The sequence below is a fragment of the Dipodomys ordii genome, unplaced genomic scaffold, assembly GCF_000151885.1.
Source record: "Dipodomys ordii isolate 6190 unplaced genomic scaffold, Dord_2.0 Scaffold37, whole genome shotgun sequence".
NCBI lineage: Eukaryota > Metazoa > Chordata > Mammalia > Rodentia > Heteromyidae > Dipodomys > Dipodomys ordii.
The window spans coordinates 237,454-309,542 of NW_012267253.1; positions in this window are offsets into that span (position 1 = coordinate 237,454).

Consider the following 72,089-nt stretch of genomic DNA (forward strand, 5'->3'; position numbering starts at 1 on the left):
GCCCACCCCCCTCCCAACATGCTTTCTTTTCACAGGTGTCAGAAAAGTGCCTACTGAATTATCTGAGCTTTATCACAAATCATCACAGTGATGAAGGGCTCATTTTTCCGTGCTGACATTCTGTCTATTCCAGAAGAGAAGTACATGAAGTCCACCCTATATCCCCTGTTGGAGGGGATTGGCAATAGTATAGCAGGCGACTTTTCAAAATGATCTAAATTAAACTTTAAAAAATGTTAACAAAAAGCTCCTATATTTTCAAAACTTCAAGCACAAATCTCCATTGTCTTGAAAGCACAGTTGACAAAAACCAGTACTGAGGAAGCATTCTTCTCCATGCTGTGACAGCCCAACAGAGAGCAGCTATAGTCTAAAATGTAGTTGTCGAGTCATTATCCGGATGCTAGCAGAATTGGGATTTCTTTTTTGATGAGAGGAAACAGATTTTAAAATGAAATCTGCTATAAGGGTAGAAAACTTAAAGCTGTGGGCAATCCATATTGTCGCTGAAGGATTGAACTTTATTTCTTCTGAAGTAAATGATAAGCCCAGACGAAGCACTGGCTCTATCAAATATGATTTGAAACAGCTGGAAAATAAGAGATTTGGGGGAGGGGCTGGGTAGAAAGCAACCTGAGCTCTAAGCGCTGTTCAAAACAGTAAAAGTAGAACGTAAACAACACCAGAGGCCAGAGGAACAAAAGGAAAATCCTTACTTGGTTTGTTCTCATCAAATACCATAGAAAAACAATCTGTGCTAAGGCAGCTCTTCTGGAGTCCAAGTTCCTGCACTGTACACATCTCTTCTTTCTGTTTAAGTTTGGTGCATTGCAAACTGCCATTAAATTGCTTATTTTGGTGGATGGAGCCAAGGTGGTTTCAATCTAAAGCCAGTGAGAGCCTCAAGGTGACTTCTAACCGCCTTATATCTGAGCCTGGCCAGTTGGGCTCTTCCTTTAACTGTTTTGATACTTCTTGCCATTGGATTCCCATAGGAATGCTCAGTCTTTTAGCAGAATCCTTGCTTATGCCTGTAACGAGCTTAGTTAGCTAAGAGGCATTTAAATAATGGCATGGAATAGAGGAGTTATTGATAGCAAACAACAGATCATGAGAAAATCCTGTTGGATTAGGCACTTCAAACAAGTGACTATCATTTTGCCTAACACCCAGAGTTGCCTGAAGAACAAATTAGAAGCTCAACCAGCCAATGAAGGAACCAGGGATGGATGAGTGGCAGACTGGGATGTTGATTCTTAGGTAAATGAGGCTTGACTATATGAACAAGCAGGTAATGATTAAACTGATTAACACCAGTGTTCTACCAGCTAGCTACTCTGGGGCCTACATTATAATGGGGTCCTTCTGATAACTACTCCTTTGGATGGAGGCCAAGAAGGACACGTACCCTATGGAATTCCATACCATAACCAGCTATGCTTCAGAGAGATTCCAGAGTCGTGATGATATGACATATGCAGGCTGAAGGTTATCTGCTCCTCCTTTTCCAGACCTCTGCCTGCCAAGGGAAGGGTACTACATTAGTGTCAGATGACAAGGGTCTGGCCCTCATTACTAGAATGAGCTTTTCATGTCATACAAACTCCAGAAGACCTGAAGAACCTACTCTCTTGGCTTCCTCTTAAAGGTGGGGGTGGGGGAGAAAGGGGAGGGGGAAGCATTACCTCCCGAAGTGGCAGAGGACAGTTGAGGCCTGAACTTACTACTCATCCTTCTTGCTATTTATGGAAGCTCTTAGGGGAGATGTCCCCAAAATTCTTTCTAGCTCTTGCAACTAATCATGAAGTTCCGATTGCCACTCATGGGCAGAATATGGATTACAAATGGCTTGACAATTATTATTTCAAGAAAAAGCTAATACATTTTGATGAAAATTATCATCTAATGCTGTGATAGTCTGGATAGGGAGAAAATTTGCTGTATTTTGGTGTTTATTAGGTGGAGAATCAGCTGGGGAAAATGGTGTGTTTCAAAGGGGCATTTACGTAAGAAGTCATTGTATATCACTTGGTCCCCTACCCAAGTTATGAGTTGATTAAAAAATGGACAAGGAATACAATAAAGCAAGATCAAAATGTCACCTTGGTTCATAGCTAAAACAGCTCTGTGCCCTGACGTTGAGAGACATCAGCCCCCTTAGGAACAGAATTAGAAAACCTCAAGCTTCCCAAGTGAGGGCCAGGTAGTACATGACACAGCAGGACAGAAAGTAAGCTTTGTTGGCTTCCTATAGGACAGGAGAGAGGAACAACATGAGCCACACTTGCAGATTCACTTCCCCAGTGATCGGATGACTCACCCACTGGATGGGACTTTAGCAATGACTCAAGAAGGGAGGAAAGTTGAGAACTTTCTGTCCTTGGAAGCCAGAGAGGAGGAAAAGAGTGTTCAAACCTTAATAGGAACTTGAGTGATTAAACTAACCTTGCAACAAACATCTATATAACTAACTTGAGGCCAGAATGAATTCCTAGTGATCTGAATTGCTTATTTTTTTAATACTCAACATCATTTCAAGAGTTTCTTTTTTTTAAATTTTATTTCCTTGTAAAAATGCTGTACTGAAAGGTTACAGTTACATCAGTAAGGTAATGAGTACATTTCTTGTTGGGCATTGTTACCCCCTCCTTTGTTTTTCTCCCATTATCCCTTCCTTCCCCTGTCTCCCCAACTCACCACACCCCAAAGTTGTAAAGTTCATTTCCAACATAATGTCTTGTGAGTATCATTGTTGCAATGGGTCATCCTGTGTCCTTGTTTCAGCATTTTGTGATTCCCCTTCCCCTCCCCAAATTAGATAAATGTATATACAAAATGCAAGGTACCAAAATCAAATACAGTGACAACATGGATATACTATGGGAGGAAGAACATACAAAAGAAAAAGAAAAAAAATCACATAGTACATTAAAAACAACAACAACAATTTGGGGGTAAAATTGACAGTTTAAAAATAAGTCCCCATATTAAGTGAAGTAAGCCAGTCCCAAAGAAATTTAGGTCCCATGATTTCACTTATTTGCAATAATTAGTATACATATAGGATAATCTTATCAGATGAGCTGAAAAGCTCAAAAGCTATGTACATATGACCATATAAGATGATGCTAAGTGAAATGAACCCCAAGATATGGACACAAGAGGTCTGTCTTTATTGTTATTCTTTGAAATGTACTATGTGATTTTTTTTTGTTTCCTTTTTGTGTTTTTCCCCCTATGGCACATCCCCTGTTGTCACTGTATTTGATTTTGGTACCCTGCATTTTGTATATACATTTATCTAATCTGGGGAGGGGGAGGGGAATCACAAAATGCTGAAACAAGGACACAGGATGACCCATTGCAACAAGGATACACACAGAACAGTATATTGGAAACGAACTTTACAACTTCAGGCAGTGGGTGGGGGGAGGAGTGTGGAAGGTAGAAGAGAGAAGGGATAGTGGGTCAACAACAAGGGAAGGGGTAACAATGATCACCAGGAAATGTACTCTTTGCCTTACTCATGTAACTGCAACCCCTCTGTACAGCATCTTTACAAAAAATAAAATAAAAAAAAAACTATAAAGAAAAACCTCTTGTGTCCATATCTTGGAGCTGAATTTCTTTGGATGATTTCATAATGAGAGCTTGAATCCCATTAGAAGTTTTCACGGAGACCAGAGTTCTGGTCTCTCAGTCAACCTTTGAAGATTCCACATGTGATTAACCAAATCTGCTTTGGACACATACCATAAAGTCAGCTCTAAATCTTGATTCCTTTGGACTCTGGCATTTTCCATTGTACACATCAGTGCACCCCAACCTGCTTTTAAATTGCCTGGAAGGATTTTTTTAAGTGTTAACGCCCAGGCCCATTCCAAACCAAGAAAACTGGTGACTTTGGTAATAATCTTGGCTTTCAGGTTTTGCAGAGCTCTCTGGGTGACTCCATTGTGCCACTTGGCTTGAGAACCATGATCGGTAATAATCTCACTGTCAGGAGTGGCAGTCACTGAAGTGCGGACTGGCAGTATGTAAAGAAGGCAAGGTACAATAATGGCTTGGAGTCAGGTGACCTGGGATTGAATCCTAATTCCACTCCTTGCTGATTACTGTTTTATGCCTGTAATAATCTTAATCTTCCCAAGGTGATCAAGGCTATTCACAAAGGGAAATTCATTTTCATAAGTGTGGCAACCTTGGTCTTCAGCATTTGTCCATCCCAGAAATATCTCCAGCTTATTCTGCTACCCATTGTGCCTGTTGTAAATAGAAATGGACCATGGCATGGCATATCAATCCTTGAAATATGCCCCATAGAGAAGAGACCCTCTGTGGTCTCAGACACTTGAACAACAAAACAGAAAATGACATGATAAAGTCAGAAGCTGAGTTTCCCCTGAAAAACAAAACTCCAGGGACCAGTACTACTCACTGTCCTGCTGTGTGAATTTTCTTTGGTAGGGAGCTTACTCGATGGATATCATTTATGTTCTGAGGAAATCTGCTTAGATCTCATATATTTTGTCACTGGCCCATGTCACAATTATCTAGACTGTAAGGACCACATCTTGCTCTCATCAGCAGATAATCACATATTGATGCTTAACAAAATAGTTCTTGATTATAGGGATAATTATGGCCTTGGGGAAATATGTTTATTTAATAGGCCTTGGAGACTCAAATCTTAGAGTAAAAAAATCAATTTGCTCAGAGCCACAGAGATAGAGAGAGAGAGACCCAAATCTGAATGTCCTTGTTCCATCCACATCTACTTTTCTTCCTAATATATCATATTATCTCTCTATATGACTTACAGTTTGTCTCACTTTTATAAACCCATTATCTCTCTCTACTATAAATGCCCCATCATAGAGAAGGAAAATGAAGGAAGAGTTTAAATACAAATATCTGGCTTCCTTGTTTGGATTACTTAAGAGGGTTGTTTTTATTGCTTCTTGGCTTGTTTTTCTATCAGCTTAAGGGACATAAAATCTCCAAGGTTTTGAACTAGTAATAGATCAGATCTCTGCTGTCTTCCACCACAGTCAGACAGCCCTCCCACAGCGTAAGGGCAAGAGCCCTTTGTCCTTCTTGGTTAGAATGGGGCTAGATGAGGCTAGCAGACCTGCAGAGGAACAGCCAAAGCAATACCTGTCACTGCTGTAATTGATTGGAAGCTCAGCATCTCTCCCTGCTTGCCTTGATAGGGTTAGCTGGGAAAACTCACAAAGGAGGCTCTCACAAGATCCAGCCATGGAAGCCTGACTGCCAGGGCTTCAGGAAACTGGAGGTGAAATGGGCAGAACCAGAATTTGTCAAAAGACCAAATAGGACAGCAGGTTCCCACTGCTTGGAAATCTATCTGTGTGTTCCAGAACAAAGACCTACACATGGTTATTTTGGCAAGAACAGGAAGGTTTAGATTATCCTTTTCCACCCCATGAAAATGGCCACCTAAGATGTGAGTGCTAAAGGCACATCTGTTTTAGCACTAACAGAGCCTCGGTGAGGGCCCCACTGTACGGACAGAGCTCTAGCAATGGGAGAGCTACAGCTATCAGATGTACACAGAGTTAAGGGCTTTGCATCTTCCTTTTATCTAGGTATTTGCAAAGTGACAGTGGGCATCAGCTATGTTCCAATAGCTCTGTTCCCATCAGCCCCCACCGACAGCCCTGAAGTATCCAACAAGGCCACATCTTGCCTCCCCAAAGTGTTATTTCTGGAGAAGGTGTTTGGGAAATGATGAAATCAAAATATCCAAGGTGAGCCTTTGCACACCTTTCATGCCTCGGGTGCCTTTGTGATAGAACTGGCTCTGGAGGCATGTGCTGTGGGGGGGGGGGTGGCATTCCCCACCTGGAGAACTCAGGTGTGCAGATCCATCCCCAAGCCTCCGATGTAGGTGTCAATAGCAATGGAGCAAGACTGATCCAGTCTGCCTCCCCTTGTTCCACAGAAATGCGTTTACTCCTCCATGTGCAAGGTCAAGGCAACTGAACATTTGGATACAACAGTAAGATAGGATTTTTGAAACACACTGAGAGGCAGAGTGACATATTGGTTACGACTTTATGTTGTTGAATCAGAGGAACTTGAGTTCAAATGGCAGCTCTTATTTGTTCTTTCGGCGGTCTCCTTAGGAAAGCGACACTGTCTAAGCTTCAGTTGTTCAACTATCCAATAAAGGTAATTATCATTCCTAGCTGAGACTGTTAGGATGATTGCAAGGCAAACGCTTGTGAAAAGCATGAACCTCCAGAAGGGTGATCCCAAGATAAAAACACAATTAACAATGAACCTCATGGGCACAGACTTTCCAAGAGCCTTTTCCAAACACCTACATCTTGTTCCTCATTCCTTTTATCTTCTCCCAGTTAGAATGAGTTAGAATGTTCTTATCTTTATCCAGAATCTTACTACTCTTATTTTCTGGCATATTTAAGCTGTCTTTTGGTGTCACATGGAAAAATTCAAATCCCATTTTACAACAGCAGTGACTGGATCACTGCATTACACAGCTGTGAGATACACTTGACACTGTAATCTGTATCGATGGCACCCTCTGGTGTCAGCCCCATTAGAGAGGTGAAGATGGAGAACAGAGGGGATGGAGAGCTACAGAGAGAATGGGCATATTCTTTTAAATGAAAACTCCTTGGTCCACTTTCTCCAGACAGAGTAGCTGCAACTCTATCAACAGTTCTTCATAGGGCTTTATTTGGCATCAAAGCCTACTATCTATTCTGAGACCATACTTGTTTTAAAGTGAAACACTCACAACAAACTCAATATTCCAGGTGAGACATGACCAAAGTCAAAGAAGACAAAATGAGACCTCCTTCCTTTTTCTAGACACTAGAAGCAGGATGTCACTGTTTTAGAAACTGCAGAAGTTACTTCTTGGACAATGATTTGGCCCTTAATTACATGTTATCCTACAGTAAGTCTTGTTTTGAGTTTTCATTTTCATTTGCACTTTTTGTTATTACTTCATTTTAATTCATTTAGATTTCTTTGTTTCTTTATGAGTTTCCCCACCCCCCCATGCTGGTACTGGGACTTGAACTCAGGCCTGGGCACTGTCCCTGAGCATTTTTGTTCAGGACTAGTACTCTACCACTTGAGCCACAGCTCCACTGGCACTTTGGTGGTTGATTCAAGAAAAGAGTCTCACAGACATTTTTGCCTGGCTTGGCTTCAGCCACAATCATGCATAGCTAGGATTACAGGAGTGAGCCACCAGCACCCATCGATTTTTTTAAAGATGTTTTAATGACTCCAGTTAAATCTATTTTTATTTAAAAATTCATCTAATTTGAATATTTAAGGAGAAGCCAAGCAGAAGAACAGTGTTTACTAAGATGTACACTGTCTATTTGGCAATGCAATAAATCTATTTTGTGTGCACAATATTCCTGGGATAAAGTGCCCTTGAAGAAATGGTCGTAAGTTTGTATTTGGGTAATGATTCATAATTCTCCAAAGTATAAGCATGGCGCTTATGAGAGCCTTTAGTAATAATTCTTCACGTGTGGTTTTCTTGCTCACATTTTTCACATATGCAGTGATTTCCAAACAACACTCTGTGGAGTCTTTGGGGTTCTGAAAAGAAGTCCCAGGAACCTGGGAGAGGGGCAGGAAAAACAAGAGAGAGGGTGGGACTTCTGTCAATCCTCTATTTCACCCAGAGCCATTGGCTTTCAGTTGTTAATTACCCTTCCAGGTACTATTTCCTTCATGGCAAAAAAACAAAAAAAAAAACCTAAAACCCAGTAGTTGAATTACTTCCTGGTTACTTCAGACTATGGAGTGTGACCATGTCCATTGTTTCTTCTCACATAATAAATTTCTAGATGAGGTGGCTATTTTTGTTTGGGGTGGGGGGAGATGCTTTTCTTTTTGGTATACTTTGTTATACTTGTTACTCAATTTTTTGCTACTGAGTTATATCCCAATCCTGAATTGGCTTTGAAAATTAGTTTTTTACTATCAGCATAGGGTTTTGACTATAACCCTTTAACCAGAATTGCAGGCTGGCCACAAACTTGTAACTCTCCAATTTCTACTTCCCAATGCTGGGCTTAAAAGTATGTGCTACTATGTCCTGCTTGACTTTGTTTTTTAATGTGCAAAAATATGTAGGAACATTTTCTCTTAAATTAACTAGCCAGTGATTACTGGCAAAATTAAGATGATAATATCTTTCACAGAGGGCATGATACAAATTAAAGAACAACAACCTAATTAGGAAAAATCGGAAATAAAGTTGGAAAAGAAAGTGGTAAAAACAATTATTTAATTAACTAATTAAAACATAGCCAGTTGGCCAAGCTGACTAAACCCTGAAGCACTGCAGAGAGGTCAATGAAGGACATCATAAAAGGCCCAAATGTTAATGCACGAAGAAATGGATATTGCTATGATGTCTTCATTCTTCTCCTACTTGTAGAGAGCCAAGAAGAAGAAGAAGAAACTGTCTTGTGTTCAATATAAAATAATAGACTAATTGAAAGGTTGTGAATGATTGCCATCTTTAAAAAAAATCCAATGTTATCAATAAAATCAGCTTCTATGACTAATCCTCCTAAGTAGCTAGCTACTAGGCTAGAGGGTAGAAGTGGACAAGGGATGGAAAATTTTCATTTACATTAGTCTTGAAATTCAAAACAATTTCATGAAGTTTAAACCTTTAAGGTAACTTAAGTAGCTTTGAAAAAAAATTGAATCTTTCAGATTCTTTCCTCAACCAAGATGGCATCTGGCTAAAGACAGAAGTTCCTCTGTCCTCAGGGCAATGGGAAAAAGAGTCACCAAATTGGGTTTCTGGTTCAATGCCATTGGCTAGGTCTGTATTCTCACACCTGTCTTGTGTTTGTGGCTTCAGACTCTGGCCATATGAAGCATGGTCTCTTCCCTGGCTCCACCTGCTGGTCACCTCCACTGGTCTGGAGTGTGGTCTCGCTATTGTAAAACTGTTCCCTGGACTGTTTCCTGGTACTATAGAGGCAGGGTCTAGAACATGGCCATTTTAGGGGGTGTTCTTATCCTTCATGGGATTTCCATTGAGGCTAGTAAATCTGTTGATGGCTCCATAAGACTGAAGAGTTCCCAAGTTGACCTAATTTTTGAAGAAAATCTGTAAAAACTAGCCCCAAGTCTATGTCACCATCTTGCCTTTTCTAATCTACCACAGAAGAGATGGCTTATCTTTTTATTTATTTATTGCTGAGGCTGGAACTTGCACTCAGGGTCTTGAACTTAGCTTTTCTTTCTTAAGGCTGGTGCTTTACTCTTTGAGCCACATCTCTACTTCTAGCTTTTTTGCTGGTTAATTGGAATTAAGAGTCTCAGATTTGTCTACCTGGGCTTGCTTTGAACCTTGATCTTCAGATCTTAACCCCCTGATAGGATTACAGGCATGAGCCATGGGTGCCTAGTGAGATGTCATATTTAATTTGGGAATTCTTTTAAAAAGGACTTTACATTTTTCTCGGGAAAATCTTCATGTTCTAGATGCATTCAAAGTTACTTTCTTCTTCAGACTCCTTCTGGCGTTGCAATTCCCCTTCCTGTCTACATAACACCTTCTCCTCAGTGGGGCAGCTCCGCACTCTTTCTTCTCTGGGATCAGGTTGGTGACAACAAAACAAAATGAAATGAAATGGAAAAAAAATCTACAACAGTAAATATTTTTAAATTATTATCCTCTTTATCTATAATTCATCTGGTTTAATCTGTGCAGGAGCCCTTTGTACAAATGAGGCAACTCAAATGCACACTAAATTAGATCACTTCTTTTTGAAACAGGATCCTCAGCAAATCCTGTGCCTCTTCACTGCACCAAACCACCAATTAAGGACCTAGGGGTGGAGGGAAAGGCTCCACCTGTGCTGAACTACTTTCCATTGGCCAAAAGTCACTCTTCTGCCTGAGAACTTCTAGCATTTCACTCTGATTTGTCTTTGAATATTATACCCCACCCCTGCTCCCACCCTCCAAATGCAATGCAGGGGAAGAAAGCGAGGCAGCCTTTTAAGATGCTCTGTCGAAAAGTTGCTTGATAGAGAATTAGCACATCATCACGGTAACCAATTACATGCTGCTTCGTTCTTCTGAACAAGTTAGAAACCAGGGTAAATTAGCAAACCATGATAAACAGGAGAAGGTACAGCTTTCTAAAACAAGCCCACACATTTGGCTGGAGCCCAGAAGGCATAATTCTTTGTCCATTAGGATTCACTCCTACACCATTTTCCAGAGGAAGATGAAATTCCTTGGGTCATGTTAGAACCATTCATCATCTAAATCACGCCCTAATAGAAAGAACAGAAGATGAAGCATGTGCTATAAGTCATTCGCCTGCTCAATGTACTCTGCACGCAGTAACAGAACATATGGGGTCAGGCCCTGGGTCAAAGACCAAATGTACAAGTGTAAGGAGCTGGGAGGGAAAAGACAAAGTCCACATGGCTGGCTGAGTGGGGGGGTGGGCTGTCCCTCGGGGAGTCTCAGAAAGGACTTACTAGGGAGGAGCTGGAGGCAGCATAGATTCCAGGACTTTGCAGCTGGACCAGGAGAGAGAGAGGAATAAATACATGTGTGGGTGTGGGGCAGTGCTTGGTGGGGTGGAGAGGTGAGCAATTTCTTGGCTAGTCTAGAAAACTGATGCACCCTAGGCACAGCCCAAAGCAAAGACAGGCATCTTTCTTTTCCAGGCTTTTCCAGTCCTCCAATCGCTACCGGGTCTACAAAATACTCCTTTCCTACTATCTTTCTCTCTTACTTTAGACCCAAAGAACAAACAGGTTTGTCTCCTACCATCAAGCACTAGTAAGTCATTTCTGTCCCCATTCTCTTGTCAACCTTTTCCTGTCCATCCAAATAAATCTTTCAGCTTTTCTATTCAAAGCAATCAGCCAAGCAATATATACATTCATTCAGTGCTAGGTTTGCATTTTCTGGTATTCATGGCAGAAATCAACCCTAGAATTCCCTTCCTGAATGACTGATAAGCAGTCATTTGTCTCACCTTCATTACCCACACATCCTTCTTTCCCCAAGTGCATGACCTCTCTTACCCATGCTGTTTAACTCCAGTTTGATAACCCAGTGAGCCGTCCTCATCAAGCTCTGGGCAAGGATTCTGAAGGCCTATCTTCAAATATTGGTTCTGCTTCTAATTAGCTAAACGGCAAGGGCAATTATAATAATCATGAGGTTATCTACCATCCATTGAAGATTAATTAATTAACCCTCACTAGGTATTTAAGAGTTATCCTAGGGAAATAATTGCTATCATTATTAAGTTTTGTACTAACTGAAATCATTGATGCCTCATTATCTAACTCTCCTCATGGTTATTAAATTTAAAACCAAAAGAACAATACAATGGCCACAGTCCCATATTCCCAATCATCAGTAGGGAAAAGGAGAAAGTGTGTGTGTGTGTGTGTGTGTGTGTGTGTGTGTGTGTGTGTGTGTCTGTGTGTGTCTGTGTGTGTGTGTATGAGAGAGAGAAAGAGAGAGAGTGAATGTGTTTTAGCATTCCCTCTGTGGAAGCCAAGTAGGAAAAAAAGTGATGGCAGTAGGAAAGGGCAGGTGGGCAAATCTCTGAAACATATGGAGACTTCAAAGAAGGAAGGCAATGTCAGAGGCCAGTGCTTTAGTCTGGATAGCTGGAGAAAGATTTGTCTCCTTGATGAGTTCTGGAACCTGTTCTGTAATCTTGGCAAAGGCCAGTTACCAAAGTCAGAACACTCAATTGTAGTTTAGCCTCCTTCTTTCTGATACATTAGCTCACTGAAACCTTTAGCCAACATCTCTTAAGCTTATTTCCTCATCTAAAATGAAAGAGACTGAGCTTGGCACTGGTAGGGTATGCCTGTAATCCTAGCTGGAGAGCTGTAAGATAGAGGTTTGAAACTAGCCTGAGAAAAGTCCATGGGGCCGGACGCCTGTAATCCTAGTTACTCAGGAGTCTGAGATCTGAGGATCATGGTTCAAAGCCAGCCTGTGCAGGAAAGTCCATGAAACTCTTATCTCCAATAAGCTACCAGAAAACCAGAAGTGGCACTGTAGCTCAAGTGGTAGAGCGCTCGCCTTGAGCTGAAGAGCTGAGGGAAGTGCTCAGACCCAGAGTTCAAGCCCACGACCGACAAAAAAAAAAAAAAGAAAGAAAGAAAGAAAAGTCCATGAAATTCTATACTAATAACAATCTAGGCTAGAGGTTAAGCAAGAAAACAAACAAATGTAAGCTTCAGAGTTCAAATCCCAGAATCAGAAAGAAAAAATAAATAAATAAAGGTAATAACTTGGGCCTCCCTCCCTTACCCTACAAAGCATTGTGGGTATCAGGGTGATAATGCAAGAGCCAAATTTTGTAAACTGCTAGACATATTTCGAAGGGAAAGTTGATAGGTGATGGTCAGGTCCCTTCTAGATAAAACACCCTGAGATCTTCCATTGAGATACATTAAGCCAGGAAGCCTCCAGCAGCCCTAGTCCTACTTGCCTAGTCCTGACTTCCTGCAGCTATGGGTGACTCCTGAAAGTCATTCACTCACTACTCATCACTATCTGATCTCTCTGCTGCTTGGGGTCCCTTCAAAGAATAAAAGATTTCACTTTAAATCTTACAGTCATTCTCTTCTTCATTCCAAAAACCCTGAGCAAGGTCATGTCCAGGGAAGTGAACTCTTTAGAAAAGGATTCCCTGATGTCTGAGAGAATTGTTCATAATTAGGTTGAATGTGTCAAGACCCCAGGACTTTCTCTCTCAAAGGATTTTTGTGAGTTAAACCAAAAGTGGGTTGTATTAACCCAGGAATTAACCATGACCATTATTTATGAATCCGTCCAGGTGCCCCTTGTTAATTTGCTGATCTCACTTTGGCCTTCCTTCTTACGAACTGGTAGAATGGTGATAGGCTTTGTCTTCAGTCATTGATTTAAATTAATCATAACTCATCCTGTCCAAACGCTGGACTGTGTACACAGGTGGACAGGCTATTTATCGTTAGGCATTTAAGTCCTGACTGCTTTTGACTCCAGTCGGTATAGACTGACAATCAAGCTGCAAAAATATAAGGATCATCCCCTTCTCATACAACTTCTCAAAGGTTATCAAAATAGAGAAGAATCATTCAACTTTGTACTCTATCCTCTGATTTTTTTAAGAGGCTAATGGTGGGAAAATGAATTGAATTTTGTCTTTGAAGTAACCAAGTTTGTTGACTTCTTTGGAAAACCCCAAGTCCACTGCTTATTTATTACCAGTGTTGTTTTGGATAAATCACTTCAGCTCAGCTTCCTCATGTAATAATATGTGCAGGGGATAAGCCATACTGTACTGTCTTTCAAATATATATTTATTTTAATTCCAATATGTTGGTTACTCTCTCTCTCTCTCTCTCTCTCCTGCTATCTAGGAGGTAAAGGCAATGAATACCTCTTATTTCACAATCTTATTAACATAGTGTCTTGATCATAGAAATTTTTTAAAATTCACGTGTTAGATGACAGTGGTGCTAATTCAGGACAGTTCCTCAACAGGTTGATTTCTGAGCGGCAGCCCTATTAAGCACTTGCAACTGCAAGGAAGAAACTGAGAGAAGAGGAGATCTCATTCCATGGAGTTGAGTAGACAGGTCCAGGGTACAAGATTTTGCTCTGTGGGCTTGAGACTAGAACCCATAATGTTTAGTTCAGTTTCCTCTTTATAACACACAACAATCCATCGTTTTTTAATTTTTTATATATGTTTTTATTGTAAAGATACTGTACAGAGGTGCTACAGTTACATGAGTAAGGTAATGAGTATATTTCCTATTGAGCCTTATTACCTCCTCCTTTGTTTTTCCCCTACCATTCTTCCCCCCCCCACCTACCCACCACCTCCTACCCCCCCCACACAAAGTTGTAAAGTTCATTTTCAGCATAGTGTCTTGTACATCTCATTGTTATAATGGGTCAGCCTGTATCCTTATTTAAGCATTTTGTTATTTCCCTTCCCCTCCCCAAATTAGAAAAATGTATATACAAGATGCAGGGCACCAACAGCAAATACAGTGAAAACAAGGGTTATACTGTAGGGTAAGAACATATCAAAGAAACAAAAAAAATCATATAGTACATTACAAATACATTAAAAACAATAGCAAGAAAGAAGAAAATCGCTTGTGTTCCTATCTTGGGGTTCATTTCACTTAACATCATCTTATATGGTCATATGTACATAGCTTCTGACTTTTTCTACTTGTCCTAGACTTATACTAGTTATTGCAAATAAAGGAAGCCATGGGACCTATGTTTCTTTGGGCCTGACTTATTTCACTTAATATATTTTTTTTCCAAGTCTTTCCATTTCCTAACAAATGGGGCAATGCCATTCTTTTTGATGGAGGCATAGAATTACATTGTGTGTGTGTGCATATATATATATATATATATATATATATATATATATCCCATTTTCTTGATCCATTCATCAATTGAGGGGCATCTGGGTTGGTTCCATATCTTAGCTATGGAGAATAATGCTGTGATAAACATAGTTGTGCTGCTAACTTTAGTATAGCCTTTTTGTGATCATTGAGTACATGCCCAGAAGTGGGATTGCTGGGTCATAGGGGAGCTCTAAATGGAGTCTTTTGAGGAACCTCCATACTGCTTTCCAAAGTGGATGAACAAGGTTACACTCCCACCAACAATGAAGTAGGGTTTCCTTTTGGCCACATCCCCTCCAGTATCTGTCTTTACTAGATTTCTTGATTTTAGCCATTCTAACGGGGGTGAGGTAGAATCTCAATGTTGTTTAGCTTTGCATTTCTTTTAAGGCTAGAGAAGTTGAACATTTCTTCATGTGTTTATTGGCCATTCTTATTTCCTCTTCAGAGAAGTTTCTCTAAGTTTTTGACCCATTTATTTCCCTCATATTTTGTTTGCAATCACGTAAGGGGACAGAAGTAAATGATGCAAAAATACTTAGATTATTTTAACTACATTTTGAATGAATGAGAATCCCAAATCAATGTAACCTCAATTGTTTTTAAAGTTTCCGTTAATGGACAATAAATTTCTCTCCTGAAGTTCAAAGAAAATGTTGTGTCCTCAAGACATACGACTACAGGAATGTCTGTGACAGGGAGTGATGGAGTGCAAGTGGCATCTTATACAGGGTGGTCTGGGGGAAGTCTTGACTAAGGAAAAGCCAGAAGAAGAGAGGGAGTTGGCTATGTGACTGTCTTAGGAAGAATAATCAAGCAGAAATGGGAGTTCAGTTAGGCCACTGTAACTGAAAACTGAAAGAAGAAAAGAGCAGGGGAGTGATGAGTTCAGAGACATACTCCCCTCATTGCAGGGCATGACTTGCAGAACCTTGCTAAAAATATAATATCTTGCCAAAATGTGGGGGTGGGGAGAAAGTCATGGAAGGTAAAGAACAAGAGGAATTGATTTGTCTTATGTTTTAGAAGGGTGGTTACTATGGAGAATCAGCTGTAGAGGAGCAAACATGCAGGACATGAATAAGAAGTCCAGACAAGGACAACTTTGAATAGCTTACTTGTACCAGGTGTGGTAAGAATATATTAGATTTAACATATACTTAGAAGGTAAAACCAATAGGAGTTTCAAAATTTTGGATTTTCATCTAAGCAACCAATGAGCCACTGAAGAAGACTAAAGAAATTGGTTTTGGAGGTGGGAATGAACAATTATTATTGGAAATGGAAAGCCTGACATTTGTGTTGGAGATACAAGTGGAGAGATCAAGGGGACAACAGGATGAAGTCTAGTTCAAGAGAAAAGTCAGATTTATAAACTTGGAAGTTTTCAATGGAGATGCAATATGTAAAGTCATAGGGTGGTATAAGACAATCTAGGAAGGGTGTAGGAAAGAGAAAAGTATCAAGGTCCTAGTCCTAGAGCCTTCTAATAACTAAAGATCAGAAACATGAAAAGAAATCTTATTCAACTCAGAAGGTTCACTCTCTGAGATGAGAAGAAAGCCAAAGAGGTACTTATTGGGGACTGAGTGAAGAGATTGTTTCATTAGGAAAGAGTGATCTATTGTGTCAAATAAGGATGACTGAGATATGACCAGTTACCATAGCATCATGAAAGTTCTTGAAGATTTGGTAAAATTCATTTAATAAGTTGATGGTAAGAAAGCTTGATTGGAAAGTTTCAAGAGGAATGGAAGTGAGAGCAACAGGGATTATAAAAGCAGACAATGTATTTAAAGGTATTCTTATTGTTACTGGTATCACCAGCATCATCATCACCATTATTTAGGTGCTGGTGGTTCATGTTTATAATCCTAGCTATTCAAGAAGCTGAAATTCAAGGATTATGATTCAGTGTCAACTGAGGCAGAAATTCCATGAGATATTTATCTCCTATTAATCAGCAAAAAGCTGGAAGTGGGGTTGTGACTCAAGTGGTAGAGCACTGACCTTGAACAAAGAACTCAGAGGCAGCATCCACACTTGAATTCAAGCCCCAGGACTGGCATACATACAAAAAAAAAAGAGCAGAGAAAGTGGGTCTGGAAATTCATAAGGAGTTGAGAAATGTGCTTGAGTGGTATCGGAAATAATCCTAGTACAGAGACAAAAACTAGGATAAGAGAGAGTAGGGAATAGCTGGAGTCTTATTTTTGAATAGATGAAAGGGAAAAGGATACAGTATTCCTTTGGAGGAGATAGCCCCAAATAGGAGCCCACTTACTTTATTGTAAGCAGAGGGCAGGGTATTTAATGACATATGGATAGAGTTGATAGTACCTGTGGACATTCTAACTCCAGCTATCTCAGGAAGATAGGGAGAAAGGTCATCAGCTGAGAGCAGGGTTAGTGACGTATTGGAAGACTGAAGAGAGAAAAGAATTATGAAATGGTTACCAAGGAGACTGATAGCCCAGAAAAAATGAAGTAGTACCACTGTACACCTTGTTCATTGTTTGAAACAGAGTCAGCTTCAATTTCCCTGGATACATGATGACCCAAGAGCCTAAAGGAGTCAAATTGGAAATTAAAACCTAATATAGCACATAACTCAGGCAGTCAGTTTGGGAGTCACGCTCAGTGGTGCATATTTGGCCATTTTCCTGAAGTTCCATTGATGGAAACTATAAAAAATGTGATTTAAACAACTTTCCTGGCAACCTAAAAGAAGGTTGCAACCTTTGCCAAATGATAGAAATATAGACTCTCTTTCTTGGAAAGCGCTTTCCCAAATAAAGATTTTTTTTATTGTCACATTTCATCTCCCAGCATTATGCTGTTCTCTTTATTGGTAGCCTTTCATTCCTTACAGGTTTTTAAACTTGCACTGTAAAAGTACAATTTCCCTTCATCCATCACTTTAACAGACCATCTTCCCAGTTTGCACAGGAAAATCCTTCTCTTCCATTTCCCTAAGGAATGTCTCATTAATTTCATATGTTTACAAACTTTTAGTATCCCAAAGGCCCATCCCTCCACCCTCAGAGAAGTATCTAGTCAGAGAAATAAAATATGTGAATCAGAGGCTCGAGATTCTGTTCAACTCATTTGTCCTCTTTCTAAAGTCTTCTGAGTCTTTGGCTGCCTTCTAGGAAGATGATTCACCTGCTTGTTGAGAATTTTAATCTTCTTTGGTTTTCAGCCAGTGGTAGCCTCTAGAAGTACATCTTTCTAAAGTTTTGAAACTCACAAATGTTGACCAGAGAATACTCTAGAGACTGAATGCAGGTTCTGTTTTACCTCTTTCCTTCTCTTTCTTTCTTTCTTTCTTTCTTTCTTTCTTTCTTTCTTTCTTTCTTTCTTTCTGTCTGTCTGTCTGTCTTTCTTTCTTTCTTTCTTTCTGTCTTTCTTTCCTTCTTTCCTTCTTTCTTTCTTTCTTCCTTCCTTCCTTTCTTTTTCTCTTTCTTTCTTTCTTCATATCTTGGGATCTTTTTATTGAAACAGGTTCTCTGTGAAGTAAGAAAATAATCTTTAGAATTAATCCAAGTCTAAAACTTAACTCTTTGGGAAAGAGTTATAATAAAGGCTGCAGTCAGAGCTGTAGTTCTTTAGGTAGGTACAGATAGATAAATAACATTTACTTTTTATTTTGCTTTTGGAACACAGAAAAAAATAAACTGAATTATACAGAAAATAATAGAGCAGAAATCATTGCTTCTTTTACCCCAGATCTTCTTTCTGGAGCATAGTCTTCAGTAATTTTTTTCAGTACTCTTTACATACATTTGCAGTTTCTGTCTGAAAACATCTGTATTTCATGCTCACTTTTGAGAAAGTTACTTAGATGTATAACTTTAATATGATTTTTTAAACTTTTTTCTCAGTCCATTAATGCATCTTCATCTAGTCTTTCCTTGGTTGTTGAGAAATCTGTTCCTTGTGAGATAAATTTACTTCTCTTTGATAACCATTAGAACTTTCTCTTTTTTTATTAGTGTTCTACATTCCCACACTAGTGCATCTAGTTGATAATAATATTTTTCCTCTTAAGGACCCATTGTCCTACTTATCTCCAGGCTTATACCATCAGATATAGAAATTTTTAGTCATTAGTTCTGATTTTCTAATATTAACTTTACCCTCATTCCTTTTCCATTTCCTTTCCTGAAATTCCAGTTAGGCATATATTAGATAACTAACCTTTTTCCACCATGCTTTTAATGCTTGTTTAATAGACTCAGTCTCTGCTTATCTATATAAAGCATGGATAATTCCTCATGTAGATTTTCTAATTCATTGATTTTTTTCTTCACCTGTATATAAACATCTGTTTTATTAGGTCACTTAGTTTGTCATATTAATTGCTTCTCTTTTTTACTTTTAGGGATTGTTTTTGTTAAACAGTTCTTGCTTATGTCTTCTGTTCCTGCTTTTAAACCCTTACATATTCAAATGCACATATTTTAGAGTCCTATCAAAATATTCTATTGTTTGAAGTATTTAGACTCCCAGGCCTCCCCTTAGCTGTGCCTGCACCCCCCCCCCCACAGGTTGAATATTTTTAACTTGTGTTTTATAACATTTTACCATCCTTATTTTTCTGCCCAGATCCCCTGCAACCTTGTCTGCAGGAGTATCCCTCTGGAATTGTGTTTTTTCATTTGCTTCTCCAAGTATCCCCTGGGCAATGCTTGTTTAGGTTTGAGGATTCCTGCACAATGATGGTGGCGTATATGTGAGCCACTAACATGTCAGGAACTTAGGCCCGGAGTCTCCAGTTTGCAGAGTGCTTTGATTTGCTCAGAGTCCAAGCATAATTAGATGAGTGTCCTGTAGTCATACAGGATCACTGGCAGAACATTCTGTAGTCCAAACTTTCACTGAGGCACTTTGAGCGTCCAGGCTTTGTACTTTCTGTAGGCGCATACTATTTTCTCTTTTCCTGAACAGTTGTAAAACTTCAACCCAGAAAAAAACCTGATCAACTCCCAAACATTCCTCACATTGGCTGCTGTATTACATAAAATATGTTTTTATGAGTTCAATTTTCCTTTTTTGGCCCCTGGTTTTTCCCATTCTTCTTTAAAAATGCAAAACTTGCATTCCCTATCTACTTACCTACTATTTATCAGCTGCCTCTACCTTTCCTTATTACTAGGGATAAACCATGTCTGTCTCCAAGTCTCTTATGCACTAACTCTGTTCCCTCTCACCTGAAAACCAAGATCATCAATTCAGTGAACTTCTGAGTCCCTTTTCCACTAGTTTTCTCCTTCTTTCAAGATTACTCCTATTTCCATAAATATGCTTTACTTTTCCTGCCTAAAAATATACGGTTCCTTTTCTTATGAATCTACTGTCCCACCTCTCTGTTCTCTGTATAAAAGCTTCTCAATTTCTGCTTCTAGTAGTCTCCCCATTTTGTAATCACATCCATTCCAATCAAGCCACTAGCCTAAACATTCCACCCAAACCACTCTTTTCAACATCATCAGTGACTTCTGCATAGCTATTTCAATTCACAAGTACCATCTTACTTGATATAGTAATACAATGTGATACAATAGATCATCCCTTCTGGAAATTCTTTGATCTTTTATCACTCAGATGCCACAGTTTCTTGGTTTATCTTTTACCCTATATTACTTCTAAGTCTTCATTTTCTTTTGTTGAGGAAGAAATAGAATCTTTGAATGTCATCTCTTGTTGAACCACAGGGTCCACTAATAATCCCATCTATTTTCTAAAATTAACGTATCTTCTAGACTGACAGCTCCCAAATGTGTAATTCTAGTGTGTTGCTCACTCCTGACGCTTAAACTTGTGTGTCATACTCTTCTCTCAATATTTCAATAGAATGTCCAATAAATATGCCAAACATATCTTGTCCAAAGCTGACCTCCTAATCTCTCCCATCAGGCATAGTCTGCTCTCAGTCTCTGTTAGTTAATGACAGAGCCACTCTTATGAACATTCAGGGGCGAAAAAACAACTTTGGATCCATTGATTTCCTCTTCTTCTCCTTTTGGATGTTCTATAAGGGAGGAAAATAATAACCATGACAAATGAGAGGTACCCAATACTCTAAGGAATGGAGGGAGAGCTCATACCTGCATATAGAGACTTGGGAGTCAGAAGTGAATCTGAGCTGCAGAGTAATCTGAGCTGCAGAGTCTTGTGAACTGTTTTTAAATATAGTGATGATTTGATACTAAAGGTGAGACAGACAGAGAGAGAGAGAAAGAGAGAGAGAGAGAGAGAGGAATTCCAGGAAGAAAGAGCAGCTGATCAAGAGACACATCTTCCTGACTAATTCTGAATTTGCCTTGAGTAGGATTCTTCCTGCCTACCTTGACAATGTGTTACCTGGGAATCTTTAATAATGCCTTGATCCTGTCACCACCACCATTATCACCACCAATGTCATCATCATCTGTAGAATGACTCAATTCTTACCGCTCAATATTTTGTCTTGTTACTTATGACCTTATCTCTTTTGCATAGTACCATCTCTTGAGGGCAGAGAATGTGCCACATAAAATACTCTGTCCCTTTGGCAATAGAAAAGTTCTTCACTATACAAATTATCGCTAAATGTTCATAAAGAGTAAGTGAACATGAACAAAAAGCATCCTCAAACATGACTAATTGAGTGGATCCTAGCTCACATAACACTCTGACTCAAGATGCTCTTAATCAGATAACACAACTTATAACTTATCTCTCATCTTCTTATAGCTTTAGTCACAGACAGGCGCTCAGGAGTTAAACACTCTGTAAGAAGAATTTGTGAAGAATTTTAGTATATTAATCATCCTGCTCTCAGAATCAGCCTCTACTTTATGACTGATGTGATGGTTTGAGCCTAGAGTTGGATCTACATATCATCTGCTCAGTCCCATAGCTTTAGTCTTGTTATAGTCTTGTGTAAGTCTCTGCTCTCTCACGGCAAGCCCAAACATTATGTACACACAACAGCATATATATATATATATATATATATATATATATATATATATATATATATATATATATATATATATATGTAAAACCATACACTTCTGGCACAGCCAAGCTAAACAAGATGCAGTCAGAGCTTGCACTCTCTGGAGGCGATGGCTCATACAACGCTCCCAGGCAAAGCACACTGTGGTAAATTCAGAAATTTAGATATTTAAGCTTCAGTTCCTTCAAACTTATCCTGTTTGGTTTCTTCTACTTAGATTTTGTGCAAGTATCTTAAAATATATCTACTCATCTCTCCTTAATACATATGCACACATTCACACATACGCATTTATAGTCTCTCTTGGGTTTGAATTTTTTTTCTCCCAAATCACATTCCAACTCTAAAATATGTTTTGGTTAATTCAGCCAGATAGTTAAGAATATCATAGACTAAATAGCTCCTAAAAATTTATGTTCACTGTTCTGGAGACCTGGGAGGTCCAAGTGGTTCCATGTCTGGTGGGAGCCTGTATGAGGATTATTTGTGATTGTCCACTTGATTGGATTGCAAAGCACCTAAGAGATGAACAAAGCACACCTCCGGATGTGCCTGTGAGAGTTTGTCCAGAATGAATACAAAAGCCTTTTCTGCATCAATGAAATGGTAACACTATTCTTGTTCTTGATACTGTTACGTAGTATATTATGTTTATTGATTTCTAAATGTTGAAACACCCTTGCATATCTGGAATGGAACCAATTTGATCATGGTGTCTGATCTCTTTGACTACTTGTTGAATTCTGTTAGCAAGGATTTTACTGAAGATTTTTGTATTATCAAAGAAATAGATCTATAGTTGTCCCTTTTTGTTCTGTCTCTATCAGATTTTGGAATGAGTATCATGTTAGCTTCGTAGAATGAGTTCCATAGTGTTCCTTCGCCTTCTATTTCATGGAAAAATTGGGGAATATTGCTGTTGGTTCTTCTCAAAATTTAGCAATGGCTCTGTCAAGTCCTAGGCTTTTCTTTGTTGGGAGGTTCTTTAGTAGTGTTTTAATCTCATTGCTTGTCATATACCTTTTAAAATGGCTTCTGTGTTCACTTTTGGTAGGTTGAGATGATCTGGAAACAGCTATTTTTACTAAATTTTCCTATTTATTTTAATTAAAAATTTTCAAATATTTCTTCATAATCTTCTGGATTTCACCTGTGTTTATTCTGATATCCCCATTTTATATCTAATTTTGTTTGAGTAATTTTTTACTTTCTTCTTCTAGTCAAGTTAGCTAAAGGTCTGTCAACATTTTTTGTCTTTCTGATAAGCCAACTTTTCTTATGAATTTTTTTGTCACACCTGGTCCCTGATGGATTCTCAAAAAAGTACAGACAACAGAAAGTGATTCATTAAATGATTTCATCTCTTATGATATGAGTCCCTTTAGAAGCTGCCACCAGATATGTCTCAGGGAAGAGTCCATGATAGGATTGACTTAGAGACTCTCTGGAGAGGAGATCTCTGCTCCTCAAAGTGGTCCAGCACCAACAACACCCTATTTCATATGCAGAACCGGAAGCCATCCCAGATCCCATTCTAACCCAGAATCTGAATCTTAACCAGATCTGGGAGAGTCACGTGTATATTAAAGGATGCGAGGCATTTCTCACCAAAGCCTATTAGAAGCTCTGTACCACCCTGACCACGTTTCCTAACCTGATTATTTTCCTTTCTGAAGTTGGAGTGACCTAATACACCATTTGGAGTTAAGAAAGCTCTTTTATACACCCTTGGCACTGAGAAGAAGGTGGAACATTGACTTGGTCAGGAGGTATATTATTTATTATACTTCTTCATGACCGTAATTTAGTTGTGCAAGGGAAAGAAAACATGCCCTTCTTGTTCTTTCTCACTTACAAGCCTCAGCTTTAATGTCATTTTCTCAGTGAGATCTGTGGGAGCCACCTTATTCCAAGTAGGTGGAGCCCTGTATTATTCTGTAGCACATTTCCTGTTATTTCCTTTGCATTCCTAATCAGGACATGAACTTATTTAATGAGCATATTTGTTGAGTTGTTCCTTATCTATATCCTGCCTCACTATTCCTTGAGGTTGGACCCTGCTCTGATATTTTTTTCTTCCTGTGTGTCCAGTATAATTAAATTTGTTGTTCTTACATTTGTTAAATCTTACTTCTTAAGGTTCTGGACTATGAATGTGAAAATTCTTTTCTCCTTGTTTAAAAGAATTCAACATAAATTACCTTCTTAGTTTGGTCCTTCCTGCTGCTGTTTGCTTGCTTTGGCAGGGAAAAAGTAAAATATATTTAAATTCTTAAAATTTACAGACGCCATTAACATAAGCCACAGAGAGGGTGAGTTTCAATATCTGAAACCCTGTGAATAATTTCAAGATGAAGTTATGCGCATAAGGCAATTTTCTACTTTCCTCATGAGATAACACGCCTCTCCCCCCTGAAAAATGTGTTTCTATGGTAGCCTGTTTCCTTACTGACACAAAAGCTAAAGCAACCCATGAATTAGCATCACCCATTCCTCAGCACTTTGCATCCTCCCAAATATAAGCCTCAATGTGCTGGGAAACATAAATGTTAGGTTAGTGACACGCTAGACACCTACAAATGTGGAGGAAAGCATGCACATAGGCAAACTGTAATTTAGCGGCAGCATACTGAACATACTGAACTGAACAAAAAAGAAATTACATTGACGTATAATGGTTGGTTGGTAGTCATGTCAACAGCATAGGGAAGGAGCAATTTACTAATGGGGAGATTTTCTTCATGTTTTTTTTTCCTATTGACGTTGGCCCAGTATGGTAAATGGATTTAACTGTGGGGTTTTCTTGTCCCAATTCTGCTATGGAGCAAATGTAGTGATCAGTTCATTGTCCGCTTCTGGTTATTCACCAAGGTTCATGTGAGGAAATAGCGGTTTCCAGAACAAAATACTTTTTACAGACACAAAACCAACTAGCAACTACTCCTCACCTCTCCTGAGAGCTAAAATATAGGCAGTAAAATACAGTACCCTTGTAGAAACTATGGAAAGGTCTCAGAAAGCCCTTTGGTTGAACTCCCATGAGGTCCACCTGTTCTCAGATGATTTTTCAAAACATCAGACAGCAGCAGGCAATTTATTAAATGATGTCATTTCTTAGGGCCTGAGTCTCTTTTGAAGCAAACAGCTCAGGGAAGAATAGCTGATGGGATTGACTTTAAAAACTCAAAGCAGAGCCTGAGAGCTGACCTCTGCTGCTCAACACTGTTAAGTGCTGTTCAGCACTAACAGCACCAGAGCCTCAGGTCACCCCAGATCCTACTCAGATTCAGAATCTATGTGTTAATAAGATATGAGAGAGAGTCACAAGCGTATTGAAGGATGAAAGATTCTCACTGAGTTTGTTAGATCCTCTAAACAAGCTGTGAGGAAGAATAAGACTGGAAAATGTGAGCTTGTGGAGGACAAAGATGGAGTCTGATTCATTTTTTTTAACTACTAGTGTCTATAGAAAAGTAAACATATGACATAGGCACTGATTCAGTGAGTGGATAAAATGAGGAATGAAGGCATGTTGTGGCAGCACACAGACCCTTCTTTATTCGCTCAGCATCACCACCTCCCACTCGCCATGTCATAGAGAAGCGGATATTAAAGTCTAGGTTTTGAGCCTTGGTTCTGTTTCTCCTGGTTGGGCAGGTTGCCCCTGCTCTATGTGTGCTTCTTTAATTAGAGGTTAAAAAATAAAAGAAACAAGATAATAGGTACAGATCAAAGTACATAATAAGTACCAATGACAGAACAATGTAGGATGACAAAATGACTCTGAAGAGCAGTTTTAGCTCCAGAACGTCTCCTGAGGTCATCAAGGCCCTGCATGGCCGCTTGGCTTCTCCCTCGGATGACTCCTGCTTTCTTCCTCTCCCTGATCTTGGAATTGACTTTTTTCTTTTTCTTTCTTTTTTTTTTTTTTTTTTTTTAGGATCTGGGCCATGAACTCAGGGTCTGGGTACTACATCTGAGCTTTATTTGCTCAAGGGTAGAGCTCTACCCCTTCAACCACATCTTCATTTCTGGTTTTGAGGTGTTTCTTTTTCAGCAGTTAATTGGAGATAAGAGTCAGGCTTTTCTATCAGTGCTAGCTTCGAACTGTGATCCTTACATCTCAGCCTCTTTAGTAGGTAGGATTACAGGATGAGCCCATGGTGCCTGGCAGAAGTTGACTTTTAGTGACTTTCTCAGAACAGCCTGGATGCTGAACTCTATCTCCTGTGGTGTAGTAGAAACCTAAGCCATGGCACATATAAAAAGAAGGCTGGTCAACATCTAAGGTAGTTTTATATGATTTTATTGAGCAGCTATAGGGTTGTGGAAAATTAGAATTTAATATTCTCTCAGGAATTAATTATATGACTAGACACTGTGTACTATAACTCAATTATTCTATAGTTTGTATTACATTCATATCAGGTTATCCCACATTATTATGCTATTAGGACTGCATACCTTACTATTGTGTTTATTTAAATTTATTTTTATTCTGTTGGGATTTTGTTGCTTTCGTTACATTTTATTGCTTGTTAGCAAAACTGACACACACAGATTTAGTGGCCTGCCCAGGAATGGTAGTGATAAGAGCTGGAACTTAAACTAGACTTCCTGTCGTGTGTCAAATGTCATGGTAGTGATTAAACAGTGCTCACCAATGAATGTGGCTTCCTTCATCTTCTGTGGAAGATTTCAGAAGAAGCATATTGTCAACACACTATACAAAGATTTAGGATTGGGCATGGTGGCACAGACTAGTATCCCAGCTCGGAAGGAGACGTAGGTAGGAGGACTGAAGTCTGAGGCTAGTCTGGGGAAAAGCGTAAGACTATCTGAGAAACAAATTAAACCAAAACTAACTATGGGGTATGACTTAAGTGGTAGAACCCTTGCCTAACAAGTGTGAAGCCCTGAGTTCGAACCAATATATGTATATTACATATTATTATATATTAATAACCCAGATTAATATATAATAATAACTCACCCTGTGCCATCTAATTCTATCAGCAGACTGTGTTCTCTGTGAAAAGGGTCATTGGAACAATGGAATGAGATTAACCTTAGTCATGAGATTGATTCCTCAGGGCATTTACACGGAAGAAAAGCTCAATAAACTTGGACTGCCCTCAGCCTTAAGAGACATCATCAAGAGACATCCTCAAGAGACAGCACCATATAGAATCATCCTTGTGATTCTCCATCATCTGGCTAGGAAAGGACATAGAATTCAGGCCCTATAAAAATCTATTCAGTGATCAAGTGGATAAATGGTAAGCAAGTAGCAAACATTTGCCTTAGAGCCTACTAGCTGGTGGTTCAAAAGAGGCAAAAGAATGACATTTTGCTATGGACTTAAACTATTCATGCACAGACTCCAAGAGGCTCAGCCCTCCTGATTCTGTGTGGCCCATGTCACAATCCCTTCTCCAGCATCCTTCTGCCAATTTCAACCTAGGTACACAATTCGGGACTAGATGATTGAATACAACTTGCAAGTGTGAGCCCAGAGTAACACAAGCCCCTAGGAACGCAGTGAATGCCCCTGGGTACTCACAGGCCTGCTGGCGCTCTGGGTTTCAGAGCTCTTGTCCACCATGTGCTCCTGCCAGATGTGGATGTAGCTGGGTGTTGCCCTAAAGGATCTTGGCCAGCTTTCCTTGGCAGGAGCAAGGCCTATTGTTGAAGTCACTGAATTGGCTGCTTGTGGGGAGGAGCCAATAATGTGCTCTCCAAGCTCCCATTCAAAGTCACACACAAGATGGCAGGGCCCCTGGAATCAATACTACTTAGATACTGAAGTTGGTCTTCAATCTCTATTACATGAGTCTTCATTATGGAAATGAGTTATCTTCTAACCAAGTCGTGTGGGTAAACAGACTGTAAAAGGAAGGACAAGAAATGTTGGCTCAATGCCTGAGCAGAGCACTTGAAGTCAGGAACGTACCTCCTGCCTCTCAGCCAAGACCTTTCAGCTCTGGCCTACTGTGCCCAGTAACACCGTTCCTGCTGTGCAGCCAGATGTCAGGGTGGGGTGGCAGGCAGCCTGGCTGAGGGCAGGAGCCCCAGAGAGGAAAGCCATGGGCTTGGGGCCACGGAGGGTGGAGACAGAGCCAGGAGGAGCAAAAGGGTTTCCTCCTTCAGTCTGAAACAGAAAAACAAACCTGTTGGACCAAAAAAAAAAAAAAAAAACAACTCCAAATTTCATGACTTGGCCACAGTTCTGTGAGCACAGAGTGCCTGAATCTACCAAGAGACCTAGCAGTGACCTGGCCAACAGGATGAGGGAGAAAGTCCTGTCAGACACAACCAGACCTGCCCTGCCAACCTGGGCATGATGTGTCTGCAAAACTCCCAGCTCGTTTCCTGAGATAAGAATGACGTTTATGAAGCCATTCTGGAAATTAAGAACAAGTGATCAGAGCCTTGTTGCCCCCTGACCCACAGGACTGACTGTCTGCCAACATGTCGAGACCGACAGACAGTAGAGAATGAGTGCAGCTTGTGAGAAACAACTGTTTCTGCTCTTTCTCTCCCCTTTCCAATGTTCTGAGCCCTCAGCCCCGTCTGGGCCCAGAGAAGATCAGAAAAACATTTGACCAGGATCTAGGCAGCAGAAGTGGTAACCTAGCCATGGGACACCTAGGAGGCCAGCTGGACACAAGCAGAAAGCAATCAAGGTGAGCACCACAAGCCACTGCCAGGAGCCTATTGTGCCCCATCCTTGTTCTCTGGCTAAATGGCTATAGGCCTTTCCCACCCAGTCTGCCTGCCCGCCCTTCTTGTTCTTGTCTTACTCAGTCTCCATCCTGCTGCAAAAAGAACATTTTTAGTTGCAAATCCAATCACATGGCCATTCCATTCAAACCTGCAATGATTCTCTAGGGACCTCTGTCATCAGCTTTACAAGGCTTAACCAGATTTTACCAGTTCTTGGATCAATCGAGATGCTCCCAGCTGTGGGAAACTTGCCTTGAGCTTGCTGGCCCCTCTGCTTAGAGCACCACACAAATTTTCAGGTTGCCTGGCAAGGCCTGTCTTCCCTGCCATGTTCTGCCATATCTGTCCTCTCCAACCCAAGCCAAGTTACACCTTTGAGAGTGCAAGAGTTCTGCAAGGATCCTTCACTATGGTGGAAGGAATCCACTGTCTGGACAGTCCCTAGCTGAACTGTTACCATCCCAAGGCCCAATGTCAGCTCTTCATGACTGAGCCTGGCCCTTAACCAAATGCTCAACCAATATTCATCCGTGGAAAGAAGTTATGAAGTAATTAACCAAAAGGCCCCCAAGTAGTTACGGACATTTGCTCTACTCAACCCTGCCTATCATCTTAGGTTCTAATCTGAGTAGTTCTACTACATAGATTAGAGAAGGGGAAAGGGAAAGAGGAAGCAGGTCAATCAAGGAAGAAAATGTAAATTGGCAACTTCTAGTCTGGTTGGGGTTACCCAGTAAGGTAGCCAAAGAAGTTCCAGATTCTGATTCGGACATGTATTACTTCTTACTTAGGAGGAAATGAGTAGCCATTTCTCAGTGACCCAAGGACACAGGGACTCTGCCCTGGACACAAAGGACTTACCCGGAACACAAAGCGAACCAATGGGATGGTTGAAAAACTATGCTGAAAGCTGAGCTCTGATGTCTCAGGCCTATAATCCTAGCTACTCAGGAGGCTGAGATCTGAGGCTCACAGTTCAAAGTCAGCCAGGGCAGGAAAGTCCATGAGACTCTTATCTCCCATTAACCTCCAGAAAACCAGAAGTAGAGCTGTTGCTCAAAGTGGTAGAGCACTAGCCTTGAGCTGAAGAGCTCAGAGACAGCATCCAGGCTCTGAGTTCAAGCTCCACAACCACAATAAAGGAAGGAAAAGAAAAGAAGGAAAGAAGGAAGGAAGGAAGAGAGAAATGGAGAGAGGGAGGCAGAGAGGGAGAGAGAGGAGAGGAGAAGATGCGCTGAGTTCTGTGACATTTCACTTAAAGGTCTGTGTTTCAACAAAATGCCTCTTTTCCCCACCCCCCTCCCCCTGCAGCCTCAGGACAGATAGCACAGTGGCCTACTTTTCTGTTCTTCCTCCCTTCATACAGCCATCCAAGAGATGTTTGTCTTTGAGTCCCCATGTAAATGCAAGTGAACATTGTAAGACCACCCAGCAATCATGGATTCATGAATCAAAGTTCCATTTTAAATTCTACCATAATTACAAATCATCAGTCAGTATTGCTTGAATCCCTGAGACCCAATGAAAGTCAAATAGCTTATAATTTATTCATTGACACTGTTAATAAGTCATGGAGCAATGTCTTCTGTTACACAGTATAGAGGGAGTTAGAACTCATAAAGCTACAAATGTTCATTCCTGATGATTTTAACAAAGATGAATGTACTCTTGATTAGTTGTTAAGCCAGATGAGTTTCAGCGAGTAAGTGTCCGCTGCGTCACTGAGGAGGGGTTGATCGGAGCGCTGTGTAAAAAGAGAACCTGAGACCCTTCCTTTCCCAGCTATGGATAGCTGGGAAAGATCAACTCAGCCCTCTCTTTGGGACATTCCTTTTCCTCCTGCTACATTCCTGGGTTTCCAGGCTAGCTGGGCTTCCTAATTTGGAAGTCACCACAGAGCAAACCTGACAGTAAGCAAGCAGTGTCCCTCTGTGAACTCCCTGAGAGGCAGCTTACAGCTCTGGTTACACAACAGGCACCTTGGCTAACCTCCCCCCCCCCCCCCCCGCATTCCCTCCTAAAAGCAGCAAGGGATGAAGCTCTGGCCCAGCCTGCACAGCATGTATTGAAGTGAGGCCTGGGGGGAGACACAGATGACACAAGTGGCGTTAGTCAACCTCCTTAGGGGACCTAGGAAGTTCGGACAAAAGGCAGTGCTGACATTTGGTGGCTTTTCCTTGTGGGACTAGAGAAGGTTGTAAGACCTCCTCTGTTGGATCTGTTCTCAAAAGAGATGGAGTTTTCTGACCCTCCCGGAATCCCTCGATCTATCCACAGACACTGATAGACAGGCTTTATATAACACAGACATTGTCGGCTCCTCATGTCCTCTACCCACTCTTTCTACCTTTCTCACGCTTACACAGCAGTGGCTGTGCCTGAAGTGTCTCTCTGAGGAAGATCAGACTTTATTTTTTTTTCTGGTCATGAGGCTTGAACTCCAGGCCTGGGCACTGTCCCTGAATATCTGTCCTCAAGGCTAGTGCTCTACCACTTTGAGCCAGAATACCACTTCTGGTTTTCGGGCAGTTAATTGGAGATAAGGGTCTCACAGACTTCTCTGCCAGGGTTGGCTTTAAACTGTAATCCTCAGATCTCAGTCTCCCGAATAGCTAGGATTACAGGCTTGAGCCACCACTTCCTGGCTTTTATTTCTTTTTTATTTGTCCTGATATCCAGCATAGTACTGGATTCTTAAAGAGGTAACAAGGAGCAATTGTGCAGACTGAGAGAATGAGCAAAAGATTCAGAAAAATGGATATTTGAAGAAGGGTGATTCATAATTCATCATTTGCTCATTTTTTGAGCTCTTTCTAGGAGCCTTTCAAGTTGGGTTAAGGCAAGTAACTACAGACATCTCTACTAGACAAAGCCATTAGGTAGTTGACTCTTAGTCCACAGTGGTGTGATCCAAATTGTATATTTGCATTTATTACTTGAATATTATTTTATCATTGAAAGACACTTTAAATAAAAATACAAATCAGGCTGGTGCTGGTGGCTCATGACTATAATCCTGACTTCTCAGCAGGCTGAGATCTGAGAATTGAGGTTCAAAGCCAGCCTGGGCAAGAAAGTGTATGGCACTCTTATCTCCAATTTAACCAGCTGAAAATCAGAAATGGAGTTGTGGCTCGAAGTGGTAGAATATTACACTTGAGAAAAAAAAAAAGCTCAGGAACAGCTCCTAGGCCCTGAGTTCAAGCCCCATGACCAATAACAATATATATATATATATATATATATATATATATATATATATAAATCATCCCTACATCACAGATTATGATGTGATTAATGTTATGATGAATAACTGATGATGTTCTTTCCTATTTGGGGGGAGAGGCGCAGGGAGAGGACTACATACCAAAATTCCTAGTACAGAAAATTCCTCTCAAAATTGGCAGAATTCTTGTGAGTTCTGTGTGTGTGTGTGTGTGTGTGTGTGTGTGTGTGTGTGTGTGTGTGTGTGTGCTGTGTGTTAATTTTCTGCCCCTTCCAGCCTAAGAGCTCTCTGAGGGAACTAACCTTGAGTTATTACTCAGCATTTGGTATACTGCTTATTACTAAGCAGTGCTCACTAAGCACTGTTAAACAAGACCTTGTCAAAAATGTTCATTTAAATCAAAAGCAGCTTATTATTATTTAAATAACAAAGGAGTAGAAAGCAAGGACAGGGTAGAGCACAGGACCACATTCAGATGCACCAAAGTCAAAGTTAGAAGAGAATATTTTTTTTTAATTGATTCTAGGCAGGAAAGAAATGGTAGCAGGACTCTGATGACCTGAACATTTTGAGGTGGGGCAGGGAAAAGGGAAACTGAGGGAGTGGTTGAGAACTAGGTCTGTGATTGAGAGAAGCTGCCAGGTCTAACATCTATTATGGGGTGTAAGTGTAACAGATTAAAGAAAGTCATGAGAATGAATGTTGACTCCTAGATCCTTAACTGCCTGATACTCTTAAAATAGATACTATGCTTTTGAGGATATAAGAAACATATCTATTCGTACCAATGACAATGTATCTTCAGCGCCATTTTCTTATATAGCTCAGAGAAGAAAAATATATCAAAAGCAACACACTGTCTGCTCTTCTGCTTCAGACTGGACTAAACCATAGTTTTCTTCCATTGCTATTTCTATTTCCTAATCCATCCTTACATTTGTACCTAATATGGTCTATTTCACTCACACTTGAAGCCTAAATACCTTGATTTATCCATTAAACCCCAAAAGATGACTCTATTTTTTACCAAAATCATGCAAAAATAAATTATTTCTGTCAGATAGGATACTTTCTTTTCCAGTGGATGTGACCCACAAGTTGTATGGAACTAGAGTGACTCGTGGACAAGGCCCAAGAGCTTTGAGCTGTCATGCCCCATGCCCTGAGCTAAATCATAAAAGCAGAGTGGCCTTTTCCCCATTTGGGACAGCTAGTTAATGCTTAGTTACCTTTTTGAGCTTCTCTAGTAATTGTTGATCAATCCTGGATATGGGCATGCTGGAGCTCTATGAGCCTTAATTTTTAAAATTAATTTCATGTTATCATGATATAAAGACATTTTCAAGGGTCAAACTAATCTACTTGTGAAGACATATAGACTAAGGATATGATGGATAAAGTGGATATGAGTTTCCAGATTGTAAATGAGTTAGGTCATGACACTAGAGAAGTCATAAATATCTGGAAATAAGTAATAAAGTGCACATTTTGGAAGCACTTCCAACAAATCAACCCTGCTTGAATCTCATCCATCTCTCAAAACCTCTCCTATCCAATCACTCTAATCCTACAAAAGAATCCTTCCTAATTTCGTTGGTCCCTTTCCACTGCTTTAGCACAGTTCCTCATCACATCACACCTGGATTATTGCAAAGGCCTCCTCCTTGGTTTTCCTGTCTCAGGTTTCCCCCCCCGCCGCCTGCCCCCCCCTCTGATCCACTCTCCATACTGCCACCAGCTCAGGGATTTATTCGAATGTATCACTTTTGACAGGGTCCAGCTCTGCTCAGAACTCTCACTTTCTTATTGCCTTCTGGGAGAAATCCAAGTATAGAGTCCATCAGTTTAGGTCTCTTGGATCCATCTCACCTGTCTGCCTTTCTTTCCCTTAATCGCCAGATAGAGGTATTGTGTTATGTTTACTGTCTATGTCAAGCAAATTTGCCCACACTTGTCTTCTTTGTGCACTGGTGATCATCAGTGGTTACCTTCCACCTGCCCAACCCCATCAGACCATGCCACTCTCCTCTGCCAATTCAAACCTCAGCTCTTGATTGCAATTTTATCTCCTAAAACAGTACTAACCACTCTAGGCCCTCCTGGTCTAATTGATTAGTGTTCTTATATAGAACATTGAATATTCTATTTCAGTAGAAACCTTCTGATGATTCAGTAAGTCTACTCAAGGTGGTAGAGATGTAGGGAACTTTTGATATCAAGATCTATGATAGAGAGCTTACTTTGAGGTAAGAGGGCCAGGTAGATGACCACATCCTCTGATCCACTTGGCTGTGTCCACACTGCCTCTTTCTTGGAAAGGTAGAGAGAAGCTTATACTGGCTCATCCAGTTAACTGGAAGGGAGGCCTTCGCTCACCTCAGTCACTGGAGATTTATGTCTCCACTTGTACTCTCTATTATCCTCTGCTAATGATATTGAAATTATATAGAAATCTGCACTTTTCTAGAGGCAAATGAATGAAGAGATGGAAATGGATCCTTTGGGGATCTACTGTGTTTATGTTAATAGTAAACCTACTTTATTCATGTATTTATTACATACAGTTTTTGAACAAGTACAGTCAAAAAAACTAATCACCCTTTAAAAAAAAAAGCAAAAACAAACTTTTCAAATTCCCATGCACTCTTATACTACTCAGCTGACGACAAATTCTTAGTCTTGCATTGTCATCGGTTGTGTTTAAATCATATGATCTGCTGAGTGTCCATTAATTTTGTGAAAATCTGCCTCCCTCAAACCAAATAGTACCCTAAAAGCAAAGCGAATATTCATGTGTTTAATTTAAGGGATAAAGTAGGCATTTTAGCTATGGGAATAAATGAGTCAAGCACCTTCAATACAGTATTAAACCCTATGCATGCTGACCACGTCAGTTTTTCTTCAGTGGCAGTCTCCTCAGAACCATACCATTGATGCCAAGAGTCTATTGATTTCTATTATACCTCCCATACTACTAGAATCTGAAGACAGAATCCACTGTTCCACCAGGGAGTCAATTCACAGTTGACATATTCTCATCAGAAATAGCCCAGGATGGTTGCTAGAACTGGAGAACCCTTGGGAGTAGCACTGGTGATAGAAAGATGCTGAACACACCAGATACAGGCTACTGAAACTCCATCTGTCTCTCATGTTGTTGGGGGACCACTGGGCACTTTCAGTATTGTCAGAGGGCAGCTCTCATCTTGGCTCTCCCATGACTTTCCCTTTTTCTCCAGCACCCAAACAAATTCCACTCCTTCAGGCTTAGCTCTGGACTTCCTGAGACACTTATAACCATAAATGGGACCCCCGTTAATGTCCGTCCTTTTGAGCTTCATTCTTCTTTTTATCCCCTACCTCTGAGTTAGGAATATTCTCTCTGCATGTCCTATTGTCATAGTCCTGTCTGCTCTTGTAACTTTGCTCCAGGAATTACATTGTCCTTTCTATTTCTCTGTTAAAAAAAAACAAACAACAACAGCAACAAAAACTTGGGCTGGGAAGGTGGCTCAGTGGTAGAGTGCTTGCCTTGCATGCCTGAGGCCCTGGGTTCAATTCCTCAGCACCACATAAGCAGAAAAAGCCAGAAGTGGTAGAGTGCTAGCCTTGAGCTGAAGAACTGAGGGACAGCGCCCAGGCCCAGAGTTCAGGCCCCACGACCGGACCCAAAAAAAAAAACTTCCCTCTCTTTTGAGCCTCCTTTTCTTTGCCTAGAAGCGAACAGAAGTCTCCATTGCTTACAAAACACAATAAAAAAAGTCTTTGTCCTCTTTGATCCCTCAATCAAGGTTTTTTGTTTTTTCAAATTTGCTGAAAAAGCAAGATTCTACTGAAGTTTTTTACTTCTCTCTCCCTCCCTACCTCTAAGCCAAAAAAGATTCTCTACATCCTCTTTGTCTCCATTGGCCTCATTATTAAACAAAGTTTCATGATATTTAAATACAATAGATACATGTACATATGCACATCATAGGGCATTTTATATATGTTGATACACAGATCACGTTGTATTGTCAGAGTTCCCAGCCTGTGTGTGGAGGTACCAGGGACACAGCAGGGAATCATAAGGGCTTTGGATCAAATAATTAATTTAAAAAACTGCTAGGTGTTTAGATTTTGTCTTAAGACATTGAAAATTTTTCTGCGACACTAAGGACACTATGAACTGAAAAGGGCTGTGTCTTCAATACAGCTCCAGTAGAACGCTTATTGCTGTTTAAGCCCCACAGATTCTATCTGTAAATACATTTCCTTTATTGGCTCATCTTTTCAGAAGTGACTAACTACTCCAAATTTTTGCATTAAAATTCCTTTGCTTTTGTGTATAGTTTTTTTATTGTAGTTGGTTGTCTTCCTAAAACAAGTTTGCATATATTCATAGTGTTTACATTTGAGTGTCAACCTTCAACACATTTTTCATTAAACACTAGTGAATCTAGCTGATTTTGCCACCTCAGCTTATCTTATCATGATTCCGTACAGTTCTTCAGATTTTTACAACTTAAGAGAACCACCAATCCGTGAATCAATTCACTCCACAATCAATTCACTCACCTTCACCAAGTCCCTTAATTTCTCTGAGACTAGGATCTTTGTGAAATAAGAATGACAGGATTGTTCTGAGTATCAAATAAGACAATCACACAAAGTTCAGGGCCTGGCCTCACAGCAAACACGATGCATTGGAATGTTTGTGATGCTTTATAACTCTTCCCTGAGTCCCTCTTTTTAAAATGATTTCTGAAATTTTCCATTAAGGCTGCCAGGGGACCCTGCATCTCATAAGTGTTTGGGAAATATTTGTTAAGTATAAGATAAACCAGTCTCAATCAACTCTCACAAAAGTGGACAATGTCCAGTATGGGAGCCCCTATTAACTAGACTTTGAAGAGCATCCAGGGGAGTAGATACTGCCCTGTGTGGAAAGGAAAAAGGAAGACACTGGTACTTTCTCTTGTTAGGAAAATAAATAAGATGTTCCAGGGTCTTTGAAACATTTTCGGTAGCATGTGTGGGTACAAGCTTGGCTGAGCTGTTCCCTCTGCTGGCTTTTGTCAAGTGTTAGTTGGCGGCCTTCAAAGCAGAGCTGCCTACAAGGAAAGACCACAGGATTAGCTAGGGGCCTATTCCTCTGATGTGCATGGCTGCTTCAGGGTCTGGAATCCATTCCTTACTCAGTTGCCAAGGACTATTTTAGATCACTTAGAGTTGGCAAGAGTCCCAGGTTTGCCCATGTCTCTGTGTGTGAACTTCGTGGTACTTGCCTTTGCCCTGGGCTATTTCAAAGAGGATGGGAAAGATTAATGGTTGTAAAGGACAAAGGCTCTCAAGTTGTATCATTTTATTTATGTTTGATTTTGACAGGTTGTCTTCTTATTGAGAAATGGTTTGTTTCTCATCTTTTGAGAAAGGTTGTTCTCACTAATTTGAGATGTAGGAGTCTGCTTGATGGTGGATAGAGGCAAGATGTATTCAATCTTCTCAAAACACCTCCCTCAAGGCCTTTGGTCCCTGGGAAACAACTGCATCCCTGCCTCTTCATCACCATTGTCTCTGAACCTCAGATTTGCAATTGTCACCTCATGTTTTTAAAGTATCATGGGCATATTAAGCCATGAACATGCTTTTAAAGTCACATACTAAAAATAGGAAAATGTGTACACAGCCATAATTGTGTCTACATAACTGCATATGCATCATAAGAACTGTTTCTAGATAGTAAATCAACAAAATGGAATAGAATTCTATATAAGAAGTGTGTGCTAACTACTCAAATAGTAATAAGAGTTTATCTATCTTCTCTGTCTTGGGTAGCAGAGAATGACTTATCAAATGTCAATGGTTAAGCTAACATTTACTTGAGGAAGGAGATAATTACAAGGGTTGCAAAGCCGGTTGAACCCATCAGATTGTCCACCCATCCGCTGGTTTCCGTCCAAACCAATTTCTAATCGAAAGCAGGGAAGGCATTACTTTACAGGCAATGGAGGTCATAACCTCTTGGGTTTTGTGCTTACAAAGGTTCAATGGACTTGGTGACCCCAGCCAAGTTTTACATTACCTCTGGACTTCTCCATGTGGTTGAGCTGCCAATGTCAGCAGAGCCAACTAATGTACTAGCTTAACTTGTAACTAATGTACTAGTTGTAACTTCCACCTCTGGAAAGTGTTTCCAGAGTGGTAGACCTGAACTTCCTTGATGAGAAGCCACATGAGTTATGAACTATGTTTATATAATTTGTTTATAAGGTCCTGCCGGAGCAAAGGAAAGTCATCTCCATTTCTGTGTATTTGCTTTGAAAGTCCAGGTAACTTACAGAATAATCCTTTTCTAAGCAATCTTTGTTATAATTTGTCTTCATGAATTCTCACATTGACGATATACATACATTTGTTTGAAACATCTCGCTGACCTTCGTGAAAAGCGTTCATCTCTCACTCAGGTGTAGATCCGTGCCGGCAAAAATGGAAGCATGTTAGCTGCATGAAGAGTCAGGCCACTTCTTTTCCATCAGCACACAATACTGAGGTGTGGTTTCCATTTTGGATAGAAGTTCATTTGGCCGTGGCCTCTGTCACAGAGATTTGCCTTGCTCACACTTGAAATTCTTGCTTAGATAAATAAGTTGCTTATAGCAACTGGCCAACTACCTTGTTAAAACATTTTTTTTGGACAAATAATTTTTGTGTGCCTTAAAGATGTTTTGAAATTACTATTTTTAAAATTATCTTCAAGTAGTAGTACAAAAGTTTCAATTCAATAAATTAGCTTAGAAGTGTATATACCCTTGTTACATGCTCCATTTTCATATATGTTCATTGAATATAATAACTGCATTTGCCCACTCTTCCTCTCTCCAGTGTAATTACTCTGTGTGTGCCCATTATGTATCTTCAACTTTCATAAAGTACTTTTCATTAAAGTCTACTTAAAACACCTATCTTGGTTAGGTTTCCAATCAGACAATATTTTATTTTATTTTATTATTATTTTTGTTGGTGGTGGTGGTCATGGGGCTTGAACTCTGGGCCTGGGAACTGTCCCTGAGCTCTTCAACTCAAGGGGAATGCTCTACCACTTGAGCTACAGCACCATTTCCAGTTTTCTGGTGGTTAGTTAGAAATAAGAGTCTCACAGACTTTTCTTGCCTGGGCTGGCTTTGAATCAAGATCCTCAGCTCTCTGCCTCCTAAGCAGCTAGGATTACAGGGGTGAGCCCCCAGCCACATATTTTAAATTTGAACTTTGGAGCCCAACTTTCTCCTCTTCACAGCCATTTACTGAGTGCTCCTGTCTACTGGGTACCATACCAGACCCGTCAATCTCCAAATGGAAAAGATCAGAATAGCAAGGACTTTACAGGTGGACCCATTGCAACAATGAGATGTACAAGACGTTATGTCGAAAAACAAACCTTACAACATTGGCGCGGGAGGGAGGCGGAGGTGGGGAATGGGAGGACCTGGGCCGGGGGAGGATGGGAAGGGATGGGAAGGGGAAGCAAAGGAGGAGGCTACAATGCTTGATAAGAAATGTACTCATTACCTTGCTCATGTAATTGTAACCCCTCTGTACAGTATTTTCACAAATAAATAAAAATTAAAAAAGAATAGCAAGCACCTGAAATGAGGCAGGAGCCATAAAGCAGCAAACTAGGATTGAGAAATAATTTAGAAATGAAGTAGAAAGAATGGAGAAGATAATGAAGCCAGTTAGGCAAGGGTACAGGGATTATCCAGGCAGGCACTGTCTTTGCAAGTAAATATTTGTAAATATTTGTAGTAGACTCAAACAATTGCCACCAGGGAGGTACGTAGGGATAGGAGTGAGCTCTTGCTTAGAGTCAGAGTAGTCTCCACAAAATGTCAAACTTGCATGCATTTGCTAGGTTAAAGAGAAAATGAAAGGTTAAAGATATATTGACTAGAGGTTAAAGATATTGGCATAGAAATGCAGAGATTACACAGGGAGCATTTGGTGGTGCAAGGTGGGCAGAGGCAGTCATACACACACACACACACACACACACACCACCACCACCACCACCACCACTACCACCACAACCACCACCATGTCAAGCAGTAGACAAATTATGTTTTTTATTATCTCATTTCCTTTTCATGATGGTATTGGGATGTTAATATTTATTTAAATGGCCCTTTTACAGATGCAGATGGTGAATTGTCACTACTTATGGATGAGGTACCACATGTTTGAGGAATTTACACAAGATTCTAGAGCTCATCAGGTGTCATTAGAATCAGTTTCTCTAAACGACCATTTAAATATGATTAGGCAAGGTGATTAGGATCCTTCCCTGCCATATAAGGCTTTGGATTTGGTCCTATTGGGACCTGAGCACCTCAACTTGTACAGTGGCTAGGATGTTCAGTGAATGGATTATAGGTAGATAACTTTCCTGCAGCAGGAAAGTTGGGGAGACATTAAATTTGGAAAATAACTGAGATGGGAAAACCAATTTGGAGAGCCAGAAAGCAGTCTAGATAAGAAGTAACAAGGGCTAAAACCAGGCAGGAACCACATAGCAGTAAACAGATTTGAGAGATGAAACAGAAAGGAAAGAGGAGATAAAGGAGCCAACGAGGTTTGGGGACAGGAATTTGATGTAGGACATGGAACTGACACATTCAAGATAGTTGTAAAGAAAATAAGTCAGAGAATCAAGTCTGGAAGTGTCACAGGTAAGAAAGGGCCGGAATTCTATCGCACTGCTCTGGCAGTGACTCTCCTAGTCACCACTGGGCTTAGGTAGTAGGTATTTAGATATTAGTTTCCTACTGCTGTTATAACCACTTGCCTCTAAATTAGCCAAAAACAGTACAAATTTATTCCCACATTTCTGGAGGTCAGACATTTGAAATGGGTCTTAATGGGCCAAAACTGAGGTTTCAACAGGACTATAGGGTTTGAAGGGAATGTGACTTTCTATTTTCTGGCAGCAAGAAGTCACATGCATCATTGGCTCATCGCCCCTCTCAACATGACATCTTCCTCTCTCTCTCTCTCTCTCTTTCTGTTTCTCTCTGTGTGTCTCTCTTTCTTCTTCTCTTACCTATGTTTAGTATGCCATATCATTTTCTCCTGTAATCTTCTCTGGGTCTGAGCTTCCTATCCACCTGCTCTAAAGAATCATAGTCAGATTAGTCCCACCTAGATAATCCAGGGCCATCTTGGGATTTCCAAATCCCTGAACTTAGTTACAGCTACAGAACTCTCTGGCCATGTGAAGCACATATTCACATTCAAGTTATGGGCAGTTGGACACGGACATCTTTGGGATGCTCCTGTTCTGTCTACAATGATGCTGTAGTATATCCCTCAAACTCTCCCCTAAGAACCTCTTACCTGTTCTCACATGCTGGCCATCCTGCATCCAACCCTCCCAGCCTGTCGGAAGCACAGGCCTGCTTCCACATGCCTTGTATTTCAAACCACAGCCTCACGTGGCCACGTGGTCAGAGAGTCTGGATCACATGCACAATCCTCAGCGGCAAGGGAGGTTTGGAAAGCAAGTCCTGACTTCTTCCTCAAGAACAAGTCTTATGCCTTATATTTTATTATCTGGTTCCTGACCCCTTGCTTTTCTCTTTCTATCAGTAACATTTTAAAACAGTAATAGCTAGTTCCCACTGACTCCAAAGTCTGGGTTTTATCTCAGGCTTGCTGCCATGTTGGAGGACTTGACATGCCTTTTGTGTTCTGTAATGTCTTCATTTGAAACAACGGGCCTGTGAAGACCCATTCCCCTGTGACGATGCCAAATGCTGGCTGGCTGGAAGTTGATGAATTTTTATGGGAACAAAGTGATTCAAGTCTGTTTTCTTTTTCTCCATAAGCAATTCCCAGTCTGCACTCTGACCTTTAGCAGAAAATGCCTGGTCCACTGCCCTAGTTCCTCATCTATGCACAGAGATGACAGTAGTAGGTGCCCGATGACCATCCATTCTTCCAATGTACATGACACATCTGAATGTATGCAGGTACAGAATGCATTTGGGAAAGCTAATTTCCAAGTCATTGCTCTAAGACAAGGAACTACACATATTTTTAAGCTAACTGTCAAAAGTGGTTTTTCTTGGATTTAATGTAACCCTTTGCTGTAATCCAAACCAAGTTACTTGATAGGACACAGATTTCCAGAGTGGCCTGCACATCATTAGTAACAGACACTTAGACCTCTGTAACCTTTTTTGGTAAAATGGGAGAAGCAAATTTTGTTAATAACAGTGGAGGGAACAAGGAATGAGTTTACAGATGATAAGATGCACTTTTAAAACTAACATGAATCTTATATTCAAAGAATGAAGTGTGTGTGTGTGTGTGTGTGTGTGTGTGTGTGTGTACAACCTTGAATACATATACGCCTGTGTAGCGGTGGTGAGGATAAAGAAAGAAGGTATAGGAAGTTGCAAAAGCAAAACAAAAATTTTTAATGTTTTGTTGACTTCCTCCACCACCCTTCCTCCCCCCATAATAAAAAGATAAGGCATATAGTATTTGTAAGCACTGGTTTTGTTTTCTTTTCTTTTTAAAAAGAATTCCTTCTGAACTGTTTTACTGTAGTCCTGAGCAGGTAGCATGCACCACGAGGATAAAGAGGATGTTCATGAGCCGGTGCTGCAATCAACTAAAACTCACAACAAAAAGACACAGGCAGACATTCATGATCTGGACAATCAAGTCTGCAGGATGATTAGCTAGATGTGGTAATCAGCAGTTCTCAGAAGTGACTGTAATTAGCTCTTTTTTAAGGCAACTAAACCAACTCACATGGCTTCTCAGAAATTCTTTATAATCTATAAATAGAACTATGTTCAGCATTTTCCTGACATGGAGTTCAGTTTAATACTCTCTCTGAAGTGTCCTCAGCCTTATTTTCCTGTTATTACGTAACTCCTTCTAAATACAGTTTGAATTTTATTTTCTGCAGACAGGTTGTGGGCAGGGATGACAACTTTGCTATTAAAAAGGTTAACACTGGCTGCTGTAGGAAGAATTGCTATAGAAGGACACGATTAAAAGCAAAAAGACTAGGAACTACTGCCAGGGTCCAGGATGAAGCTTGGGTCTCCATCAAGGCTTAAAGTATTTGAGATGATGCCATCAGAATATGTAAGACAAGGAAAGAATTTTGAAGATGGAGTCAATAGGTTTTTCTGAGGATTCCATATGGAAAATGAGGGAAGAATCAAGGACAAACCCCTCAATGATGTAGGAAAGATTAAGAAAAAGACAAGTTCAGATTTAGTAAGTGTGAACCACCTATCAGACATTCAAGTGGAAACAGAAGTCAACAGGCAGATGTAGCTTGGATGAACCAGGAGTAAGGCAGAACTGGTAGTAAGGATGGCATTCCTCAGCAGAATGCAAGAATTTACAGCTAGGAAACTCACAGTAATTAAGGGACTTCAAGAGGATGATTATGTGAAGCAAGTAAAGGAGCAGAACAAGTGGGAATGTAAATTAGTTCAATCTTATGGAAGCCCATAGAGCGATTCCTCAAAATTTAAAAAACAAAAACAGACTTACTCTAGATCCTTCAATATTACTACTGGGTAATCCAAAAGCTTGCAAGACAGGATACAATAAAGGCACTTGCATATATTATGTTCATTGCAGCAATATTAACAATAATCAAGTTATAGAAACAACTCAGATGCTCTACAACCAATAAATGAACCAAGAAGATGTGATATAGAACACCCAGTAGGCTAAATCCAAGAAGAAACCCTTTCAGACACATCATAGTAAAAACATTAGTCATGAATGGCAAGGAACTAATTTTAAATGCCACAAAGCTATGTTACAATGAAAAGAAAATCAGAATCACAGGGCGGGGGGAGAAAAAAAAAAAGAAAATCAGAATCACTGCAAACCTCTCCACACAAACCCCCAATGCAAGGAGAGCTCGGAATGGTATAATCCAAGCACTGAAGATCCACTGCCAACCCAAACTGATCTACCCAGCAGAGCTATCATTTACACTAGATGGTGAAACCAATGACAAATAAGAATTAAAGGAATTCATGATCACTAAACCAGCATTACTAAAAATTCTAAAGGGAGAATGCAATCTGAAGAAAACAATCAAAATCAAAGAAACACTTCAGACAAAAATCATTATATGATCAATTTAATAAACACAGAAAGAAGAAAGAAACAAAATACAGGAAATCAAAAAAATGGCAGGAAACATGACACATCTCTCTATAATATCCCTAAACATTAGTGGACTCAATTCCCCAGTCAATAGAAGAACAGCAGATTGGATTAAAAACAAACAAACCAAGATTCATCCAATATTTGCATCCTGTTTTAAGTTATTTTTTAGATTAAAGCTTCCACTAATTATGATATATGGCTTTTAATATATTGCCTTTATGTCACATTTATTAAAAACAAAAGATATCGATCTTTGATCTTAGATAAAAGAATTTAGATACAGATATTTGCACAAAATAATATACCCTTAAATATTTAGAACTATATGAATGATTTTATATGCAATGAATTGAGTTTATATGCAATTCAGAAACATAAATACCTTGTCTTTAAATAATTTTCAGAAATAGCTATTCCCTGTATTATATGATGAATGTTATATTCAAGGCTAACAAGCAATGAGTATAAATAAAATTTCATATATATATATAACCAGAAAAAGAAAGATATATATACATATATAAAATCTCATATATAAAAACCTCATTATATATGTATAATGGAATTTTATTCATCTATAAGGAAAAATAATATTTATCTTCAGGAAAACACAAAAACCTGAAAAAAAAGACTATCAAATGAAGTAATTTAGACTCAGAAGACAAAGGGCACATGTGGTCTCTCATATGTGGAAATTAAGCCTAAAATATACACCTAAACAAGGTCATATGTATTTATACATGGTCTAATTGACTAAAGTATAATAGAAAAGGGTTGGGCTTCCATGGTGCAACCCCTTTGAAAATTCACAATTTAACAGGATGAATATCAGAAAGCTGAATCAAGTCTTGCCTACAAAGAGTGGGGACTAAGGGAGAGGACAGAAAAATGGAAAGAGGAATGGTGGGAGAATATAGTCATAATACTCAATGTACCCATGTGAAAACAGAAATAGGAAACTTGAGGCAATGGGTGGGTGTGGGTATAGATGAGAGGGGGCTTTAGAACGATGGAAAAATGACCGACCAAGATGCATTGTACACATAAATTCACATGCTAAACTCTAACCTGTTTGAACAACTATTTGAAAATAATTATTATTATTAACAATAATGATAACAGTAATAGATACTAAGTTAACAATAATAATAATAATATAATGGGGTTTGGAGAGGCCAGGCACCCCACTGCAGGCTCCACCTAGTTTCCCTAAAGGGAAACTCCTGGCTCTATACAGGACAGACAGCAGATTAGCCATAGCTCCTTCTGGCTCCCTTGCTCTCTGAAAGAGCCCTTTGTAACTCCTGTAAGAAGGAAACACCTCCACCCCTGGAGAAACATTATTAGCTTCCTGTTAGAACAGACTTAGTTGGGATTTAGCTCTGCACCACCCCACCCCCATAGGAAATGATGAATGGAAGAGAAGGAAGGGACAGCCCAGGTACTGGTTTGCAGGGTTAGCTTAACAGGAAAGGTCTGGAGAGTTTAAAACCAGGCATACAGAGAAACAGAAGATTTCTCACTAGAAACTTTCCTTGTTACTCCACCAGCCTGTTCTCCATGACCTGTGTTTAAAAGGCTTTAGAGAGCACAGATAGAACCATGTCAGCAAGAGGCAGAGGCAGAGGCAGAGGCTGGAATCTTTCTATTGTGTCTTTAAGAAGCTGGCCAGTCACTGTTAGAATAGCCAAGGGAGTAGATTACTTTAGGTCCCCCAAACCCTGACCAATTACTGGAGTTTAGTAAAAGGTCATTTCTAGCTAGAGCTGAAAATTTGAGCATGCCCCTAAATGCTCATGCGGAGGCATTCTGTTCTAGTGTATCTATGGGTGCTGCTCTAGTGTATCTATGGGTGCTGAAGCAGAAATGCAAGGACCTACCATTGTCAGCTAATATTTGAACCTTTTGTTAAAGAAACGTTAGGGTTGGAAAGACGGAAAAAATTATATTAAGTGAAGTAAGCCAGGCACAAAGAAACATAGGTCCCATGGTTTCCCTTATTTGCAATAACTAGTATATGTCTGAGTCAAGCAGAAAAGGTCAGATAAGATGATGTGAAGCAAAATGAACCCCAAGATAGGGACACAAGTGGTTTTTTTCTCCCTTGCTATTGTTTCTAAAGTATTTGTAAGGTACCATGTGATTTTCTTTGTTGCTTTGTATGTTCCTCCCCACGCTATAACCCCTGTTTTCACTGTATTTGATGTTGGTATAATTTGGGGAGCAGAAGGGAAAAATACCAATTGTTTAAATAGGGATACAGGTGGACCCACTGCAACAATGAGATGTACAAGACGCTATGTCGAAATATGAACTTTACAATTTTTTTGGGAGGAAGGGGGTTGGAATGTAGCTGTGGAGATGGGAGGGAAGGGATGGTAGGGGAAAAACAAAGGAGGAGGCAACAATGCTTGATAAGAAATGTATTCATTACCTTACTCATGTAATTGTAACCCTTCTGTACAGTATTTTCACAATAAAAATTTATTTAAAAAAAAGAAGCATTAGGGTCAACATTACCTCTCACTAAAACCCAAGGGGAGTCTCCAAATAGGCTTCCTTAAGATTATGTATAGCCTAAAATATATGCAGTGAAGTACTGAGTATTAAGTACTGAGCTTAAGTAGCAGTGAAGTACTGAGCATTAAGTACTGAGCTTACGTACTGTCAGCAAAGTCTGCTTAGCATCAGCCCCCCACAGATGCCACCTCCACGCACAACTAGCACATACTCTTACCAAGAAAGATGGCAAGGACAAGATAAAAGAGCACGGAACACGGGCTATCTCAACCTAAAGGCTTTCGATTCAGGTGTTCTTTTATTTAAGCTTCGAGATTGCTGAATATGAAGCTGAACACACTCTTTTTATGGTTGTAAATGCTTTAGTCTCTTTCTTTTGCAGGAATCTACCACTTCCAAGATTATTAAATTGTTCACGAACAAATTAGGCCCTTAAACACTCAAGGGGTTAATTCTCATTTCAGTTTTCCTGCTCGGTATGATTTTGCCTCTCTGAGGTTGAGTTTAAAGTATAGTAAAGATGCAGAATGGCTTATTTGGAATGAAAAATACAATACACTACATTGCTTCATCTGATCCTGTGCCAGGTGAATCAGACAGAAATATTTGTTTTATGAGAAAATGTATGTACTGAGATGTTAAGTAATTTATCTAAAGGTCACTCAAATTATGGTGGCAAAGCCAAGTATGCCTAATAAAGAACTTGAAATTTGTGGTCTAGACAATTCAATTTTCTTGTTGTTTTTTTTAATCCTGATAACAAATGTATACAAGTTACTCAGAGAACTTTTCCTAGTGTCCAAAATAAAATGTCCAACTCAATCACATGGAAGTCTGAAATTCTTAATTTCAGTCCTCCTTTACCCAATTAAAAAACCTTTCTTTCTTTTACCAGATATTCTTGGTATTTTTTTTTTTTTTTCAGTCGTGGGGCCTGCATGAACTCTGGGCCTGGGCACTGTCCCTCAGCTCTTCAGCTCAAGGCTAGTGCTCTACCACTTGAGCCACAGGGCCACTTCCGGCTTTTTCTGCTTATGTGATGCTGAGGAATCGAGGCCCAGGGCCTCATACATGCAAGGCATGCACTCTACCACTGAGCCACCTTCCCAGCCTTCTTGGTGGTTTTTTTTTTTAAGTGTTATTTTATTGTAATGATGCTGTACAGAGGGGTCACAGTTACATGAGTAAAGTAATGAGTACATTTCTTGTTGAGTATTGTTACCACCTCCTTAAAAAAAGAAGCAAAAAAATCACATAGTACATTAAGAACAACAACAACAAAGAAAAGTCTCTTGATATGGACACAAGAGGCTTTTTTGGGTGTTTAATTAGGTCTTCTTAAATAGCTAAAGGGGCTGATATGTGGTGGAATTTTTATATCTTTTGACCATCAGCGCCATCTACTGTCACATAACAACTTGTCAATGAGAACTGGGTCTTCGTTGGGGAAAGATAATTTTATGCACCAGCACTTACTAAAAATTACAGATTCCTATGTATTTTTGTATGATATTATGATAACCCATAGATTCCTATATATTTTATATTATATTATAATAGACAACCCATATATATATAGCCAAGTGGAATTAAAATATGGCTTATTATTATGTAATGCCTCCAAGTAGAATTAAAATATGGCTTATTATTATATAATGCTTCGAAGTGGAATTAAAATATGGCTTATTATTATATAATGCCTCTGAGTGATACTTTGGGAATGGGCTTATAATAGGACAAAACTCAGCTAAACTTACCTTCAGTCTTCTTCTCTGTCAAGATGTGAACAATGGTAGTAACAGGGTTGTTTTATTAAATGACGTGTAAAATTTACCCCAAAGGTAGCAGGATGGTGCCTTAGTTACAGAAATTTTGCTGTGTAAATGATAGAAACCCAGCTGTGTTAAGTGCTTTCTTTCCAGTAATTCTGAGAGGTGGACAGCCTCTTAAACAGCAAGTACCGTACCAAGACCACATAGTTAAGTGAGAGCCAGGGTTCAATTAAAACCTTTATCTGGTTCTAAAGTCAATACCGTTCTTGTTGAATTACCAAAACATGGCTCTGAATCTCCCTCTGATTATCCCTATAAATACTCACCTCAAGGTACAGAAGTCCTGCTCTCCTCACCTTGATGTGTGCTCTGTTCTCTTCAGTCTGACATGTAGATGCCAGTGGATAACTATGTCAAGTTAATCTAGCTGTGTAATATTTAAGAAACTAATGTCCAAAAGATTCCTAGAGAGTTCTCACTGCATTGTTCATGGTTTTTGTTTTTATTTAAATAAGCAGTCTATCTGGAATAGAATTCCTCAAGGGAAAAGTTATGTTTGTTACATGGTTGATGAGAAATGCTTACATATTTTCCCAGTATAAAGACACGATGCCTTAATAAGATCTTGGACGCTGAGGGTCTTAAATTCTCCTCACTCTAGCGCAAAGTGATTAGTCATTTGAGATTTATTCACTTGCATTGAATCAGGTGGGCTAAAACTTTCCCTTAAGATACTTTCTTAAACAAGAACAACTTTAGAATGCCACCCTTTCCTTGCCTTAATAGCCAAATTCAAAGAGAATTTGTCTTGACATTTCTTTTTCATGGACTCTAAGGATTTTACCAAGATGGAAGAAATGTCAACAATTAGAAACTAATAAAATCCATATATAAAACATAAAATTGTATGCTTAAATTTTATTTTAAATTAGAGGTGTTGTACCATTCATCTATTTCTACCTACCTCATGGACATGCTTTTACTTCTAAGTGAAATAGTGTATATAGGACATGTAGAATAGTTGCTTGCAGATACTTCATCACTTCATTCTTCCACTGTAAAACACCCTTACTGAATTTACTTATACTTTCCCCCTCTTGCTGTAGAGATAGAAAGGTATGATTCCTTTCCTCCTCCTCATATGGTCATAGCTGATAATCCTCTAACAAGAAATAGGCTAACCAACAAGAAAAACTATGTTTGTTTTGTTTTTTGCTTCCTTGTGATAAAAAAATGAGACATCTGTGTAGAAATTGACTGGACAGAAGATCTGATCTAATGCTAGTAGGCTGAGAAGGAAAACTCCATAGGGACAATTTGCAGTTTTTCTGTGCCAGTCATAGGGCTTGAACTCAGGGAGTGGGTGCTGTCCCTGAGTTTTGTTGCTCAAGGCTGACACTCTATCATTTAAGCTACAGCTCCATTTGCAGCTTTAAAAAAACTTAAATGAAGATTAGGGCTGACTTTAAGCTATGATTCTCAGATCTTAGGCTCCTGGGTAGCTAGTATTGCCAATATTAGCCATCAGGGCCTTTCTAGGTAGCATTTCGTGCTGTCTGGTATAGGGGAGAACTCCACTGGAATGAGAATCTTCATGGAAGAAGGGAGAAGGGATAGAATGATCTTTCTAGGTTTAATGACTTGTTTTTGAGGAGAGGGAATCTAATTGCTATAGCTCAAGGGGAAATGAGGAGGAGGGCAGGAGACATGCAGAGAATGAAGACTAGCTCTGAGGCTACTTCTAAGACCTTCCAATCACCTCTAGTTCAGAGTTTCTATGTGGTATAGCATTATACTTTGAGACCTGGTTTTCTGAGCCATGGTACTAATGTGTAGCAGGCTGACAATTTTCTTAGGCACTAATGATATAACAAACAAAAGAGACCAGGTCTTACACTTGTGAAACCTCCATTAAACTTTGGATGATGGCAGGCAAGGGATCTACCAAAGAAGCAAATGAAAAATGCTATGAAGAGAAGCAATGAGGAGATAGGGGACGGAGATCACCAGATGGGGCTGGTTTAGAGAGAACCGTCCTTAAAGGCTCTGCTGAGAAAAGAGCTAGAGAGTGTACCATGGCACTAGCTAACAAAAGCATCTTTGACAGAGGGACAGAAAACAAGGCTTCTATGATGGAGGTTTGCTTAGCTTATCAAACTCCTTCCCATCTCTGCTCCCATACCTGAGCCTTTTGGTTTTCTTGATTGTGGTTCCCAAAGTCACATTGATTTAAAGCACATAACCTATCAACTATGTTTATGCACACATATAAAGATATTGTTGACAAAGACATGAGCCTTGAAGTGTACCTCAAGGAATAGAAAGGAAAGGAGCCATCATGAAGTTCTCTGTGGCTGGTTTATGACCATTTGATTTATTATAGCTTAAAGCACGTCTGGGTTTCCAGGATGGATCACAGGACCCTACTTAATGTCTACTGAAGACGGAAGTAGGGTGCTTGTAATAGAATCCACTGGAAAACAACTCTGTAGCATGATGTTTAAATTCTATTTCAGCTCTGACATTCTATAATTCTATCATCTATGGAGCAAAGGGAAAATGCATTACCCATACTCGGAGTTGAATGAGCCTCTGTGGGTTGACCTGGAGACCCAACACACACTTATAACTTCTCTGTACAGAAAAATGAGTGCTGAGTTTCAAATGCTACACTTACAGACATTCAGAAAACAGACTGTTTAAGAACTGGAGACTTCCTGTGGTAGGTAACAGTGTCCCTGGTGACAAAGGGCAGGAAGAGATTAAAGAGCAAAACCCAGCACTTCTGTAGCTGAGGCATTAATGGGGAAACACTGTTCATGACAGACAACCCAGACAAAGAGCCCTGGGAGAGCCGCAAGCTGTTGCCTGTGCGACTCTAATGCTGTTAAAACATATGGCAGCCAGTGTACTGCCAAGCCTTCTGAAGAACTGGGCCGATAGATCTCTGTAATGCAAGAGTCACCAAAAAATGCCAATGTGCTTTTTTTCTTTACATTTTGGAGGCACATGACCTTTCCCCTAGGCCGCCTGAAATATCCCCATTTCTTAGGATGAAAATTGTCATAGCAAGAATGCAAACTTGGGGGAAATTATGTTTTGAAGAACAGCTTTAATTATCCAAAGTAGGATTTTACAATAAAACACTAAGTTGGAAAAACACTCATTGTTCAGAGACAGAAACTCAATTCAAATTCTTTGATCTCATTTCACATGATAATCCAGACACAGACAGCACGAGAAAAGTATATTTAGGAGATAAAGGGTGTGAGGAAAGTCTTTTCTCTGAGGCCCGGAGAGATGGAAGAAAGAAGAGAAAGGCAGAGAACACATCAGATCAAAAGTCTCTTCGTTTTCCCCCCTCAACCTTGGTGTGTGCATGCGTGCGTGCAGGTATTAAGTGCATTGGGAGAGGAGATACTCAGTATTGCAGGAAGAGCCAGACAGATAAAGAACATGAAATAATCTCTTCCCCAGAATGAAGATGCAACTAAATTCTATTGATACTACTTACTTAAGGCCTACAGAAGGTTGGCCATCCACAAGGTAAAGTGTACAGAAGCTGAGAATTACAGCCATAAAAACACAAAACACAAGTGATGTACAAAAATAAAGTACAACCATAAAAAATAATAAGCTATTCAAAGACAATGCATTGAGTCCCAAAACTAACAAAAATGAATGTTCAGTGCTTGTCACTTACACATTAGTACTTTTCATGATGCATATAAAAAGCAGCTCAGCATAGTAATACTAAAACTCCAGGTGCAACTACTAAGAGATCAGCAAAGACTGCATCACATGGCTGGGAAACTATGAATGAATCCAGTGAAAATATCCCAAGCTCACTTTCTAATAACACTGGAACTTGCCATGTTTAGAAACTGGCTAACCATTTGGAAGACCAAAGCTAAGGACAAATGAGGCTAGCCAAGTACTTCTTTATTTTCTCTATTTTGAGAGGGGAAATGGTGCTATTACCAATGATGCTAGGCTAGCAGGCGTTGATCTAGCAGAGTTCAGGTTAGATTCTGAAGAATGATCAGCCTATATGGGTACTTGAAATCAGCATGTCACACAGAAGGAACTATGTAGCCAACTTCCATTTAAGCCTTAGCATCTTTTTATGGTCCATATATTATTTACTAGTACCATAATTCATCTAATCTTCCAAGCAAGACACCTGAAAGCAATTTCTGATACCTTCTCTCTTTCACCCCAATATTCTCACCCCACTCCTCCAATTTAGCCATGAGTATCCCAAGGGCATGTCTGTTTCTCCAAGTCCCCACTCTCATTGCTTTGGTTCAGGCTCTGATCTTTATAGCGGGTCTAGCATGCTAGCAAAGCCCCTTTCAACTTAATGAGTACAAAGAGCTGTGGCCAGAATAATGAATGCCTTTAGTATAGATACTTAGAATCTGATGTGTATATAAAGGAAAAAATTGTATTTAACAATTATATCACTGAGAAATACAACTTGCTTTCAACTGTACAAAATCAGAAAGCATTAGACTGTAACTAAGTGAAATGAAAAGTTTGTATCACACAGTGAAATGTTCTGATGGCATCATTCCTACAATCGAAAAACTTTCTGGGGCACTTAAAGACCTGGATACTGGAATGTGATGAGAAGGCAGGAGGCAGCCAGCCACCAAGGGTCTACTATGGAACCATTGCTTAAACCATTGGGAACCACTGGCTCTCAAAGGCCTCCGTCCCACCACATACATCCCTCTTTCTGCTCTGGTATCATATTTGCTTCTAAGAAAAGTTGGAAACTGCCTTCCCTTCCTGCTACCATTTGCATTTGCCCTTTATGTCAAGTTCTCTAGTTTTACCTAATATTATCTGCAAATCGGCAAAGACACATCATTTCTCAGCTAAGCATGTCTTTATCAGGCTTTGTCCACCTCCAGATCAGCGTGGATGCTTTCTCACCTCCCCCTAGTCCCCCCTCAGCGCTCCAGAATTCCTGGAATCCCTCAGACAACACTTTTGTCACCTTCTGATTGTGACCTGCTTAAGCCCAGGAGCTCCCTTGTTCTTTGCACTCGCTGTAGACAATAGCACACTTCTAGCGACACAGTAGCTTACTAATAAAGTTTTGTTGGTGTGATTTACTAGTGAAGAAACAGGGGGTGGGGGGAAGCTCTAAAAGGTGCCATTATACAAAAATGTTTCGTTGCTGAAATAGTACCTGTTTCGTGATTGCCATGGAAACCAGGCTGCCCTTCATGCCCTAAATGCTGTGAAGCCCAAATAATTGAGGAAGACTGGCAGAAAAGAGGTCATTCCTGGAAGAGTAGTTTGGTCCAGATAACTCCATGTGTCCATCTGAAAGGCCAGGGGGAAGGCTAGATGAAAACTGTGCCCTCATAAGAGTTTTCAGTATTAATACATTAGAGCATTTCCCTACTAGTTGGCAAACAGCTTCCAACTCAACGTCCCTAAAGATTCTCTTCTGGCCTCTTCCTCCTTCCTTTCACCATCCAGAATCTTTTTCTACCACCTCTTGTTCTCTCTGAATTGCTCCATGTTCTATCAGCTGAAGAGTTAAAGCCCAACTCAGTGGGAACTACAGATCCAACCCAGCCTGACAGCCTAAGTCACTGCTGCACCCACCCTGGTCAGGCCTCTCACCACATCTGGCAGTGTTGCATCCCTGAGTCTACAAGAAGGAGATAGGGGAAACCCTCTTGGAGTTGGATCACAGCCATAAGATTTGCTTAGTCCTGAGTCATCCAGCATGGATGCCCAGATTCTGTACCCATGTGTGCACTGGAGCACTACGTGGCAAGCTCTGGGAAAGAGAAAGCACACGAGTCATAGGGATGAGCAATGAACAGATCACGGGACAATTCATAGCTCAGTGGGTCCTTCCTTCAAGAGGACAGGGTTTGTGCTACTTGCTCCTATGTATTTTGCACAGAGGAAAGGTTTATGTGATATGTTGGTCTGGAGGAAGCATGTGAAACTCAAGTATATAGAAATTGACCTAATAACTCAGAGAATTGACTGGCTCTGTTTCACCCTACTTTCCTATATTGGCATTTGTAAAATTTATTGTTTTCTTTTGACCTGATGTTTTAACCTTGTTAGATGCTTTCATAGAGCTTTACCATACTCAGTTCTCACAATGGTCCCTTGACAAGCAGTAATTATATTCATTTTACAAGTAAAGACGTCAAATAAACTCAGAGAAGCTCAGTAGCCTGCCCACACTTCTTGGTAGAATGAAAAAGTCTAGATTGTAAGTCCAGCATGACTGACAATATTACGTTGCTTCCTAACATCCTTTGATTACACATGCCCTCTTTGGTCTGACTTTGTAGGAAACAGCCACATGAAACTCAATGACTTGTGTTCATTTCTAAAGCAAGGAGGTGGCAGCGTTGTAGGCTGGTTAATACACTTGCACACATAAAACTTAGAAAGGAAACTATCAGAACCCATTTTTTGAAATTGCAGATGAATATAGTTGATTGCAAGTAATGTTTTCAACAACAGGTATAGTAAGTACAAAACTTAGCAGTAGAAAGAGAAACTTTTGAGTATATATCGATAAGAAGAAAACAAAGTTGATTTCACAAGAAAGGAAGATTCCTTGTCTCCCCCTGCCCCAAGAAAAAGAATGCAAAAGAATAAAGCCAACCTACTTAATGTTAGCACAGGAGGAACATAAAACTTAAATCAGGAGTATTTTTTGAGTCTCCTAAAGGGAAGAGTTATGTCAGGGAAGGCTTTTATCCTGAGCTGAATGGGTTTTTCTGTATGAATCATCCTCTCTGGGAGAAGTAACCAAATGTTTTTAAATGTATTTTGATGCTTTTTCTCTCTTTCCTCCTTTCTTTCTTGTTTCCTTTCTTCTTTTCTCTCTTTCTTTTTCTTTCTTTCTTGCTCCCTTCCTCCCTGTCTCCCTCCCTCCCACCCTCTTTCCTTCCTTCTTTCCTTCCTTCCTTCTTTCCTTCCTTCTTTTTTCTTTTTCCTTTTCGGCTCAAGTCCAGGACCCAAACTCAGTATCTGATGCTTTCACTCATTAGGTGGTGCTCTACCACCTGATCTACCCCTCCAAATATATAATGGTCTTTGTCTCTGTGGTCTTTGTCAAGAAATAAAGGGTTTTTGTTTTGTTTTGTTCTTTTAGCAGCTGTCAATGGATTCCTTTCTCATTGGTGTTGAGAAAATACTCAGTGGGCTTACTAGAGGGACCTGCTGCCAACAATATTCAACACAAGGACATGGAATTAAGACTGGGATAGTTGCTCACTAGTGGAGGAACAGGGTGGGTTAGGAAGGGAGGAGGGAGGACAGATGACAGGAGGATTCATGAGGTAGCAGAATGTGGAGTGAATATGGTTATGGCACATGACATGCACACACACACACACACACACACTACCCAAGACTCCTCTGTGACATCATTAACTTCATGGGATGGTTGATTAATGAACGAGGTGTAAACCCCCAATGAGCATTTGTGAATGGGAAGAGCTCAGCAGCATTTTATATAAAAGTTGCTTCAGTTCTTGAATGGCAGGGGATCTCAGCTGACATCGGTTCCATATTTCATCTCCGAAGGTAGTTTTTATATCTGAAAGAATACTAATCGCTGGCTACCCTCAAGTTGAGCAGAGGGGAGGAGTGCCAGACATCTCTTTGTTCCTCCTCAATTCAAGACATCATGATTCCTTTTATGCTGTAAATGATAGTTTCTACCAGTCTGGGCTTTGAAGGTTTTCCAGGTGGTCTGTGGTCTATTGCCCAAATGTGATGGGTAAGGTTTTATTTGAAGCCTACTTTCTACTAGAGATCTGAATTCTCCACAGAAGGGTACAGAAATAGATCCTTGAACATTATAACCACAAAGAGGGTCACACTTCAGATGGTTGTGGAATATATGCAGTCTGTGGTTGCTGCGAGAAGCTTTGAGGTGGGTGGGCCAAGGGATTCCTTAGTGTGGTTCAGTCTAAAATCTCACTGGGAATGAAGTTCAGCCAAACATTTATAAGGCAGTGTGAAGTCACAGGGACTTGTTGGGGGATCTTTAAAACAAGTATTTGTAACTGATATTTCAACAGAGCGAGTAACTTTGTCCTGAGCCTTTGCAATTTTATTACAGACCTTAATGGAGATGCCTTGACCACATCATTGCTTATATCCAGTTTTATTTCTAGTAGTACAAACAACTCCTTGGCTTTGAAGTTTAATGCTGAGTCACATTTTAGGAAATGGTTGGGGAAGAGATTGGAGAGAAAAGTAATTCTCAGAAAGGAAAATCATCATGAATCTTTTTCTAGTTTGTTTTTATTTTTTATGTTTTATGTAAGTACTAGGCTTGAGCTCAGGATCTGGGCACTGTCCTTTTTGGGTTTTTTGGTGTTTTTTTCTTCCTCAAAGTTGGTGCTCTACCACTTGAGCCACACCTCTACTTCTGTCTTTTGGTAGATAGTTGGAAATAAAAGTCTCATGGACTTTCCTGTCCAGGCTGGCTTTGAACTGAACTCCTCAAATCTCAGTTTCCTAAGTAGCTAGGATTACAGGAAAGAGCCACTAACACCTTGCAATCTTTATCATAGTATCTATTTGCTCTCTCCATTGGTACAGAGTCATGGCAAAAGGCAGATCATTCAGATATCCATTATCTGGTTACCAGTATAGGCTTATTAATCTCCCCAAATCATTAAAAAACAAAAACAAAAAAAGTAGACATAGCAACTAGGATCATGAAGAAAACCATGGAAGTCATTGTCAACCAAGCTAAGTTAAAAGGAATGTCTACAACCCCACAATAGAGGTGGATAAGACAAGTCATGAGACAGTAGAAAGGCCTAAGAGACTAAAGTTCAGAAATATCATACGAACCATAAAATCCATACATTTTAAGAGAGAACCACACACTGTGTAACCACTTAGGTGAACAAACTGAAAACCAGCCAATGAGAAAAGCTACAGTTGAATGGTGGAAGATGGTTGGACTGAATGGTCTTGGTGGTGCTCATAGGTTAGACTGAATAACACCCCTACCCAACATCCCTACCTTCTAATCCCTGGAATCTGTGACTGTATGACCTTACATGACAAAAGGGGTTCAGTAGCTAAGGATTGTGAAATGGGGATATTATCTTGAATTATCCAGATGGGTCTAATGCAATCACAAGAGTCCTTGATGTAGGAAGCCAGGAGGCTAAGACTCAGGAAGGAGATACAACAACACAAATAGAGGCTAGGGTGACACACTCAGAAGACAGAGGAAAGAGCCTTGAACCAGATACTAAAACTGAAAAGGCAATAAGAGAGTGTCTCCAGATACCTTCCAGATAGAGTCGAATCATGCCACCATTTTGATTTGAAACCAATGAGTCTCATTTCAGACTTCTAACCTCTAGAACTATAAATGCAAAGAAATGTGCATTTTTAATCTATGAAGCTTGTGTAACTTGCTATGATACCAGTAGAAAATGTATACAATGAAAACTACACCCCTTGGAATCTAGCTAGGGTGGGCTAACGGATGAATTTGGAAGCAATTTGGGAAGAAAGTTTGGAACCAAAACTATACCTCTGTGAAGACTTTGTGATGAGATAAGGTACTCTAAGAGGTCAGCCTTACTCTCCACGGCTGTGTATCCAGCTCTTTCTCTAGACCACTGGCCCTGATGACCCATCGGAGCCCAAGTGTCTGGCTGTGAATCCACAGAGGCTACAGCTGCCTGTAGACTCTCCCCAAGCTCTACGTCCTAGTCCTTCTTCAGCCCTGGACACTGGGCTTCTCCCTTGTTTCCTGTCCTCCCATTCCAGAGCCTAAGGAGGATGAGTTAGATAACAATAAGGGTGTTTCTCAGGGTACTTATGTCAACTTATTCAGCAATGAGGGAGTCTCCTTTGTTCCATAACCTCAACAGCACTTTGTATTGGCTAACTCTTACTTTGGACCAATTTGTAAGCTATGTGTTGGAATCTCTTTGTGAGTTTAGTTTGTATTTCCCTGGTAACTAATGAGGTTGACATCTTTTAGTATTTTTCTCTGAGGTGCACATGAGTTTTGCTCATTATATACTCTGGATATTCATCCTTTACCAGTTGTATGTATTGTAAATATACCAGCTTGCCTTTTCACTCTATTTTAAAAGTTCCAAATTTTCATATGATAAAGTTCACCAGCCCCTTTTTCCAAGGATTAGGGCTTATTATACATATAGTTCTACTCTTAAGTAGAAAGAAAGAAAGAAAGAAAGAAAGAAAGAAAGAAAGAAAGAAAGAAAGAAAGAGAGAGAGAAAGAAAGAAAGAAAGAGAGAAAGAAAGAAAGAAAGAAAGAGAGAGAAAGAAAGAAAGAAAGAAAGAAAGAAAGAGAGAAAGAAAGAAATGGAGAGAGAAAGAAAGGGAGAGAGAAAGAAAGGGAGAGAGAATGGAGGGAGGGAAGGAGAAAGGAAGGAAAGAAAAAGACAGAGGGAAGGCAGGAAGGAGAAAGGAAGGATGGACAGAAGGAAAGAATGAAGGAAGGGAAAGAGAAAGAGAAAGTGAAAGAAACAAAAAATGAACAAGAGACCCATGTACGCGTGGCTAGGGGTATGGTTCAAGTGATAGAACACTGGCCGATGGCATATGAGGCTGTGAGTTTAAATCCCAGTACCAAAAAAACGAACAAACAAACAAACATGTTGGCTTGTTTATGAAAGAAAAGAACTTCAAGCACATGCATCCAGTGGATAAATCTTACAACCATCTTGTGAACTAGAGGGAGAAAAGATCCCTTTATTAAAAATTAAAAATTAGCCCAAGTTTTAAAATGTATTTTTAAAATTTATTTTTAATGTATCTACTTATTTTTTCAATTATGGGCTTGAACTCTGGGCCTGGACACTGTCCCTAAGCTCTTCAGCTCAAGGTTAGCACTCTACCACTTGAGCCACAGCACTACTTCTAGTTTTCTGAGTGGTTTTTGAAGATAAGAGTCTCGCGGACTTTCCTGCCTGGGCTGGCTTTGAACCACGATCCTCAGATCTTAGCCTCCTGAGTGGCTAGGGTTACAGGCGTGAGCCACGGGCACCCAGCTAAAAATGTATTTTTAATATGGGAATATGAGTGTTTGTCTTTCAAGGAGATGAGGGGACAATTCTCAGACATCATAATTAAGGTTACCTCCTGGGAGGGGAAGAAATGGGGACAGAGGGACACATGGGGGGTAAGAAATGGGGACAAAGGGGTATATAGTGGGCTGTAAGATGATTGTGACATTCTGTGTTTTAACCTAAGAGGTGTTTGCATAGCTACTTGCTTTTTAATTCTTCTTTGAAATAAGCATATATTTCCAAAATGGTTTGTTATGCTTTCCCAGTAAAACATTCTAGCAAGTATAATTCTCCTAGCAATAGAATTTGTCATCCTGGTTTCAGGGAGCTGAATAGAAGTCTGCATTCTGCACAGGAATTGTTCCTATATCCTGTGTGTTACATATTCCAGATCTCATCCTAACCAGAGAATCAGAAAGTTCAGGATAGAGTTGCAAAATCAGTTATTTTGACTAGGTCATTTTCCATAGGTATCCATAAAACTACACTAGAGCCTACTCTGTAGTAATCTGAGATTCTTCGTGGCTCCCTGTTGCCCTCTTGTGACCATTTTTTCTATACAACAGGCAGAATACATCAGCCCAGAGAATAGTTAAGCCCTGTAACATGAGAATAATATTTAACTTGAAGGTTATTGTAGTTATCAAATGAAGCAGAGAACAAAAACAGTATCATATTTCATAGAAGCACAAATATTTTTATCATTCATTATGAAGGCCAGAAATTTGTAGGGCTGAAAAGATCCTATCTCTAGGATGGTGTCACTTGGAGTTATGAACAGCACTTTTTGCCCGAGTACTCTTTTCTGAACAGTCAGCTTTCTGGGAGCTCTGTGGGGAAGGTTCCAGTTTGACACTACTTGAACTTCGCTCTCTTTCAAACTCCGTCACTGATTCTGGCCTGAAGTCCGAGTCACCCACCATACCTAGTCAGGAGCATGCATCTCCTTTTTCTTTCACCTGCTGGTTTTCTCTCCTTAACATCACTCCATTCCTACTTCTGCTGCCAAGAACAAGACTGTCGCCCGCATCCACTGCTGGTCATTCAAAGAGTCAGACTTTTTTTTTTGCGGGGGGGGGGGGGGGGGTCCGGTCATTGGGCCTGAACTCTGGGCCTGGATGCTGTCCCTCAGCTCTTCAGCTCAAGGCTAGCACTCTACCACTTGAGCCACAGCGCCACTTCCGGCTTTTTTCTTCTTGCTTATGTGGTGCTGAGGAATCGAACCCAGGGCCTCAGGCATGCAAGGCAAGTGCTCTACCACCGAGCCACCTTCCTAGCCCAAGAGTCAGAGTTCCTAGATGAGAGGGAACTGCAGTTTCTAACCAGGAGTCACACTGTCACCAGCTTCAAACATGAGAGTTGAACCTCTCAAAGAAACTCTTCAAAGGAAAAAGAACAACAGGGTATGCCATTCCAATAGATGCCACTTTAACACAGGGATCATTTTGAGCTGGAGACAATTAAGAAATAGGCAAAAAAATAGGAAAAAACAACAACCAGGCAAAATGCCTCTCTGTCTCTCTGTCCTTCCACATTCTACCATGGAGGGCCAGGAAATTCTTAATCTCTGAGCCAACTTGAGAATTTGAAACCCTTGCCTATAGAGTCTATGAAACAAACCTTACCAATTTGACTCATGTTCCATGACTTTCCAGTGTGTTTACCACCCCACAGGATGTCCCCTCAAGAAGCCCACCATCCTCTTCCTGTCTTACCACTGCTCTAACAATCTACTGTTCTTGTGTTAGGGTGCAGTAAAAGCCCAAGTTTTAGCACTCTTCTCGGGATACTTTTTGTGTTTTGTGTTTCCCTTGTTAATCTGTCCTTATTCTAATTTATAGGGTCTCCAATGCATGGAGAGAAAAGGAGTTTTTTCCTTTCCTATAAGAGTCAACCAGATGAGAGAAAAATCATACTTGTGTTACTCTTGAGAATGATGTCATGAACTCCTCTATGCACAAGGTCAGCTTCCCTCAGTCTTTCCTGTTCAACCCAACTTTGCTTAAGCAATGATATCTGCCTAAGCAGATAGTAGCCATATGGCAGAGCGGCTAAATTGGAAATATAATGCTTTGACACTGAAAGACATAGAAATGATCATAAATATTAGCAGCTGAGGCTGGAGCATGAATCCAAATACGGGACTGGGGGCGGGGGCTGGGAGCACAAACTCCCATCATGGTAAACAGATGGGGGCAAAAATATATAACCTCCTCTCACCCACCCTTCCTCCTTCAAGGACATGAAGGGCCAGGGAAAGGGTCCAGATTTGACTGAGCCTAGCCATAGACTTTCTATGAGTCACTGCCTTAAATGGACCATATCATTTGTTCCATTGCTTTGCTGGCCAGAATACCACCCTTCCCCCATACTCGCACCCAAGTGATGATAGTTTTCAGCAAACTTATATCAAATGAAAATGGAGGAAGGACCCAGCACCACGCAACATTCCACCCTGTTGCATATAAGGACATGGGCCTTGGGCCTCAGGCCGTCATCTGACTTCAGCATCACTGCTGGCTGAGCATAGATTTCGTAATGAACATGAGGTAAAAGTGTGTGCTGAATATGAATCAGTTTTGAAACCAGGCTTGCATAATTTAGTAAACAATAAGAACCGATGCCTTTATCCCTGCGTGCAATTATTAACCGAGTGACTTCAATGTAGTGTGTTTAGGTTAATCAATTATATCACTCAGATATTTGTGGTGGATCCTGTAGGGAGAAGAGGAAGTAAAATCTCTGGATTTCTTTCATAAGGGCACTAATTCTATTCATGAGGGCTCACCCTCCTGACCTAAGAAAGTCTCACTTCTTACTGTCATTACACTGGGGGATTAGAACTTGACTGAGCCAACACACACATTCAGTTCTCAATGCTTTGTCTCTAGATTAAAAATGATAGTTCTCTCATAATTCCCAAGGCCCAAGGGCCCGATTTCTTTCCCTATAACTTTTTTTTTGATAAAACTGTATGGATTCCATCTTCTGTGACACTCTCAATTTTCCTAAGAATTCTCTTCTTTCAAAAGCCACTCCTGCCCCACCTCCCCTTCCCAGCCCTAGGTTACTATTTTCTCTTGCCCTTTTCCCTTAATCTACTTAACCCACTCTGCTGAGGCATTTCAAACCACAAGTCTTTACATAAACCATATTCCTATTTCAAAAGGAATATATATATATATATATATATATATATGCAAAAAAATCCCATCTTGCCGAATCTGCCTAGCAATTGACAGGTTCGGTAAAGATATCCTTAGACTCCTGAGTATGAAAGTTGAATATTAAATGGAACCTAAAAGCTAGGATAGTATAATTAGATAGATGATGTTAGGGCCTGGACATTCTTCAGTGCAAGAAATTTCTTGGTACAGTTATATTGATGTGCTAGAGTATGGCTTGAAGCTTAAAAACAGTATAATTCAAAGACAGTATGTAGCTTATGTGCTTTAGAGTCACTGTTTTGTATTTTAGAGTTTCACATCTGGTTTTTGGTTCACATTCCAACTCCCTCTTGGTCAGTGTGGCAGATCCTGTCACCTAATTTTAACTGTAACAAACTTCTCTTTTATTTTGCTACTCTTGAGGTCAGAAAACCCAACACCTGGTTTCCCTGCTTTGCTTACAACTGGAAGTGGTTATGTGCTCTGCTTCCATAAATATGCATTTCATAAAGTTTTCTGAGACCACTTTTCTTTGCTGGTAACTGGTCTCCTTCTCCCTTCCTCCTGTCTTAAGCAAGACAGACAATAAACACAAAGCCAGCACTGAGAATGACATAGTCTGACCTTTAATGGCATCATTGATTGATGAATCAAAGCCAGTAACTTCCTTAACATCTACCGCCAGTCAGATTATTTTGAGGTTACTTGTATTTGAAAGTGTTCCTAACTGATATATCAACATTTTTCTACTTTCTCCTTCAAATAAAAACTCCCAGAACTCATTACATTTAAAGTAAAAAAAAAAAAGGCCTCCAAACCCTCACCAAATATATCAATCTTAGATACATCACTTCTTCCAACATCACCTTCCCTCCTAATATCCTCTTTGCCTAAGATTTACAACTACTAGTAATAAGTGTGCCATTATCATTAGTAAGATTTTTTGCTTATACAGAATTCACAGGTAGAAGACAAAGTACTTCAGTTACCAGAATTAGCAACCATCAAGTCCTATATGCTGGGAAGGCCCGCCATTATCTGAATTTTGAGACGTTTAGCAGACCAGGTAAGCCCAGGTAAGCAATGGAGTAGGTCACTTAACATATTAGACACATATTGTGAGCATAAGTAGCATCATATTAATATCAGTACTCAATGCGACAGCTCCTCACCTCTGATATCTCTAAAACTTAAGATTGCAAATATTTCTAGAAATTTCCAGGAGGTTTCATACATTGTGTGTGTGTGTGTGTGTGTGTGTGTGTGTGTGTGTGTGTGGTACTGGGGATTGAACTCAATGCTTCACACTTACCTAGCAGGTCCACTCAAGTTATACTTCAGTTTTATTTTCTGATAGGGTCTTGCTTTACATTCCAAGGCTAGCACCGAGTTTTTGTCGCTCTTCTTATCTCTGCCTCCTGAGCAGCTATGATTACAGGATATGTCATCATGTCCAGCCCCACTTTCTATTTTCCCTGCTTTTCAGTATTATTAATTTACTTTATTATATAGATGATATAAAGAGGGATTACAATTACACGAGTCAGATGATGAGCACATTCCTTTCATACAGTGTCTACTGCCCCTCGCTCTCCCAGTCCCTCCCTCTTGTCTCCACTCATGAGTTGTGTAGTTCACTTTCATCAGTGTCCAGTGAGCTCCCCTGATGCATTTTTTCTCCCCTTTTCCCTCAAATTCTGTACCCTTCTCCAAACTCTTCCAAAGATATACACTTGAATATACCATACATAAGTAAAAGAAGACAGAATCATCAAAAAATAAAGACTATAAAAATAATTTTAAAAAGAGAGATCTCTTGTTTCCATATCTTGCAGTTCATTTTGATATGTATATTATTTTATATAAATAAAGTGAGGCACTTAGGCATTGCATCTTTGAGTTTCTCTCCCAAGAGTATCCTCTTTTGGTCTCATTGTGTGCACATACTTAGAATCTTGTATAGTTTATCACATCCCAGTGTATTTTATATCTAATTTCCACATATCAGAGAAAACATACGCCTTTTGTCTCTCTGAGATTGGCTTATCTACTTAACATGATTTGTTCTAGTTCCATCCATTTCCCTGCAAATGACATTATTTTATTCTTTCTAATGGCTACGTAAAATTCCATGTGTATAGGTGCTACATTTTTTGGATCTACTCATCAATTATGGGGCATCTGGGCTGTTTCCATATCTTGGGTATTGTTAACAGTGTGGCATGGATGTGTAGGTATCCTTATCATATCCTGGCTTATGATGTTCAGGGTAGATGTCTAGAGGTGGTATGGCTGGATTATAGGGAAGGTCTATGTTCGGCTTTATGAGGAACCTCCAGATTGCTCTCCAGAATGGTTGTTCTAGTTTACATTCCCACCAGCAGTACATCAGGGTTCCTTTTTCTCCTACATCCCTGCCAACATTTGTTATGGTTTGTGTTCACCCCATACATACTACTTGTTCTTTTAGAAAACACTCTTCTACTGGGCCTTCTCATTATAGAGTATGACCATGTTCACTAAGCAGTTCTCCCAGTGGACACCATTGTCTTCCCTTAAAAAACTATGTATATATTATATTATATTCCTTTGATAGCTGAAGATATGGTGAAGCTGACCTTCAAACTACAATGTTTTGAACAACTAAAAATTTTCCCAGAAGATAATTAAATTCAGAAAATTATATTAGATCCTTGCTCTACGTTACTGTCTTTCCAAAATATCTCTCTTTTTTGGACTTAACCACATTCAGTCTCAGGAAGAGAAACAACTATACCCCCACCAAATTCCCTTTTCTGCTGCAGAGTGGGTTCCCTGGGTCACACTGCAGCCTGGCCCCCTAACTCTTCATATAGAAATATAGCCCAATTGGCATTTCAGTCTCCACCCAGGAACTCTTGGTCAACCAAGATCAAGTTAGACTTGCTCTCCACCCTAGAGTGGGCTAGACTTGCTCTTCACCCCTCCTCACCCTCTCTCTCTTTCTCCAACCCCAACTCCTGCACCTCTGCCATCAGTGCAGGTGGGAAGGGTAGAATGGATACCTTCTCATGAGGTTGGTGTGCCCTCTCCCTTCTTGATTGTGATACCTCCTACATCTGAATAGCTTCTGAGGGAGGTAGCCAGAGGGGGTGATATTGGTCCTGCCCCCTTTCTCTTAGTCATCACAGCTGATCAAATGCACAGACTCATTGTAGCCTGGATAGTTGTCATTGAATGGGAAAAGTGACCATGCCTGAATGCTCCTTCTCAAGTCAATTCAGCTGAAGGTAAATACCACACTGTGAAATGCACAAGTTTCTCTCTTTCTCTGCAATGGTCCCCAGTCGGCCCTGTAGTGGTCTATCACTTCCACTGGTGAGTGGGGATCCATTTTCAGTATTTCTTAGAATGTTACCTTTCAATGAATCCAAGTCAGACAAAGACATACTTAATCCCTAACTTTCTGCCCAACACAACAAACATGTTACCAGCAAGCTCAGGGAGCTAAAAAATACTTTGGTCCTTGTATCTAGCAGGAGAAGAAGTCAGACAAGATGCAAACATAGTAAAGGTCATAGGAAAGTTTATTAGAGAAGAAATATGGCAGCTTGGCATAGGCATGCTACAGGACAGCACTTCAGCCTATCTTAGCCATCTTGTGTGTCTTCCTCATTACAGAAGTTGGCCTTGGGTTAAATGGGGAGAATCAGAGTCCTTGAAGATGGCTTTCAATTGATGGGCTTCCTCTCTGTTTCCTGTAAAGTTGTGATGCCAAAGACTAAATATTTCATTCCCTGTCCTTATTTCCTCATTCTTTTGTCCTTCTTACTTTCTAATTCTTTTGCAGACCCCTGCCCCCATTCCTTTGTCCGGGAGGTTTTAGTTTATCAACTTATCTTGCCATCGGCAAATTCTATAGGCCATAATTCACTGACTGCTTTTCTACTAACTCAGATCAGGAACATGACTGTTTTCTCTAACCTGTTCATCCACCCCAGAGTTCCTTCCAGACTCATTTGCCCTAGGAGGGCTGAGCCAAGACTAACCAGTTGAGCTCCACCTGGAGGTGAAGAGGAAGTAATACCAGCTTTCCTGCATGACAGATTCTTTTCGCAAACTTCTACCCTTTCCCACGCCCTCTGGTAAAAAGAGACATGGAGTATCCAGCATGTCACTCTCTTCCTGCAGAGATCTCAGAAGCAAGGCTGGGTTTGTAGTGTCAAGATGCTGCTGGCCATTGCTGATGGGATTGCTCTTCACAAGTGCAACTCAGAAGCCGCTCTGTTAGTTCAGCAAAGAGCCCCGATGATTCAACACTGAGTGTTTTCAGCTCAAGGCTGAAACTGAACCTTAACACACTTTGCTGATGTGCTAAGAGCCACAAGAACGATTTCATTTTCTATCTTTGCTCTTTGGGTGTTCACAGGCACTATTCTTTCTTCCTGCCTGTTCCATACCATCTTCTCCCTACCTTGCATCCAATCCTAGTACTCCTGATAGTGTTTTTTTTTTAATACAGTTTATGTTGTTTTCAGATGGAATGTGCACAATACCATAACAAATAAAACTTAGTATAAATATAAGTATATAAATAGAATATATACATAGAATTTAAATATAATGCAAATATATAAATATATAAGTATAAACATAAAACTTATTATACTAAATAAGAAACTTAGTATCATGGGTATTGATTGTAAATATAGATATGGACAGGATGGCCAGCCTCTGTGCTGTTTTTGTGATCCTCTTTCTACCTAGATTTTCCTTCTCTGTGTTTTGTTTCTTTCTACAATTGTCAATATTCAGACACTCTATTGTTTGGTTCAGTAATCTAACTGATGCTGTGAAAGGCCAGTCCAAAAATCACCAATTTCATATTGTCCTAGCTAAACCAAAGCACAAAGAAGCATACTCTTTTTGATCTGTTATCTTGAGAATGCTTTCTCAGCAATTCAAATAATGAATGTAGACTTCCCTTATTTGAACTTATTCCAGGTAAGTTATAAGGCTGTCATATTTATCACTCATAGGCTTTGGATAGGCTTTCCAAGACTCTTACTTTCTGTGAGAATACTTGTCAGAAATCATGGCAGTACTTTAGTGAGTAAAGTCTCAGTTGAGCAAGTATTTGGAACTTGCAACTTACATGTTTCTTGTGAATAGGTCCAATCTTACACTTGGATATGTAAAGCTCAGTCTACCTAGTTAGGAATGTGTCAATTTCTCCCAAAGTGCACCAGTAAAAGCACAAGCACATCTAACTTCTACAAGGCCCTCGCTGCACTCCTGAAACTTTTAGAAATACACCAAATGCCACCTGAATGTGTTCGAAATTCAAAGTGACTTCCCTGGGTCCTTCCTCACTCCAAGTATATAAATTTATAAGCACACCATAGAAACTTACAGTGATGTGAATAAATCAGGTATCTCCAGAAAACCATGGGTGGAACATAGTTTGGAGGTAACTGAAAATCAATGCTGGCTAAAGATAATAAAAGAGCATAATCAGTACTTGAGATCAAACACACACACACACACACACACACACACACACAGAGATACACGTACCCAAATTGCATCTCTATAGGCATCTAGTGCTTTGCTAATCATTTATTAATAAAGGGTAACATTTTTATTCTTTAACATTTTGTCTTCACCTCCTACTAAGTAAATATGGGTAAGGGAAAAACTGAAGATGAACTCCTTGATTTATACAGTATAATTTAATTAGTACTATCTTCTCCTTTTGAGCCCTTACTGTCTAACCTCAAGCTTGCACATCAGAAAGGAACACCATAAATGGATTCATCTTTACAAAAGGACAGATGCCTAATTATCTTTTTACCTCTTAATTTCTTGCCTGGTCCCACCTCTCAATACTTCAAGATGAGGATTAAATTTCAATAGATTTTTGAGGAAGACACTCAAACCATAGTATTATCTTTGGAGGTCCAATAATGAAGTTCCAAACCAAGAACTGTATTTGTTCCTTTTGAATGATCCTTTAAGCCCCTTTTACATAAAAGACTAAAATCAAACAAATGAAGAACAGACTCAACTATGGCTCCTCTAACTCATCTCCCGGATCTCTGTTTTATTTGAGAATTCATCAGTAGACTGGTATAAGCAAGTTTCTCAAAAAAGCGGTTCATGCAACCTCACCAGTCTCTTCAACTGCAAATTCCTGAGTTTTGTCTCTACCTGACAACTAAGAATCCAAAGGTTTGATGGCCAAAGAATCATCATAATCAGCAAGCAATCCAGTTGATTATATGAATATAAATACCCTATCTTTTGGTTTGCCATTTTAATTACAAATACTACCTAGATGAAGTGGACTTTGCATAGCAGAACTAACAACAGTGAAACATTTTTAAAATATTGTATACATAGATTTAGAAAGAATGCCGAACACCAGATAGTAAATTCTGATGAGAAAAGTTAGTTTGGTAAACAAAACTGGCTTTGGAAAAAATTGAGGTTTCCAGTGTAAAGTCAATGGTGTCAAGTTATTTTTTGCAAGCTTTATGTTTTCTTGCAATTCCACATCCCACCACCAATGGGCCTTTCTCCTTTGAGAGCTATCTTACCTGATGTTAACCAGTTTTATAAAAAGTCTCATATATGTGAATCTTGCCAAACCTTGTAGTTGGAAAGTGAAAAAAATGTATATATATTTATATACATGCATGTGTGTGTGTGTGTGCGCGCGCGCGCGCAACAAATTTATTATTGAAAGTGAAAGTTAAGCATAGGCTCTTCCTAGAAAAGGGCCCAGGGAGCTAGGAGTCCAAAGAAATGTTCCATGGGTGTGGCCTTTATACTCTACTAATTCTCCTACCCAAGGACATAATTGGTCAATGAGGACCCATGAGTGAACTTGGGTTCCTTCTTGTTTCCTCCCACTTAGAAACAGTGTAGAAGTCAGGTAATAAGTGGATATTTTTTAATCCACTTATTCATTCATCCATCCAAGATCAAGATATATATCACTGAATGTCAAGTAATGAAGTAAGAAAATGAATAAGACATGAACTATACTTTAAAGAAACTATCCAAAACTTTTGTAGCCTATTCTTTCAGAACTGGGGCATTAAAAAGCCTACCCAAGCATTATTTAATTCTCTAGAAGAATGTACCCATGCTCCAGCTCCTTACTGTTAGTAAGGGCTCAGAATTTATGAAGTGCCACGTTACCATATAGTCTACAAGCAACTAGGGTGAAAAGACAGAGATGCTGCCAAACACTGGACAACATGGAATTCTCCTTACAACAAATAATCCTCTGGTCCAAAAAGTCAATAGCACTGAGATTGAGAAACTCTGTTCCAAAGAGATGAAAAGACATTTTATCTGGGAAATCAAAAAAACTTTGCCCTTATGATGATAGCAGCTTTAGTAGTTGGTGTAGTGGGTTAAGCACGTGGAAAGCTGCCTGGGAGGAGCCTGAGAGGGGAGGCTGAGTTAATGGGAAGTTTATTTATGTAGAACACTCTGATGACAGAGTTTTAAAAGTACTTGAATTAGGTGGATGATACTTTTGAAGCAACAACTTAAGCCACAGTAGAACTATATTATTTTACAGTTTCTATTTCTTAAAAGGGGGAGAAAATAATAGTGCCTACTTACAAGCATTTTGTCTCCAGCTGCAATCTCACAAGTAGATATTTTATGAAAATCCTTTAAGTTACTGTTAAGTCACTCTCTGCGGTCTGACTGAATTTCTGTGTGCAAATATTCAAATTTATTCCTCAGTTAATGTCTCTAATATATTAAGTAGGATACTCCTTGTACTGTGAATGACTGAATTTGCATTGTAGAACCGTTCCTTCTAGTGTCTACTGTTTAAGAAAGAAGATGTTTCTGATGCCAAGAGAGGAGGTAAGTATAAGGTCATTATTGTTAGAATTGTCTTACTTTTATCTTTAAAGGAGTATTGGAAGGCTGTTTTGCCTTATGTGAGAACATCAAAGAGCCCTGTGGCTAAAAGGATGGTATTTCCCTCGGTATTGCTGGAAATCTAGTAGAGCCTGTGGATTTTCTCTTGTCCTTGGATAATGGATAGCTGGAAAGGACATGTCTACCTTATCTGTCCACTTGAGATCAATTAGTCAAGGCCATAACAACAGATAAGTTATTAAATAAATATGGTACAATGCCTGCCTAGCAAATGTGATATGCCAAAAAAAATCATAATTATGTAGGTACACAATACAGATTATGTAGGTACACAATATAAATTGCCTACTTGCTTTATAAAACAGGCTTTCTGCTAAAATCATTAGATTTTAGATAAAACCCACTTTCATTTTTTTCTAGATTTGCTTCTCTGAATGAGAGTCCAACTATATCATAATTAGTTTTAACAATGATTAATATACCTTTGTTGTGACTGTAAATTCATTCTACAAATATATTTATATACCAAGAGTTTTGTTTTGTTCTGTTCTGGGTTGATGTCCTGAGCAATTTCTTGAACAAGATCTCCTCCTAAGAATATAATCACTTTTTCCATAGTCTTGAGGAAAGGATGCCTAGAAAACTGCTAACACCTAACTTTTTCCAAAGAATATTACACAAAATTGACTTAACACTCAAGACCAAAATGAAATGTTTTGTTCTTATTCAAAATAAACTAGTTATTTTAACTAGTTTTACTCACATGTATTCCAACAACATTTTGTCTCATAAATGTTCAACTTTTTAAATGTTTCAACTATGAAAGTGACCTTGGCTTGTGGCCATGACATACACACAGTCAAGGATGTCCTTGACCATTCTTTCTCATGATGAAAGAATGAGGGAGGGCCATACTCACTCTTCTCTCTTAGTATGTTTAACTCCACTTAACGGCGTATCCATGACCACACTTTGAGAAGGCTTCCAAAGGTCAGTATAAAAATGCAACTTAAAAACTCTTCTGCAATCTCTGAAGACACTTCATTCTTTTGTTGAAACAATCCGGAAAAATTGCTGATAACCACTGAGCAAGGTTAGTATCCATTAGGCAAAGTACTGGCTATGCCTGAGAATGACTGTTTACTCATTGAACAAAAGCAACTTTACTAACAAGATAGAAAGCTTCTAATATGAAATCTATAGCTTAATGAGGTAGCTATATTTTTAGTCAATTGACTCAACCTTGAATTACTAAATAATATTATAGAGATTGCTAATTTGTTGTTTGTACAAGTCTTTCTAAAATACTTTATTCTTTGGCTTCAGGAATACTGAGCTAACCATTCTATTATATTCAAATGATTAATAATTTGATGCACTAAGCAGCCTTATAAAAGTATTTATTAAATGCATCTTTGTAGTTTTACCAAGAAAGCACTTTCCTTGGAAAGACCATTTTATTCAGTTATCTCCAGAAGTTATTCTTTTGTAAATTTCTTGTGGCTTAGAGATCTTAAAAAAAAAAGTGAACAACTATTTACACTAGACATAGTACTATTTTCCCTCTTTTCCCCAAAGTGTATTCCTTCCCTAACTTGAGCCTGGTGGGCACAATAATCTTACAGATAGTAAGCCACTAGGGCTACCCTTCATGAGATAGTATGTTTGCAAACCATAAGACAGGAATGAGTGAAAATAGTTCTCAGAAAGGGCATCTTTCAAACCAGAGAAAAAGGTTAAGTATTAAATTGCTCTCTACTTTTGTGTGTGTGTGGTACACAAGGCCTCACAAATCTGAGCCATACCCCAGCACCTTCTCTCTCTACTCTGAATAAATAAAATGACAGTGGCTAGGCTTCAATATTGCTTTCTTATAAGCCAGAAGATGGGGCTGAAAGTGTGCCAACCTAATGAGCATTGATATCCTAAATTCAAACCTCAGTACTGCGAAAAACAAAACAAAAATCACACTAAAAAGTAAACCTTATAAAGATAATACAAGATCCTCAAAGCTCTGTCAGGAAATAGAAGCCTATGTATTATACAATTCATCTGATTCCTTAGAGAATCTTG